Genomic DNA, 72089 nt, shown 5'->3' with positions numbered 1-72089 from the left:
ATTGTTAATCGTGGAGCACGATCTAATACAGCCTGTTGGACGCTCATTGGTCCACTGCTCTGCCACTCATACCTTTGGTACTTATCCTAAGATGACATGCGCTTCTGTCCTCCGCGCCACCCCTGAGGAAAACCCATGTAGCCGACGCAAGGTCCAGGAAGTGAGGGCTTTTATCCAGGAAGCTAATGTGAAATCTGGTCTTGTCTTTGCTTAGACCTCGCGTGCGACCTAGGTTTCACCTGATTGGTTGGCGCGAGGTTGAGAAAGTTGCTAGATTAGTATAATAGAAGTATGGTCCCGCGCACGCCCTGATTGGTCGGCGCGGGTTTTTGGGATCATGCCCCTTCAATAGTAAAATTCCAAATCGGTTAAATATTTAATTTCAAAACACAAGAATGTCAGTTGGGTAGAGTGATGTAACTTTGTAAATATGTAATGTTGTTAGTTATTAGCTGCCTCAGTTTGAGGTGACCGTTGTTTTTTTAATGAAGTATACTTTAAAAAAATATACTATCTAATTATTTGTTTTGTTTTTTCTAAACATATTATTCCATATTTTTAAATCTTTACTCATTTTCCCGGAAATGTTAAAAATTCCCTTACCGTCTCACAATTCCCATGTTCATTGTGCAAGCTTTCCTAATTTTTCTACCAGATCCAATTTTTTTTGCTCATAAATTTTATTTCGTTTCAAAATTTTCATTTCACACTATAATTCCGGCCTCCAAACCCCTCCATGAATATCATCTACTATATTCAGTTTTAGTTATCTTTTATTCTGATCCCTTCCACTTTACCACTCTAGTGTCCAGGCCATTTTAAGAACCATCCATAACCAAAATTCTGTAGTAGTTTCAACATTGAAATAATTTCATAGCAAAATGATCAATTATTATAGAATGGTTGAGGATACTAAAGTAGATAATGTGCTTTCAAATAAGTGTCATTACCCTTTTGCCACAACAATCATTTATAAAGTTAAATCACGAATTCTATAATATGTAATATATTATTTTAAAAGCTCAAAACTACTTGATTTCAAACGAGTATGAACCGGTTATTAAATGACACGTTTGACCCAAACCAATATTAGCCATTAGCCCTAGCAGCTGCTGTTCCTGATCCCATGGCGATTCCTGTATACAATATTTTTAACCAGATCAATAGCAACAAGGATATTTTTCTTAGTCTTGATCATGACTACCAACAACTTGTATTTTAGGAAAGTCCATCTCATTCTAGTTCATTTCATATCTAAAATATCCAGCTCACTCTTCATTTTATTACACAAGTTATAGTTCCGATCCCATATGAGCACTTGACAAGTATTAACTTCTTTCAGCCTATTACATCTTTAGAAGCCACTCATGTCACACCCTCAAATCCCACGTACGGAGTATCACCACGAGGCGTATGACTGCCCAGGATCCAACCACCAATCACATTGAACATTTATCATAAGTAACACAAAACCATTATCACTATGACTAGTGACCAAACATTTAAGTCTAAAACATAGTAGGTTTAAAATAAAGTTCTAAACCATAGCAAGTTCAACAAAATAAAGTTTGAGTGTTTAGCGGAAGCATTAAGTTCATAAGTAGCTTAAAACATAAGTTCAAATGTAGGATTCCGATAAAGGATTCTAGACGACCACCATAACGCTCCAAGCAAACTCCAGTGCAGCATCTACGGACCTGCAAGCATGCAGTAGCGTGTCAACATAAAGTTGGCGAGTTCAAGGTTTTCGAAAAGGTTTTTCTTGTTTTATCCAAAAACATCGTTTTATGAAGTTACCTTGTAATCAACAAATGCAGTGGGGTGCTACCCCATATAAATGTATAAATGAACCAATCAATCCACTAAACTATGCAGTACCGAAACTTTGACGTAATTGTCATTTGCCCTTTTGATCAATATCTACCATCATTGACCAGAGTTCCTAGATAATAGTTCACGCACGTCCTCCTCCAGAGGAACAGTGTGAGGTTGTCAAACCTAATAGCGCTATCAACTAGTATCCCGTCCGCCTCGCACGACGGTTAATCGGTATAAGTGAAAAAGGGACTTTCTGGTAGAATGTCGTTTAGTGTATGAAGTTCCCAACCACCGGGAATATTTGAAGTTCCCAACCATTGGGAATACGTGAAGTTCCCGTCCCAACGGGAATGTATACGGAGTTCCCAAACCCACAGGGAATGCATGCCTTTAGTTGTAGTGTGAACTCACCTTAGCTTGCTCGGTAGATGACGGGTGGTCCGTTGGACAACCCTTAAATGGGTTAAAAAGGTTAAAATTCCATGCTTTACTTGGTTATTTGCTTGAACTTAGTAACTACGAGTGTTCGTGTGTTTTACAGGTAAATCGCTTAATTCGGTTAATTTGGAACCCGTAGGCTACGGACGAAAGAAAGGCATCCATCATCACATCGAAATCATCAACAATATTTGGATGCACATGGCTTGGCTTAGAGGAGGCACATAATATCCATCGAATTAATCCTTTTGGGAGCTATGACACAAGTCAACAAGCACATCATTGAATAAAATTATAACATCACGTGGCTTTGGGTTTACAATCCTCATCATTTCAAGATGGGCGGCTAACAACTACTCCCATTGGGCCGCCACGCACACAAGGAGATTTATAAAAAAAAAAAAAACATCATGTGCACATGGGGGATTTTCGATGGCAGCCAAGAAAGTCAACAATATCAATCACCATCATCTTGCAAACTTTGAGGGATGGGATTTTTGGTGGCACCTTATATCAAAATTCAACAACAATAGTTAATCATCATCAGAGACTTCACGTGACTTTGTGGGCTTTTTTTTTATGTGATTGGGCCGCCACACAAAGTGGCAAACATTGGATGGAGTGGGCGGCACATATATGACGTACAACCACTTGGGCCGACATATTGGGGGGCGGCACATGTGAAGGCCATAATTATCATATAGTTCACGTGACTTCTTGGAGGGTCTTGACTTTTCAAACATCATCAAATCATCATCACACGTGGGGACTAAATACATCAAGACACTGACTTTGGGGATTTTCAATAACATAAATAAACTCCAACATCATCATTATATACATACAAGACAAGAAAGGCAGTGGTCCAATCACGTGAATGGGCTAGCAGATTTCATTGAAGGTTTCGAGAGGCACACATGGGACTTGACGGTAAGGAGTATTGTGGACTTGCTTGATTGGTGTTTTTGGGCGGCACATGTGAAACAAAAGATGAAACGAATAAGAAAATTCATCACCGTAAATTACGGTCTCGCCGTAATTTACGGTGGACCTGATGTTCACATGGAGGCTGCCGTAACTCAGTATATCTGCACCGTAAACACTTCATCTTCACCGTAATTTACGGTGGAGCCGTAAATTACGGTGGTGCCTGCGAGCAAAAAGTGTAACTGCCATTTTTAAGTTGTTTTTGGGGTGTCTTTTGGTAGGATTCTCATCATTGACGGTTCTTAGATACTTTGGGGGCGATTTTGGAGTACTTGCTTGCTTTGTGAACATTTCCAATCATTCGGTTTGTGTTTTTAATCTTTATGAACATTAGATTGATGTTGATGATGATTCACCGAGCCATGTCCGGCTAAACTCTTCGGTGATCATCCTAGGTGAATGTTTCTAAGACTTTTGTGTGTTTAATTTCTGCATTTCTAGAATGATATCTTGCGTTGCTCGAATGTCATGGTGTATGTTTGATTGTTTGTAGTGTGTTAATCCATATCACAATTTCTAGTCTTAATCGTACGTTCTTGGTGCCGTTGGCAACCGAGATATCACGGGAAGGGTTAGGGTTGGTTATTGGTTAATAGGTCATCGGGAAACAACCTCGCGTTATCTAATCCGAGTACTTTGTTCCCTTTTATCACTTCAATCACATATACACGAGTTATGTCTATGTAACTCTTTCTAGTGAAATTGCACACAACTGTTTAAAGAAACTGGAACCTAGGGTGATCATTGTTCTCTCCTCATTGTTTAAAACCAACTTTGATTTGATTTAGTTCTTAATTTAGTTTTCTAAAACAACAATCCACAATCTTGAATTTTAATTTTCTGCAATTTAGTTTAATTTTAGTTTAAATACAAAGCTATACAATCAACACATTTTCCACATACTCCCTGAGTTCGATACCCTACTACCGCTAACTACAGTTGTTTAGGGATTAAATTTGCATGACCCACGACATCACGTCAAATTTTGGCGCCGTTGCCGGGGAGTAGTGCGCAACGTGTGTTAGTTTAATAGTTTTGTTTGTTATTTTCGGGTTTACGCTGGTTGTGTTTAGTGTGCAGGTACTTCAGGTGTATGCATACTAGAGGCTCTCAAAGGTCATCACCGCTATCGTTTGATCCGGAAATTGAAAGAACGCTACGACAAAACCGAGTTTTAGTGAGAGAAAACAAAATCATTGGTTCACCTACTTCACCCATTACACCGAGAAACATCATGGCTGATTCTCAGATTCCACCTACAACCAGTCAAACAACCTCATCTTTTATACCTACTTCCACCCAACCATCACCAAACACTACATTACCTAATACCACTGCTGGATTTACACCATCCAATGTCACCCAACCAATCACCACTCAAACTGAGCCTACCATCACATACGATCCATCCACCACAATCCCACCATTATCTCACTTTTTCCCCCCAACTACGGGTCAATCATCATCTACATTCACAATTGCACTCAATTCGACTATTGTGCATACTACTTCATCTTTTAGACCACAACAACAACAGTCGGGTTTTCAGTATTCAACCATTCCATTTGGGCAAACTTCAGGAATTCAAGGGGGTGGTTATGATGAGGGATTCGAAGACTTTGAGGGGTATGAAGATGATGGGTACGGTTATGGAGATTATGGTGATCAAGGGGATTTTGGTTATGTGCAAAGTCAATCTCAAGGGATGGCAAGTGTTGGTGGAATGCAACAACAACAACTTATACCACAACACATTCGGCCAAGACCACAAGGGCCACCAATGCCACAACCGATTCCATTGCAACAAGTCCGACCACAACATGTACACCAACAACAATTTCAAAGACCACCCCAGCGCCCACCGATGCGACCACAACAGTTTCAACAACCGAACGCACCACAAGGGCAAGTACCAAGGCCGAATGGTCCTATGATTCCGAGAGGTAGGTACGGTGTACCACGAAGACATCTTAGAGAAAATGTGAGGGGCATAGAAGCACATTTTCGGCCAGTAATCACACAAAACCCATCCCCGGTAGTCATTCCTCATAATGATGAAGGGCGGACATTCGAAGTGAGAACCAACTCGTTACAAAGTTTACCAAAGTACAAGGGGTTGGCAAATGAGGAGCCTTATTTTCATTTAGAGGCTTATGACTCTATATGCAACACTCTTGGGAGTCAAGGGTTTTCAGCTGACGATATCAAATTAGTGTTGTTCCAATTTTCGTTGGAAGATAAGGCTAAGAAATGGTTCTACACATTACCTTCGGCATCAATATATACATGGGGGGAGATGCAACAAACCTTTTTGGATGAATTCTACACCGCCCAAAAGACCAATGATGCGCGGAAGGGATTGAGAAGCTTTCAACAACAACACGGTGAGATGTTCCATGAGGCGTTTGAGCGTTTTAACATGATGATTAAAAACTGCCCTCATCATGGAATTGAGTTATGGGAGTTGATGAACGCCTTTCATGAGGGGTTGAGTGCCGAAGACGCACGTGATTTGATGTCCATTACCGGTGGGACTTTTGGCACAAACTATGAGAATGAAGATTGGGAGTTTTTGGAAAGCATGGCAACTACATCAAAAAGGAAAGCCCAAGCTTCGAGAAGAGCCCGACCGACCACTAACCGACCACAAGTGCATGCCATAGATGACGGTAATGTTCAAACTACTAACCAAATTTATGATGTTTGTGCTTTGTGTAATGAGATAGGTCATGCGGCTGAAAATTGCCAAGGGTTGGTGGAAGAGCAATATGAAGAAGTTCATGCTGTTCAAGGTCAAGGTCAAGGAGGGGGTGGTAGAAATTACAACAACATGAATTCTAACACTTACCACCCCGGGTTGAGGAACCACCCAAATTTTCGCGATGGGAATCCTTCAAATCAAGCTAACCCGAATTTCCAAGGAAACCAAGGATTTCAAAGGCAATATCAAACGGGTCAAAGCTTTTCGGGTGGACATGAAATGATGGAGATGTTGAAGGCGATGCAAAGTGAAATGCAACGAATGAACCAACGTGATGAGGTTCGGATGCAAAAGGACGAGGTTCGAGACAAAAGCATCCAATCGTTGACCACTCAAATGGGTCAACTTGCAAGTGACGTGGCGATGTTAAAGAAAGCAAAAGGCCAGCTACCGAGTGATACGGTACCAAATCCCAAGAACATAAAAAGCATTAACATCAATGTGGTAAGCACCGTTCCAAATATTAAATTTAATGAAACATTGCTAACTTCTTCGTGTCAAATGAATGTAGGTTTGAAAAAAGATGACGAAGTCGAGAATGATAAAGAGTATGAAGCGCCAATCGTGCCTATCCGTGTGGGAAAATTAAAAATCCCTCACGCATTGTTGGACTATGGGGCAAGCATGAGTGTGCTACCAAGCGATCTATACGATATGTATGACTTTGGTCCACTTGAAGGTATAGACACCATGGTGAGCTTGGCGGATGGAAGTTGGAGGCGTCCACGGGGAATGGTTAGGAATGTTAAGATTCAGTTGGGAGAATTTGAATACCCGGTGGATTTTCTAGTTTTGGACTATGCTTCTACCAACATGGCATCACAACAAAGGGTGATTTTAGGTCGACCGTTTCTCTATACGGAAAATGCTCAAATTGATTGTAGAGAAGGAATTATTACCATGACCGAAAGGAACCGTAAGTTGTCATTTGATGTTCAGACTAAGATGATTAGTTATGATTTTGTTGTGGCGAAGGATCGCGGGTTTAGTGAAAAGGTGTTACCACGAATGAGAAAAAAAAAACATCCACCGGACCGTGAAGAAACACCTATGGGTTCAAGCAGGAGCATATTTGATTACCCACCGAGTCAAAATGAGACAGATGCATTTTGCCCAAAGACAAGCTACAGTGGGGGAGGTGATAGGAACCGATTCTTTGAGCCACCATAAATGGGGGTGGCACGGTCTGGCTGAAGACGCGAAACTTAGCGCTGCTCGGGAGGCAACCCGTGGTTTTTCACTGATCTTGTTATTTCTTTAGTTTTCTTTGTTTCAGGGCCATGGCAGCACTCAAGTGTGGGGAAGATGTGCGGATATTTGTGTGAAGGTGGTGATAGAAAATTGGATCATTTACAACATCTGTGTGGCAAACTTCACCAGGTCAATGTACTCTTTCCTTAGTCTTGTTATGTTCTTTAGCTTTGAAGTATTGGTAGTTAGTTTGTTTGCTTTATGGTGTCATTTGTAAAAAAAAAAAAAAAAAAAAAAAATTATATAAAAAAAAATCCAAAAAGAAATTTGGGATTTGAGAGTATTAGCGAAATCTAATGTTTTTGGGTTAAAAGCGATCCTTCCCTCAAAACCATACATTGGGACAATGTATCCCAAGTGTGGGGATGGGGGACATTTTTGGGAGTTTTAAAAAATTTTTGTAAATCCAAGCGAAAATTGTTAAAATTTGAAAGCTTGATATTGTGCCATTTGACACACCGACACCCATTCCTAGTCTTTTCTTGGTGAGGATTTGAGCCACACATGATTGTTATTGATATTTCATTGTTTGAGTGGCAGTGTGTGTTGTTGTGTTAATAGAACTTGTATGTGAATACTTGTTAAATCCTAGAATTAGCATGCTTTTGAAAATGATAGGGGACTTTTAGGTAGCCTTGTCTAGATGTGTGAGAGTGTGGGAATTGGGGGTTGGACCTCATACGTTACATATATGAGCTTGGTATTGTGAGGGGTGGGGGTTTGGTCTTTAGAAAGCCATGTTTGAGCCTTATACCATTCGGTTGTGACCCAAACCTACTTCCTACAAAATTTTACCTATTGAGATGACCCGGTTTAGGAGATTTAGTATGTAGTATTGATGTTCTTGTATATATTGTTGAGTTTGATGTGTTATGAAAAAAAAATGAAAAAAAATGAAAAAAAAGGAAAGAAAAAAAAAAGAGAAAAATATGAGAAAAATACAAAAAGAAGAATGTAGTTGCGTTGGGAGTTAAAAAGTTGTTGAAATTGTGTATATAGTTGATGTTTGTTTTGCTTAGTAGTGAAAATAAAAACCGGGTCAAATCAATTAGCTCTTTCATATGTATTTCACCATTTTCCTACCTTGACACCTAGCCCCGTTACAACCCGCAAGTCCCTTTTTATTCTAAAGCATGTTAGATATTTGTTAGGAGGAAACTTGATTTGTATACAAGCTTATTGTCGCACACACACACACACGCATTGAGTGGTTTAGCATTTTGCTAATAATTCTTGTTACCGAGAGATTTTTGTGAGGGGTGTGTTTTGTGGTATGATTGGAAGTTAGTAAAAGGACGGCACATTTAGCTTGGTTTACATTGATCGCATCGCTTGAGTTGAAATTGATTTAATGAGTTGCTTGGGACAAGCAACGGGTAAGTGTGGGGATGTGACGGGTGGTCCGATGGACAACCCTTAAATGGGTTAAAAAGGTTAAAATTCCATGCTTTACTTGGTTATTTGCTTGAACTTAGTAACTACGAGTGTTCGTGTGTTTTACAGGTAAATCGCTTAATTCGGTTAATTTGGAACCCGTAGGCTACGGACGAAAGAAAGGCATCCATCATCACATCGAAATCATCAACAATATTTGGATGCACATGGCTTGGCTTAGAGGAGGCACATAATATCCATCGAATTAATCCTTTTGGGAGCTATGACACAAGTCAACAAGCACATCATTGAATAAAATTATAACATCACGTGGCTTTGGGTTTACAATCCTCATCATTTCAAGATGGGCGGCTAACAACTACTCCCATTGGGCCGCCACGCACACAAGGAGATTTATAAAAAAAAAACATCATGTGCACATGGGGGATTTTCGATGGCAGCCAAGAAAGTCAACAATATCAATCACCATCATCTTGCAAACTTTGAGGGATGGGATTTTTGGTGGCACCTTATATCAAAATTCAACAACAATAGTTAATCATCATCAGAGACTTCACGTGACTTTGTGGGCTTTTTTTTTATGTGATTGGGCCGCCACACAAAGTGGCAAACATTGGATGGAGTGGGCGGCACATATATGACGTACAACCACTTGGGCCGACATATTGGGGGGCGGCACATGTGAAGGCCATAATTATCATATAGTTCACGTGACTTCTTGGAGGGTCTTGACTTTTCAAACATCATCAAATCATCATCACACGTGGGGACTAAATACATCAAGACACTGACTTTGGGGATTTTCAATAACATAAATAAACTCCAACATCATCATTATATACATACAAGACAAGAAAGGCAGTGGTCCAATCACGTGAATGGGCTAGCAGATTTCATTGAAGGTTTCGAGAGGCACACATGGGACTTGACGGTAAGGAGTATTGTGGACTTGCTTGATTGGTGTTTTTGGGCGGCACATGTGAAACAAAAGATGAAACGAATAAGAAAATTCATCACCGTAAATTACGGTCTCGCCGTAATTTACGGTGGACCTGATGTTCACATGGAGGCTGCCGTAACTCAGTATATCTGCACCGTAAACACTTCATCTTCACCGTAATTTACGGTGGAGCCGTAAATTACGGTGGTGCCTGCGAGCAAAAAGTGTAACTGCCATTTTTAAGTTGTTTTTGGGGTGTCTTTTGGTAGGATTCTCATCATTGACGGTTCTTAGATACTTTGGGGGCGATTTTGGAGTACTTGCTTGCTTTGTGAACATTTCCAATCATTCGGTTTGTGTTTTTAATCTTTATGAACATTAGATTGATGTTGATGATGATTCACCGAGCCATGTCCGGCTAAACTCTTCGGTGATCATCCTAGGTGAATGTTTCTAAGACTTTTGTGTGTTTAATTTCTGCATTTCTAGAATGATATCTTGCGTTGCTCGAATGTCATGGTGTATGTTTGATTGTTTGTAGTGTGTTAATCCATATCACAATTTCTAGTCTTAATCGTACGTTGTTGGTGCCGTTGGCAACCGAGATATCACGGGAAGGGTTAGGGTTGGTTATTGGTTAATAGGTCATCGGGAAACAACCTCGCGTTATCTAATCCGAGTACTTTGTTCCCTTTTATCACTTCAATCACATATACACGAGTTATGTCTATGTAACTCTTTCTAGTGAAATTGCACACAACTGTTTAAAGAAACTGGAACCTAGGGTGATCATTGTTCTCTCCTCATTGTTTAAAACCAACTTTGATTTGATTTAGTTCTTAATTTAGTTTTCTAAAACAACAATCCACAATCTTGAATTTTAATTTTCTGCAATTTAGTTTAATTTTAGTTTAAATACAAAGCTATACAATCAACACATTTTCCACATACTCCCTGAGTTCGATACCCTACTACCGCTAACTACAGTTGTTTAGGGATTAAATTTGCGTGACCCACGACATCACGTCAGTAGATAATATATTTATCCTAAACTTGGTCAACCGCGTCTTATAACGGTTACCCATCATTAGGATTATACACAAGTAGTTTACATATAACACGTATTTCACAAGTACAACTAAAGTAATTCACATATAACATGTATTTCACAAGTAGTGTACAAACAATACCTAACATGTATTTTGTGCCACAAGTATGTTTACACAAGTAGGGTTGCACATGTATTATAACAATAGTGCGGCCGGATGAACATGAATCTAATATAAGCAGCCCGAGTGTGCGCCCCAATGATCACACACCCCAACACATGAGTGTGTGCGACTGCTGAAGCATGTCCCCCATTAAGTGTGCAACCAGTTTCTAATAAAATTAGTCCCCCAAGTGATAATGGCCCAAATGTCAAAGCCCAGACAAATGTGCGGTTAGTGTGCTGGTGTGCGACTAATATCAGAAGAAGTGTATGGTGAAAACAACATTGTGCGATCCACTCTAAGTGTACTGTCCATGATCTTAGGTGTTCGACTTATTCTGCTAACATAGTTTACTCAACTGGGTTTAGTGTAGTCCAAGAAAGGTGAGGCCCAAATGAAAACGGTTGGTATGCCTTTTAGAAGAATCAGTCTGCGGTTGGCCACCATTGTGCGACCAGAATTTAAAAGGAAATCAATTTGTGCAGCTGTGGGGCCCAACGTTCTAATTGTGCGATCCATAATCAAATACAAAACAAGTGGTGGGGCCGGTTCATTAAATGTGTGCGGTCAGACCTTTTTTACACATTGAGCCACAATTTTTCATTCAAAAAGAGTAAGACAGGAATTCGTTTTTATATTCTATCAATCACATGATGCATCATCACCTCCTAAATACAGAACCATGCATTAATCAGTTGTACCTTGCGTATATCAGATTGTATACACCATGAAAACATAGATTCAAGCATTTAAGCAACAGTCATCATATTTCATTCACACATAGATATATATATTCGAACATTTTTTTTTCCAGATTTTTATCATCCAAACATAGTTTCTGACCAGCAACAATCTTCGTTCATCATTTACAGCAAACTAACAGTGAACATCATTTCGAATGTTTAATGGAAATCATTAGTTAGAAGCATAAATCAGAAAACATCATTCTTAACAAATATCAACCATCATGATCATCATCATCATTTCAACAAAATCCCTACGTCATTGTTTCATTCAAAACAATCATTCAAAACACGCATGGCCAGGTTGTACCCGAAGCATATGCAGTTGTACATTCAAAGGAAACCCAGTTTCACAAACATCAGTATGAGCAAGACAAGCGTATGACTTTCTATTTATTTTATTCTACCCTATATGACATCATGAATCATACAACAGTAAGCACTCTTCTTAGACCATGCAATAGCATAAAACAAGCATAGTCTATACTAACATGAAATGGATGTAACACGCAGGAGAAGAGAGTGTGCGAGAGAAATAAGAGAAAGGATCTTCAAGGAGACAAGGAGTGCTTGGATGATGCTTGAATCTTCAACAGATGGGAGGATGTTGCTGTTTTTCTAGCTTCTTCAAAAGTTGGGATGAAGAAGATGAAATTAGAAGGATTTGCAATTTTGGGGGAGAGAGAAAAGAGGAGAGTGGCGGCTGGTCCAAAAAGAAATGTCAGGTGGGAAGGTTTCTAGGTGAAGAACTAAAGAATCGAGTTTAGGCCGGAGCCTGTAATCGAGTGTTTGGATTTTATAAGAGAGCTGGAGAATCGTCCTGCAAAATAGAAAACCGTTAGGCTCGGCGCAGAGATGGGAGAGCCCATCTGCGACCACACTCCGGCGTCAGGATAAGTATTGGTAGAGAGAGGAAGTAGAGAGAGGAAATAAGGACGAAGGTTCAAGTCATGTCCGGTTCATCCCAAGGGATCATGTCCGGCCTCGGATATGTATCTTCAAGTCCCCCAGTTTGTTAAGTTCCGTAAGGGACTTAGCAAAATGTTTGTGTAAGTTGTTTTGCTTCGAATGACGTGTCGCTGCAGGAGTGGTTTCGGTCGAATGACGTGGCGCGAGCTGAATAGTGCCAACGTGGCGTGGGTGACATAAGTGGTTTGGCTGTCAGTCACCTACGTGTGACGATAACGAAACCCGGTGTTGGGAATCGTGGGCGTTAACTGAAGCGACGGCTTGATTTGACTGCCTCTAAACCGACTTACCTTTTCCTATAAAAACCGGTTTTACCTTTTCATTTTTACCTCTTTTCTCTCTTTTTCTTCTCTCAACTGTTATCCACTTTGCTTTCTTATCTTCGACTACTTTAAAGAAAGGTGCGTTCCTGTTATATTATGGCTCCGGGAAAAGACAACATGTCGGCGAGTGTGAGCATTCTTACCCAACGTCAGTTGGATAAGTTTGTTCGAGAACTGGCCCGTGCCTTAATTGAGCACAAGTCCCCAATCCGTCCCCTTTGTGAGCATTTTCTTTTACTGGGTCGAGTCTGTTTTACTTGGAGCCAAGGGGATAGGGATTGGCCGGTTATTCGCAGAAAGCGTGATCGTAAGTTCCGGCCCTTTGCCTCCCCTTCGGCACTTTTCTTTTGCTACTTTACTAATTTTTTTTTTATTTTGAAAATGTAGGTATCATAATGTCTCTTAGGGATGCTCTGAAGGTTCCTAGCTGTCACACCCCGAAATATCAGAGCTTGGCGTGACTGGACTGGTATCATCATTGCACAGCGGAAGCAAAATAAGCTAAGACTTCTAGAAAATGAACGTCCACTAGGTACTCGACTCTTCATGGTCATCCTATTCCAACCGTGCCATGATTTCTGAAAGTAGCCTGAGAAAGAAACATGCGAAAAATCAACATAACGATGAGCGAGTTCATAGTTTGTTTGTGAAAGATTTGAAATACATCTTTTTGAATAACCTGTTTTTGAAGTATTGTTGAGAAAACGAATTTAAAATCATTTTCTTGTCATGTTGTGTGGAAACTTAGTATGAAAATATAGTATGTATCTTGTCTAAATCAGGTGTTCTTGTATAAATCAAGTATTCTCGTACAAATCAAGTATTCTTGTATAAATCATATATTCTTGTATAAATCAGGTATTCTTGTATGTATCATGTTTTCATGTATAAATCATGTATTCTTGTATGTATCATGTTGTTAATGGGTTGCAAGGCCATTAACATGTGTAACACCCCGAAATTTTGTGTCCAATAATGTGTTAACACGTGTCATGAGTTTACACGTGGCATTAAATATTAAATAAAGGACTAAAGTTGACAAACCTTGAAAGTATGTAAATTCGAGGGTTATAAATCCCAACGAAGGGTAAATATACTGTATAGCAACCCTAAATGATGCTCGTACCTTCAAACGAATAAATCATGGATCGTACGGAACGAAACGCGGGAGAAAGTGAGAGATTACAAGCTACAGGGGTTAATTGTGTCAACATGTTTAATTTATACCTCTGGGTGACCCTTTGACGAACCCGAGGCTTTGTAATAGTAAAATATGCTCACTAGAATATACTATATAAATTTCGCGAAGTTCCGTTTTAAAACGAGAAAGTTATGATCAAATTCGTAGGCGAGGGGTTGAAAGCGTCAACAATAAAAGTTAAGGCTTTTCGGATAGTAATTAAACTAACCGGGGACTTAACAATGCGGGTAAAAGTCACGAGGCCCTTCATTGTAAATAATCGAGGGCCAAATCGCAAAGTTACCCCTTCGAAACCGAAAGGTCAGGTTAATCATTACAAAAGATTTGAAAATCTTGGAATTTAGCCCTCAGGCAGGCCGCATTGAAGATATGCATGAGCTGATGCGGGCCGCGCGCCATCTGTAGATTTGGTTTCTGACATTAGGATCCAGGCGGCCCGCGTGTGAGTTGCTTGAATCCTAATGCGGGCCGCGTGAAAGTGCCAGATGCAGAATATTTGGACAGACTTGCTGTTTGAGCTTGTGAACGATCATTGAGGCAATTAATGAAGCATGGGCGCCCTCTACATGACCCCTAGCACCTTAGGACACCTGCTGATCATCCATGGACCCTTGTAGGTTGAGTTGTAATGATCCTATGCCAATATTTTCACTATAAAAGCCAATGCATTGTGCACAAATGAAACACACCTCAAATCTGCATTCTAGTCCATCTCTGGAGCTCTAAACCATTCTTCTATCATCCCTAGTCGTGCACCAAGCTTCTGTAAGTGTGCTTAACCTTTTATGGCTTAGTTTTTGCTTAGTTTAGCTCAAAAGTCAATCCGTCGTAATTAACGATTGACTTTGCGATAAATCACAATTGGTCTAGTGATTTGTCGAATCAAAGATAGTTATATGTTGGTAATTGTGTGGGCTATAAACCCCTAAAAGGGCACCCTCTGATTCCCACTCTAACTAGTCCAAATGTCGAGTCAAACGTGCTTAGAAAAAGTCAACAAAAATGCTATTTTGCGATATCTTGCATAATCGGTAATGTAGGTGATATGTAACCTGTTTAAACACTTATAAAATATGATAATAAGTATATTAACTAGTCTAAGCTTGTTTGATCCGACCATTTATTGTTTTGACCCGGTTCGGAGCCGAAAGTCGCAAAAGCTTTGACTTTTGCTTTGACTTCAGTTCTGACCAGTTAAAGTTTGATTTAGATATGCCTTAGGACTCTCTTAGGACCAGGTTACATGATGGTATAAACCTCTGTGACCGGTTCGTTGTTTGTCCGAGTCTTTTACACATTTCCGTTAAATGCTTAAAAGTTGACCGTAATGCCCTTTTTGACCTAAAACGAGAATTTCGGACATGTGAAAGAATCATAACCTTAGTTACTGATTTCTAAGCATGTCCCTAAAATTTCACGTCAATCCGAGGTCCAGAGTAGCATAACGCCTATCTAAACCCGGATTTCGACACCAAACCTTTTACTCACTGATGTAAAATAATATTTTGGGATTTTTAAAGATTTTTAATTATTTTTAACCTGCTCATAAACCTCTTTTATAATCTTTAAAAAGACCGAAATACCCCTACGGGGCATAATATGAACTTAAACTCGTTACGGGCATTATGGAAGGTATCCTACTGATACCACAACCTCTTTAAAGTATATTAATTTAGGAAACCAGTGTAGGACTCTTACGGTTACCCGTTACGCCTTTTGCGCGCACGGTTCGGCTTATGTAACTAGTTTACATAAACTAGCCGAAACGGGTCAAACCATATTGTTTTGACCCCAAATTCAGAGTGTGATTATTATACCCATATAAAACAAGTCTTCAAACTTGTTGGGTCAAAATCACATTCCATTCACGGTTTTCGCCTTTCACGCGATTAAACCGTATCTGTCCTTGAAACTGACCGGTCTAAGCTACGGCTAAATTAAAAGACCCGTTAGGATTCTAATAGGTTAATTTAAAACCTTCGTTCCAGATTAGGGGACCAGTAAAAGCTATCTGCAATTTATTTCGATTAAGGATTTATACTTGCAAAGGTAAATACTTTTAACTTATTTTCCGTTATACGGGCTTGGGTTACGGTACATAGTATACCGCTTGATCGGGCATCAAATTCTCCACAGTTAAGTGGGTAATTGAATAAATTTGATCGGCTCGTTTAAACAGTCTTGTTACTTAAAAGCCTTTAGGGGGTTAATGATCATGTCCCGGATATCCCTGGCATCATTTTACGAAATGGCCATGACCTAAGCGCGGAGTGTAGGCGTACACTCGTTAGTGCATAAATAGTCAATATGGTGTGTCTATTGATCTTTAACCCGGACTTGATCCGGGCTACTGAACGCATAAGGAACATGTAATTCGTTCACAAGATTATATATTTAAATAATTCTCCCAAGTTATAAAAGAGTTTGTGCCTTATGCATTCAAATCAATTTTAATAAACATTTTTCAAAAAGTGTCGGTTGAATGTATTTACCGGTGTAAACTGACGTATTTTCCCAAAAAGATTAAATGCAGGTACTAAACGAAATTGGCTGGCTATATCTCCTTAGCATCTTAAAAGAGTCTCGCAAGCTTAAGGATGCCTTCGTCTGTTGAACAATACTTTTGTTATTATTATTGATCCCCTGTGGATTTTATTTCAACAATGGTGATACTTTGATATTACAGTTAATGTTGAAATATATTTATCTTTATGCTTCCGCTGTGCATTCATATATTGTGTGGTTTGACTATATTATTGCCGACTACGTCACGATAATCCCCCACCGGTCCCACCGGTGAGACACGTGGAAATCGGGGTGTGACAGGTTGGTATCAGAGCCAACACTGAGTGAATTAAACACTAGCCTTTGTGTTTAATCTCAGTTACACAATTGCACATACTTGAGTCTAGACAAGAACATAGGACAAATTCGAATTGTTATTTCAGTTTGTCTTTTTATTGTTCATTGTTATTTAAAGTTTTGAAAGCAGGAAATATGCCACCAGCAATCAGACGGGGAAGAGGAGGAAAAGGCAAAGGGACGATCATTACTCACAATGATCACGAGGCTGGACCTTCGAACATGCGAGCTCCTTCCAGTACAAGGAGTGAAGAACCACAGAGACGAAGAAGAAACCTCTTTGAACCTGCAAGACATTCTACCTCACATAGCTCAACACCCTCATACCGTCATTCGTTTGGACCAGATTCGGAAAACAATCCCAATAACCCTCAACCATCCTTTATACCTCTCCAGCGATCTGCTTCGCACCGTTCTTATGGCGATCCTTCACCTTTCTTCGTAGGACAGTTTAACCCGGCGGATTATGTCCAAGAGCCAATAGGGTATAACCCTTTAGGACCAGAGGATCACTTTTCTGAAGATAATGCAGTGGATATGGACGAGGATACAGACCCCGTCGAACCTGCAAGGGGTACTCCCAATCATCCAATCGAGATTTCTGATGGGTCATCCTTTCATGGAACACCCTATCAAGGTCCCGACAGCTACTAGGAAAGGTTTGACCAATGTAATTGGTACTTTATACCTTCACATCATTTCTCGTTTCATGACCAACAGCAACAACAGGATCCTTCTGAGGATTCGCGGTTCGTGGCAGTCACGCCATCACCACCGCCACTGGTTCAACCAGTAATTCCAGATCCACCAAGGCGTAGAAGATCAGGCGCACGGATGTCCACCCGAGGAGGGGAATTCCATTTCAGCACCCCTCGCCACTCGAGTGCTTGTCACTTTCCGTCAGTGCCTGAAGAAGAACCACAATTAGGGGAACCTTCGGGTCACCCTGCAGAGGTGAATTCTGCACCAGTTGCACCACCTCCGCCACCATTCGGATATGACAATCCGATACCAGCGTACGGCGCTTCCACCGCGTACAATCCGTTTGAGCAGCCGACTCACACACACTACAACTATAACTATGATGCCGATCCATATGTGGTAGCGGCCAATTACAATGCCCTCCATGGAACCTCTTGGAGACCAGATTACTCAGCTCATGGGTATCCAATACCTCCTAGACCTCCGGTTCAGCAACCGTCGCAGCAGCCACGTTTTTCTCTGCCGGAGCAAGAAGAAATACTCCACCGTCTAAACCGTGTGGAACGAGACTTCGAACAAGAACGTAAGAGTAATCGTGGATTTCTCAAAGGCTTAGCAAACCTACTGAAAGGAAGGAAGAAACGAGATCATTAGTCTCCTTATGTATTGTTGTATTTACAATTTAGTCCCTGCGTGGACATTTATCGTGTTTAGTCCCTGCGAGGACAATTGCATTTCAGTCCCTGCGTAGACTTATCTTTTTAGTCCCTATGCAGACATCTGTCTTGTGTTGGTCCCTGCGTGGACTTGTTTTTCTGTAAACCTCTGCGTAGGTACTTGTTTATTTAAAAAGTCCCGTTTAGGGCAGCGTGTAATCATATTTGAAATTTGTGGAATGTTATGTTATAAATTTCATTTTTGTTATTATTATATATGAAATAAATCAAAAATCATTCCTTTTAAATTTAAATCTGCCTAAATAAAGAATCTTAAGAGTGAAACATAGCCAGGTGTCTTTATAAGATCCGGCCAAGATGGTAAGACCTGATTAACAGATTCAGATTCCCTGTTAACCTCTGTAATCATGTTAACATTCATGGCAGATGTGATTCATTAAAAATCCCACGCGTCATTCTTGTATAAGAATCCTTCTACGGATTCCAAAGCCCAAATTAATGATTTATAAATCATGGGTTAAATCATCAATGAAGATGATCAATTATTAAACATCCATTAGCGATGTAGTGCCTACGGGCCAAACTTATTAAAACATCCATTAGCGATGTAGTGCCTACGGGCCAAACTTATTAAAACATCCATTAGTGATGTAAAGCCTACGGGCCATAATTATTGTCATATAAGACAAAAAGGCAGTGGTAGTCTATGACTCCCTGTCAGAAAAGGTAAAAGGACTATGGTCCAAACCTTCATGCCTTGATTCTCTGTAATCCCGGCTAATGTTATAAAAACGTCCTCGTGACTAGGCTTTTATGCCACAAGCAATATTGTTTGTAATTAGGATAAGTATATTCAAATCCTAAATAAAAGTGAGTAACAAATTAACCAGATATGGTCTCTGATTACCATGGTTAATGAATTGCCATAAAAGACAATTCCATAATAAACTCCTAAATAAAATTTTTCGTTATCTTCTGTAGCAGATTCAAGTTACCATGGCTGATCCAAGTGGGGAGGATAGTCATTCGAAAGAAGACGAATACGATAACGCCCAGGTTCATTTGACGGGCGCTGAATTAAAAGCTCTTGTCGACAATGCTGTTAAGGCAGCCCTGGATCGACAATACGAGGAGTATACTGAATCCTGGAGCAGAACCATATCTAAACCACACTCAAAGCCGAAAACCCACTCAAAATCTCACAGCAAACCACTGTCCAAGCCTAAAAAGGACGATGATAATCACTCATCTAATGAAAACAGTTTCCGTCCAGAAAAGGTGTATACTGATGCATCTCGTGCCAGGGGCTGCACCTACAAGTATTTCGTATCATGCAAACCCCGAGACTTCACTGGGGAGAAAGGCGCGGTTGATTGCATGACGTGGCTAGACGAGATGGACACCGTGGTGGACATCAGTGGTTGCGCAGAGAAAGATGTGGTGAAGTTTGTTTCACAATCATTCAAGGGCGAGGCCCTGGCTTGGTGGAGGTCTTTGGTTCAGGCCTCGGGAAAGGCTGTTCTATACAGCATGACATGGGAGGAATTCATTTCTCTCATCAAGGAGAATTACTGCCCTCAACATGAGGTTGAAAAGATAGAGACTGACTTCCTGTCATTGGTGATGACGAACCTTGACTGTCAAGCTTACCTCACAAGCTTCAACACGATGTCCCGGTTGGTTCCGTATCTGGTAACCCCGGAGCCAAAGAGAATCGCTCGTTTTATCGGTGGGTTAGCCCCCGAAATAAAGGCAAGCGTGAAGGCCTCTCGGCCAGCGACCTTTAGATCTGTAGCCGACATATCTTTGTCCCTTACTCTTGATGCGGTCCGAAAAAGATCGCTGAGGAACAAAGAGGCTGAGAAGAGAAAGCGTGAAGATGATACTTCATGAAGGTCGGGCAAGAAGCACCGTGGAAACGGTGACAACAAGAGAGGGTCTGAGTCAAGGAAGGATGGGCAACAGTCGGGTGAGAACCCCAAATGCAAGAATTGCAAAAGACATCACTTTGGAAAGTGTAGACTCGAATCAAACTCGCAGACTCAGTCGAAGTCGTATGCTTGCGGGTTATGCAAATCCAAGGACCACAAGACCGTGGATTGCAAAAAGATAAAGGATGCAACCTGCTACGGCTACAACGAGAAAGGGCACATTAAAAGCAACTGCCCTAAATATGCCAAGAAGCCTGAAGAAGCCAAGAAGACCAATGCAAGAGTCTTCAGGATAGAGGCGAAAGAAGCAGTGCTAGACGATAACGTAATCACAGGTACTTTCCTCGTAAATGATATCTTTGCAAGAGTACTTTTTGATTCGGGCGCTGATAAGTCTTTCGTAGATCATAAATTTTGCAAATTGCTGAATATGCCTGTCAAAACCTTAAATGTGAATTATGAGGTAGAGCTAGCAGATGGCACCATAGAAACCGTCTCCACTGTGTTAGATGGATGTGTGATATCCATTAAGAACCACTCTTTTCCTCTATCTCTACTTCCCTTTAAATTGGCCGGTTTTGACCTAGTATTGGGTATGGACTGGTTATCTCACAACCAGGCCCAAATTGTCTGCAACAGAAAGCAAGTGGTGATAAAGACTCCGTCTGGTGAATCGCTTACCATTCGGGGAGATACCCAGTATGGATTGCCTGAGCAAGTGACTATCCTCAAGGCTTCAAAGTGTCTAAAGAAGGGTTGTGTCATCTACATGGCACAGGTGATTTTTGATGAGCCTAAACCAAAGATAGAAGACATTCCCGTCATTTCTGAATACCCAGAAGTTTTCCCTGAAGATCTACCTAGTCTGCCACCAGATAGGCAAGTGGAATTCAGGATTGATATCATCCCTGGAGCAGCACCTATTGCTAGAGCACCTTACAGGCTAGCACCAACCGAAATGAAGGAGTTGAGGACCCAGCTGGATGAACTGCTAGCTAAAGGTTTCATCAAACCTAGTTCGTCTCCCTGGGGAGCACCTGTCCTGTTTGTCAAGAAGAAGGACGGATCGATGCGTCTGTGCATCGATTATCGCGAGCTTAATAAAGTCACGATAAAGAATAGATATCCCTTGCCGAGGATCGACGATTTGTTCGATCAGTTACAAGGGGCAAGTTATTTCTCGAAGATTGATTTGAGGTCAGGCTACCATCAACTGAAAGTCAGAGATGAGGACGTACATAAAACCGCATTTAGGACTCGTTACGGTCACTACGAGTTCCTACTGATGCCTTTTGGGCTCACTAATGCACCGGTTGCGTTCATGGATCTCATGAATCGCGTCTGCAAGCCGTACTTAGACAAATTCGTCATCGTTTTCATCGACGACATTCTTATCTACTCTAAGAACCAAGCAGACCATGAGAAACACCTTCGCTGTATTCTCAAACTCCTGCATCATGAGAAACTCTATGCCAAATTCTCTAAGTGCGAATTCTGGCTTCGAGAAGTCCAATTTCTAGGACATGTTGTCAGCGAGCGTGGTATCCAAGTGGATCCCGCTAAAGTTGAAGCTGTCATGAATTGGCAAGAGCCAAAGACGCCTACAGAGATTCGTAGTTTCCTGGGGTTAGCAGGATATTACAGGCGATTCATTGAAAATTTTTCAAGGATTGCTGCGCCCTTAACTTCCTTGACCAAGAAGAAAGTAAAGTTCGTTTGGGGCCCTAAGCAGCAAGAGTCCTTTGATATTCTGAAGCAAAAGTTGAGCAACGCTCCTGTGCTGACATTGCCTGAAGGTACCGAAGAGTTCGTAGTTTACTGTGACGCATCACACACTGGCATGGGATGTGTGCTCATGCAGAAAGGCAAGGTTATTTCCTATGCTTCGAGACAGTTAAAGGTGCACGAAAAGAATTACACCACCCATGACTTGGAGCTGGGTGCCGTTGTGTTCGCACTAAAACTGTGAAGGCATTATCTGTATGGTATCAAGTTTGTGATCTATTCAGATCATAAGAGCCTTCAACATCTGTTTAATCAGAAGGAATTAAACATGAGGCAACACCATTGGATGGAGACATTAAATGATTATGATTGTGAAATCAGATATCATCCCGGCAAGGCGAATATAGTCGCTGATGCCCTGAGTAGAAAGGAAAGGGTGAAACCCATCCGAATCAATGCCAAGAGCATTGAAGAGAAGAATAATTTGATTGAAAGGTTGTTAGCTGCACAGCGAGAAGCTGTGTAGGAAGCTAACTATCCTAAAGAGAAGCTGGGAGTAACTGAGGAACAGTTAACTCTTAGCAAGGACGGAATTTTACGATTAAATGGACGAATATGGGTTCCAATTTATGGAGGACCACGAGATGTTATCCTCCAGGAAGCCCATAGTTCCAAATATTCTGTTCACCCGGGAGCTGATAAGATGTATCAGGATCTAAAGGCAAATTATTGGTGGATAGGCTTGAAAAAGTCTGTAGCCGCTTATGTAGCCAAATGCTTGACTTGTGCGCAAGTCAAAGCTGAGCATCAAAAGCCGTCAGGCTTGCTACAACAGCCTGAACTTCCCGAATGGAAGTGGGAATGTGTAACTATGGATTTTATTACCAAGTTACCCAAGACGAGGAAAGGAAATGACACAATATGGGTTATAGTCGATAGACTGACTAAGTCATCTCATTTCTTACCCATCAAGGAGACTTTTAGCTCCGACATGTTAGCCCAGTTATACGTTGATAAGATTGTAGCCTTACATGGCATACCTGTGTCTATTATCTCCGACAGAGATACTAGGTACACGTCACATTTATGGAAAAGTTTCCAGCAATCTTTGGGCACACGTTTGAATTTTAGTACGGCTTACCATCCTCAGACAGACGGGCAGAGTGAGCGTACTATTCAAACGTTGGAAGACATGCTACGTGCATGTGCTATCGATTTGGGTGGGAGTTGGGATAAGAACCTACCATTAATCGAATTCTCCTACAACAATAGCTACCATACCAGCATTAAGGCTGCGCCCTTCGAGGCATTATACGGTAGAAAGTGTAGACCGCCTGTTTGCTGGGTGGAAGTTGGAGATGTCCAATTATCAGGACCAGAGATAGTCTTCGAGACAACGGACAAGATTGTCCAGATTCGAGACCGTCTCAAAGCTGCCCGAGATAGGCAGAAGAGTTACGCGGATCCAAAGCGTAAGGATTTTCACTTCGAAGTAGGTGAAAAAGTGTTACTTAAAGTATCACCCTGGAAGGGGGTGATGCGTTTCGGTAAGAAAGGCAAACTAAGCCCAAGATACATAGGACCTTTCGAGGTTATCGAACGTGTCGGGTCAGTTGCCTACAAGTTAAACTTACCGGAGGAGCTCAATGGAATTCACAATGTGTTCCACATCTGCAATCTGAAAAAGTGCTTCGCTGACGAATCACTGGTAATACCCCATACAGATGTGCATATAGATGAGAGCTTGAAATTTGTGGAAAAACCTTTGTCGATTGAAGATCGACAGGTGAAGAAGCTTTGAAGGAAGCATGTACCTATTGTTAAGGTTAAATGGGATGCCCGTAGAGGTCCCGAATTCACGTGGGAGGTTGAAGCCACGATGAAAGAAAAATACCCTTATTTATTTCAGTAAATCTCGGGTCGAGATTTATTTTAAGGGGGTGAGGATGTAACACCTCGAAATTTTGTGTCCAATAATGTGTTAACACGTGTCATGAGTTTACACGTGGCATTAAATATTAAATAAAGGACTAAAGTTGACAAACCTTGAAAGTATGTAAATTCGAGGGTTATAAATCTCAACGAAGGGTAAATATCCTGCATAGTAACCCTAAATGATGCCCGTACCTTCAAACGAATAAATCATGGATCGTACGGAACGAAACATGGGAGAAAGTGAGAGATTACAAGCTACAGGGGTTAATTGTGTCAACATGTTTAATTTATACCTCTGATTGACCCTTTGATGAACCCGAGGCTTTGTAACAGTAAAATACGCTCACTAGAATATACTATATAAATTTCGCGAAGTTCCGTTTTAAAACGAGAAAGTTATGATCAAATTCGTAGGCGAGGGGTTGAAAGCGTCAACAATAAAAGTTAAGGCTTTTCGGATAGTAATTAAACTAACCGGGGACTTAACAATGCGGGTAAAAGTCAAAAGGCCCTTCATTGTAAATAATCGAGGGCCAAATCGCAAAGTTACCCCTTTGAAACCGAAAGGTCAGGTTAATCATTACAAAAGATTTGAAAATCTTGTTTAGCCCTCAGGCGGGCCGCATTGAAGATATGCATGAGCTGATGCGGGCCGCGCGCCATCTGTAGATTTGGTTTCTGACATTAGGATCCAGGCGGCCCGCGTGTGAGTTGCTTGAATCCTAATGAGGGTCGCGTGAAAGTGCCACGAGGGCCAAATCGCAAAGTTACCCCTTTGAAACCGAAAGGTCAGGTTAATCATTACAAAAGATTTGAAAATCTTGTTTAGCCCTCAGGCGGGCCGCATTGAAGATATGCATGAGCTGATGCGGGCCGCGCGCCATCTGTAGATTTGGTTTCTGACATTAGGATCCAGGCGGCCCGCGTGTGAGTTGCTTGAATCCTAATGAGGGTCGCGTGAAAGTGCCAGATGCAGAATACTTGGACAGACTTGCTGTTTGAACTTGTGAACGATCATTGAGGCAATTAATGAAGCATGGGCGCCCTCTACATGACCCCTAGCACCTTAGGACACGTGCTGATCATCCATGGACCCTTGTAGGTTGAGTTGTAATGATCCTATGCCAATATTTTCACTATAAAAGCCAATGCATTGTGCACAAATGAAACACACCTCAAATCTGCATTCTAGTCCATCTCTAGAGATCTAAACCATTCTTCTATCATCCCTAGTCGTGCACCAAGCTTCTGTAAGTGTGCTTAACCTTTTATGGCTTAGTTTTTGCTTAGTTTAGCTCAAAAGTCAATCCGTCGTAATTAACGATTGACTTTGCGATAAATCACAATTGGTCGAGTGATTTGTCGAATCAAAGATAGTTATATGTTGGTAATCGTGTGGGCTATAAACCCCTAAAAGGGCACCCTCTGATTCCCACTCTAACTAGTCCAAATGTCGAGTCAAACGTGCTTAGAAAAAGTCAACAGAAATGCTATTTTGCGATCTCTTGCATAATCGGTAATGTAGGTGATATGTAACCTGTTTAAACACTTATAAAACATGATAACAAGTATATTAACTAGTCTAAGCTTGTTTGATCCGACGATTTATTGTTTTGACTCGGTTCGGAGCCGAAAGTCGCAAAAGCTTTGACTTTTGCTTTGACTTCAGTTCTGACCCGTTAAAGTTTGATTTAGATATGCCTTAGGACTCTCTTAGGACCAGGTTACATGATGGTATAAACCTCTGTGACCGGTTCGTTGTTTGTCCGAGTCTTTTACACATTTCCGTTAAATGCTTAAAAGTTGACCGTAACTCCCTTTTTGATTTAAAACGAGAATTTCAGACATGTGAAAGAATCATAACCTTAGTTACTTATTTCTAAGCATGTCCCTAAAATTTCACGTCAATCCGAGGTCCAGAGTAGGAGTTATGCTAAATAGCGCAAATTACGGAAACTTTAGTAATTTAATAGCGCAATTAGCGTAACGCCTATCTAAACCCGGATTTCGACACCAAACCTTTTATTCACTGATGTAAAATAATATTTTGGGATTTTTAAAGATTTTTAATTATTTTTAACCTGCTCATAAACCTCTTTTATAATCTTTAAAAAGACCGAAATACCCCTACGGGGCATAATATGAACTTAAACTCGTTACGGGCATTATGGAAGGTATCCTACTGATACCACAACCTCTTTAAAGTATATTAACTTAGGAAACCAGTGTAGGACTCTTACGGTTACCCATTACGCCTTTTGCGTGCACGGTTCGGCTTATGTAACTAGTTTACATAAACTAGCCGAAACGGGTCAAACCATATTGTTTTGACCCCAAATCCAGAGTGTGATTATTATACCCATATAAAACAAGTCTTCAAACTTGTTGGGTCAAAATCACATTCCATTCACGGTTTCCGCCTATCACGCGATTAAACCGTATCTATCCTTGAAACTGACCGGTCTAACTAAATTAAAAGACCCGTTAGGATTCTAAAAGGTTATATTAAAACCTTCGTTCCAGATTAGGGGACCAGTAAAAGCTATCTGCAATTTATTTCGATTAAGGATTTATACTTGCAAAGGTAAATACTTTTAACTTATTTTCTGTTATACGGGCTTCGGTTACGGTACATAGTATACCGCTTGATCGGGCATCAAATTCTCCACAGTTAAGTGGGTACTTGAATAAATTTGATCGGCTCGTTTAAAAAGTCTTGTTACTTAAAAGCCTTTGGGGGTTAATGACCATGTCCCGGATATCCCTGGCATCATTTTACGAAATGGCCATGACCTAAGCGCGGAGTGTAGGCATACACTCGTTAGTGCATAAATAGTCGATATGGTGTGTCTATTGATCTTTAACCCGGACTTGATCCGGGCTACTGAACGCATAAGGAACATGTAATTCGTTCACAAGATTATATATTTAAATAATTCTCCCAAGTTATAAAAGAGTTTGTGCCTTGTGCATTTAAATCAATTTTAATAAACATTTTTCAAAAAGTGTCGGTTGAATGTATTTACCAGTGTAAACTGACGTATTTTCCCAAAAAGATTAAATGCAGGTACTAAACGTAATTGGCTGGCTATATCTCCTTAGCATCTTAAAAGAGTCTCGCAAGCTTAAGGATGCCTTCGTCTGTTGAACAATACTTTTGTTATTATTATTGATCCCCTGTGGATTTTATTTCAACAATGGTGATACTTTGATATTACAGTTAATGTTGAAATATATTTATCTTTATGCTTCCGCTGTGCATTCATATATTGTGTGGTTTGACTATATTGTTGCCGACTACGTCACGATAATCCCCGACCGGGCCCACCGGTGAGACACGTGGAAATCGGGGTGTGACAACATGTGACACAACATAGGAAGTCACCAAACCATAGGCATTTTTCTAGTTGTCGATTCACGACTTAGACACAAAAACACTACTAGGTACTAGTTGTCACCAAGAGTGGGGCTGCCCTACACCCGTTAGATCTAACCTTTTGTTCTGCGGTCTAAGTATGTACACGATTAATGGTGCTTATGGTACCCTATTCGTGACACGATTTCTCGTATCATTACAATCAACATAAAGTTGAGCGACTTCATAGTTTGTTTGTGAAAGATTTGAAATAAATCTTTTTGAATAACCTGTTTTTGAAGTATTGTTGAGAAAACGAATTTAAAATCATTTTCTTGTCATGTTGTATGGAAACTTTGTATGAAAACATGGTATGTATCTTGTCTAAATCAGGTGTTCTTGTATCAATCAAGTATTCTCGTATAAATCAAGTATTCTTGTATAAATCATGTATTCTTGTATAAATTAGGTATTATTGTATGTATCATGTTTTCATGTATAAATCATGTATTCTTGTATGTATCATGTTGTTAATGGGTTGCAAGGCCATTAACATGTGACACAACATAGGAAGTCACCAAACCATAGGCATTTTTCTAGTTGTCGATTTACGACTGAGACACAAAAACACTACTCGGTACTAGTTGTCACCAAGAGTGGGGCTGCCCTACACCCGTTAGATCTAACTTTTTGTTCTGCGGTCTAAGTATGTACACGATTAATGGTGCTTATGGTACCCTATTCGTGACACGATTTCTCGTATCATTACTCAAACGCATCATACTTGGTACTAGTTATCACCAAGAGTGCTTCTTGTTTTTGTATTCATCATACCATAGTTTAATGTACCTTTCGGTACTTGTATTTTTCCGTATTTTAGAAAACTAGAATTCGTGTGTATGCATATTTCGAAAAATATGCTTGTTTGAAAAACCAGTATAAAACATAAGCTTTTCGTAAACCATTTGTGTCAGTAAAACTTGCTTGTAAAATGGTTTAGAAATATGTAATTCTTGTATGCTTTGTAAAAAGTGCATGTCTTTCCACCCCGAAAACATTTAGAAAAATGTAAAATCGTAAAAAGGTGGGGTTATGAACTCACCTGAATATTGAATATTCCTGTGCAAAGCTAGCTATATATGACTTTGTGATGTCGTTTCCAAGACTTGACTTGCTAGTGTACGTTTCTACAATATTCCAAATCATGGAATATCTTATAAGTTTCTAAATGAAAGCGGTAACTAAACTACGTGTCACCGAGCTCTACCAAATCGCTAATCCAAACGATTCGAGGGTAATTTGTCAACTTAACGAAAATGGTTGAGTTATACTTGTGTAAGTCTTGTTTAATGTCGGTGATGATCACTAAGTTTCGGAAATACTTAGTTTTCGTGAGATTAAAAGTATGTAAACATATCGAAAGTATTTCGTTAGTCGTCTCTGCAAGTCATGCATCTATGTAACGAATGCTTTTATAATATATAACGTACTCGTATTATATATTGTGCCTTGTATGATAGTTATCAAAATATGGTTTTTGCCGTTTAGGCGTTTTGTAATAAATATAAAAGTTATATTTATTTTATAAAAGATTTATCGAGTCGTTGCATGTTTCAAATAAATACATACTATATTTATTCTTGTAAATGAGTACGAGTTGCTTAAGATTCGAAACAAATATAAAGCTATATTTATTTTTATAGACGAAATCATGTCGTTTGATATTTAAAACAAATATAAAGTATATTTATTTTAATGAAACGGTTTCGTATTGTTCAATGTTTGAAATAAATATAAGATATATTTATTTTTACAAAACGATTTCGTGTAGTACGAAAGTTTGAAATAAATATAATAATTATATTTATTTTTTAAATTAGTTCGTGTCATCGTCGTTTTAGTTGTAAGGTATCGTCAAAAGTAATTATACATTTCTATTTGTTTGTATAAAGATTATTTGAATCCGATACTTTCGTTTTTATAATAAGACGCGCTTTGGTTTAACGTATTTTCTCGAAAAACGGGCAGAGTTTCCTCTGTTTTTGGATTAACCCGACAATAAAAAGTTGTCGTATTTTATCAAACTCAACAATAATTCATTCAAACAATATATAAAGTTTTATCAATACGACCAGAATGAAACGTAACTGAATTATAATGAATTGGTTCGAGCTCGTTCACGACATTAATAAAAATCTTAAAATTAGTGTAAATAATATTCGTTCTAAATTTTTACCGAGTCCTTCGCGTCGAGTCGTCGGACAGTTTGACCGAGTTGACCCGGCTGTCCCGTTTGGCTGATTTGACTCGAACCCGCATCTCAAACCGAGACCCGAACTCAAACAAATTCTGCTCTTGACCATGTTTGACTGCCTTTGGCTCGAACCGTCTGACCCGAAACCGAACCCGCTCACCGAACCATCTGACCCGAAACATAACCCGAATCATGCTTGAATCTGGACCCGAAACTTGAACATAACATCATCATCATCATCATCATCATCATCATCATCATCGGTCTTCAGTCTTATCTCCGTCACCGGCTCCGCTGGTTTCACCGGCCGGAGTCCGGTCGACTTTCTTTTAGAGAGACAGAACGAGAGAGGAGGGGAGGGGTCTTACCACTGAAATCTCGTCGGATAATAACAAGGACCGCCTGAATCGAGACAGGGACCGCTGGTTAAAATAACCGACCGCTGGTTAAAAACAAGCCGACCACCGGTTCGCCGGTTCTCTTTCTCTCATTCAGTCTCTCTCTCTCTCTCTCTTCGCCTCTCATCTTCAGCCGTCGCTCACCACCACCCGATAACGGTGGTGGTGGTGGTCAGTCCGTCAAGGAGAAAAGGGGGAGGGGGTATGTGCGTGGTTCAGGGGTGATGAGGGAAGGAGGAAGGTGGTCGAGGTGAGATTCGTCGGAGAAGAAAGGGCCGCCGGAAAACTCCCACCGCCGCCCCAGTTTGCCGGAGGGAGAGAGGGTGTTCTGGTGTGTGTGTCTGTTTGCTTTTGTGGAATGAAAAGAAAAGAACTAACAGTTCTTATTTATAAGCAGGTTGGGTTTTGTGGGTTTTGGGCTTGGGCCCAAGGCCCACAAGCCCAATCTCGTGTTATTAGTGGCCCGTGAAAACCTACAAGCCTGTTTTCGAACCCCGAGTCTTGTAAGATATAACGAAATATATTTTTAGAACCGAAATCACGTAAAATGTATGCTTGTAGATGGTTTTTGACGTGCTCGTTCGTCGTTGCGTTAAATCGCGCAAAACGCGTCGTTTGCCGTTTAAATCCGTTTGTCGATCCGGTTTCGAACACGCTTACTAAAATTTAATTATGAAGCTAGGATATATTGTAAAAAATTTAATATTTTTCGGCGTTGTCAGTATTGCGTACTGTATCAGTTCGTTGTCGTTGATGTTCCGCAGATTCCACGCGAATCTTCATACGCGTACTGTAAAGTCGGATAAACGTTCCTCGGCACTCCAAAGGCCTAATTAAGCTAATTTCTGCTGTAAACACTATTTATTGTCGCGTTAATCGCTTGTTAATCACGTAATTAAGAGCCGTAAATTACCGGTTGTCACTCTAGCTTTGATGTTCTTGATTTTGATTTGGAGGATCATGGCGAAGATGAAGTTCCTCTAATGAAGCAAGTGGCTCCCTCGGCTCAAGAGATCCGGCTTGCAATTCCGCAAAACACATCCGACAAGCCGCTGCAGAAGCTACTTCTTCCCTTCCAATGCCTACAAAAGGTGCTGCTGGTTCCTCCGGATCTCAGGCTGGTAAGAAGTCAATTTTAGACGACGTGGACAGTGATCTGTAGATTCGTAGCTTGGATGAAGCCCTTCAGTATCGTCCTTCTTCTGCTTCTTTGAAGAGTAAAGGTGTCATGCCGGATATGGATCGGAAAGCTCTTACTCGTAAGAGGAAAAATGAACTGTTACAGATCCGTTCTTCCGATCCTCTTCCTATGCCGAGGTCGAAGAAGATTAAAAAAGGTTCCTCTCATTCTGGCAGTGATGTGATGGTTGAATTGGATGAGCACCGTACTGGTGGCAAGTTTTCTAGGGAGGAAGCCGCACGGGCTCGATCTGAACCAACTCCTACATTTTCTGGTAGTTTTCTTCCCATTAATGAAGTGGAGAGTATGGAGACGGTGACTACGAGCAAGGAGAAAGAAAAAACTCATGGTGAACCAAAGACGGTGACTTTTTCAGGTACGATTTTGGACTCATCTTTGGGTCCGGACCGTTTCAGTGATGACGAGGAGGACCAAGTGTCTACTCTTCCTTCATCTTGGTTCGGACCTGAGTTGATGTCCTTTTTTCGATATGCATATGCATTCTCGGATGATATGGAGATCGACCTGTCAACGGCTGGGGAGAAGTTCGTTCCGGATTGGGATATCCGAAATAAAGATTCAGTGATGGATGAGCTTGTTGCAAGAACTTTTCTCTTTAATATCAGTACTACGCTGGACCATGCCAGGAGCCGAAGATTGAAAAACCAAGATCTGGGTGCCATGGTTCTGTCTAATCAAGCTCAGTCGAATATTTTTGTGACGGAGCTTTACCGGAGGTGGGTCGAAGCGGAGTCAGTAAGGGAAAGTTTGGAAAAGGAGACCCACTCTTTGAAACGCAGGATTCAGAGGGCTCCGGATACAGAGAAGAAGATTGCACAGCTCACTCAAGACCTTCAGGCTCAATAAGAGAAGGTCAAGTCCTTGATTACTCAGAATCAATCATCCCCGGCAGCTACGGCCTCTGCGGCGGAAGATCGTGATAGGATATCGGTTGAGTTAAAAAGTTTCTCCGAATCTATGAAGCAGAAGGACGAAGAGCATAAGACGGTTTTGGCGAAGATGGAAGAGTCTTTTACGAACACTCGTTTGGCTTATGCGAACATGATGGCTGGTATGTACCTTGCTTGACTTAATCACTCTTTCATTTTACTATTTCTTACTAACACTCTGGTTAGAGCGGGATGTGCTTAAATCAGGGGAGGCCGATTTGAAGGCCCAGATCGAAGAGATGAAAGGGAATGAGGAAGAGATCAACGCAGAGAATGCGGCTTTACAGGCTAAGGTGGATGACCTTCAAGCAACCAAGACGTGGTTACTTTCGGAAGGAGCCAAACTTCTTGCCAAGAACATTCATAAAGGTCCGGAGATGACTGTTGATGTTGCTGCTGTTAATAATGCAATGAGCGCCGTGGGTGTTAACTCGGGTCTTCAAAACGGATACATTCATGCTTTGAGGAAGAAACCTCGGTATGCCGAGGTTCCGATGCTGAACCGAAACACTGGTGAAGAGTTAAGTGCGGCGATTACTTGTTTTGATACCCTTACCTTCCCTGTGGTGGAAGATCTTCCGAAGCTCGTGCACGAACCGCTGTCCAAGATCAAAGACGCTCTCTCTTTTGCGAGCGGAGGATCTTCGAAAGAATGAGGTGGACATGCCTGGCTTCTTGGGGAATGCACCTTAGAAAGTTTTTAGTTTGTTTAACTATCTTTTTTAGAAGGTGGACACATCCGATAATTTGGGATATGCACCTTGTTTTGATTCGAGATGAATGTAATGATGTTCTTACCGTACTTGACAATTATCCTTTTAACATGTAAACAGTTTTTATATCTTCCGGTTATATCAATCCGGTTAATTTTGATGTAATCACATCTTTGTGCATGCGTCCATGCTTTTTGTGCTTACGTTTCTCTTTTTTAGAACGTTCTTTTTAAGGTATGGATCCGATTTGTTTTGTTCTTAGGATAATTTTTAAGTGAAGGAAAGAATACGAACGATGCCAGTTCGTCCTTTCCTTTTAGGGTTAGTATCCCTGATTCGGCCGATGATCATTTATGTGTTGCAACCTGTTAATGATAGAAATTTTTAGCATTGTATTTAATCTATCCGGAGTATACTTCTTTGGTTAACACATGGTAAAAACATTTAAAATAATCTACAGGTAAAACCCTCCGCAGTTCTTGGAAATATTAGATTGTTTTGTGCGGGTAAAACCATCCGCATTACAGGGAAAGTAAACATGATGGAGGTCGTGGCCTCCGTATTACAAATTTATTTTGAAACATCAAGAAGCTTTTCAAAGAAAACATTTCTTGAGGTGCGCTCCATTCCAGGTACGAGGGACGAGGGTTCTGTCCATCCTACTGAGCGTGTAAGCACCATCCTTTCCCGCAGTATTAATTTGGTAAGGGCCTTCCCACTTCAGAGTCATTTTCCCCGTACCCTCAGCCATACTTGCCTCGTTGCTTCGCATAACGTAATCTCCAATCTTGAACCGGACCTCCTTCACTTTTGAGTTGTAATGTTTTTCCAACTCTTTTTTATACTTTGCTTCTCGGATAGCCGCAAGTTCTTTTCTTTCTTCGGTCTGGTCGAGGTTTAGGCGAAGTTGTTCGTTCTCTTCTTGGCTCTGCTGCATGCGAGGGGTAGGTATCCCTACTTCTGTGGGGATGACCGCTTCCGTACCGTACGTTAAGCTGAAAGGAGTTTCCCTCGTGCTTGTTTTTGGCATCGTTCGGTGAGCCCACAGGACGTGCGGAAGTTCATCTGCCCAAGAAACGCCTTCTTTCCCCAGACGTTTTTTATGCCTTCCACAAGACTGCGGTTGGCTCTTTCTACCTGCCCATTGGCCTGGGGATGGGCAACTGAAGCAAAATTTTGTTCACTGTGCATTCTTTCGCACCAAGCTTCGAATGGTTTTTCTGCGAACTGCTTCCCATTGTCATTGACTATACAGAGCGGCATTCCATATCTGCACACTATGTTTTCCCAAACGAATCTCAGTACTTGATCCCCGGTGATAGTTCGGAGAGGTTTGGCCTCAATCCACTTTGTAAAGTAATCTATGGCTACCAACAAGAACCTCACTCCTGCGGTGGAAACAGGGAAAGGACCGATGATGTCAATCCCCCACTTCTGAAACGGCCATGCAGAAGTTACAGGGACAAGGTTGTTTTTAGCTTGGTGACTGATGGGAGCATGCCGCTGACAATCTTCACATGCTTGCAATTCATTAATAGCGCTCTGATGCATGCCCGGCCAAAAGTATCCAGCGTTCATAGCCTTGGCCACGACCGTTCTTAGTCCGGAGTGGATGCCGCATATCCCCTAGTGGATTTCCCTTATGACGTAACTGGCCTCTTCCGGAATTAAGCATTTAAGGAGCGGACCTAAAAAGGTCTTTCGATAAAGTTTTCCGTCATGGACCTGATATTGTAATGCCTTTACCTTCATCTTCCGGGCTTGGCCTTTTTCCTCCGGAAGCGTGCCGTCTCTCGGGTATTCTAGGATTGGGGTCATCCATGATTTTTCCTGTACGGAGATTGACATTACGGACTTCGTCTGATGGATGACCGGAGCTTGCAAAGTTTCGACTAGCACTTCCTTGGACAAGTGACAGAATGCTAAGGACGCAAGCTTGCTTAGAGCGTCCGCCTTTTTGTTCTTGCTCCGTGGTATGTGAACTATTTTGCAAGAGTCAAAGGAGGAGATTAAATTGTTAACTTGCTTTAGGTACTAGATCATGCTTTCTTCTCGTGCTTCGTACTCTCCGCTGACCTGATTGGCGACTAGTAATGAATCAACATGGGCTAGTACGGAGGTTGCACCAGCCTTAGCTGCGGTTTGGAGTCCTGCGAGAAGGGCTTCATACTCTGCTTCGTTATTTGAAGTTTTGAACTCAAAACATAGGGCATAAGTATATTCTATCCCTTCCGGATCTATCAAAATTAGATCGGCTCCCAACCCTTCTTTACTGGAGGCTCCGTCTGTATATAAGTTCCGTACCTTCGAGAGGGCGGGTTTTTCTTTGGTGCTTTCTCCGGTTGGTACCTCCGTAAGAAAATCTGCCACAGCCTGGCCTTTTACCGGACCTCTAGTTCGGTAAGTAATATCAAAAGCGCTGAGTTCGATCGCCCATTTGGTAAGACGTCCGGAAACTTCTGGATTCCTGAGAATTTGCTGAATCTAAAGGTCGGTCTGCACTTCTATATTGAAAGCTTGAAAATACCTTCGGAGACGTCTGGATGCATGCACCATTGCAAGTGCCAGTTTCTCAATTATCGGGTACCGAGTTTCATAATCTTTTAGAATGTGGCTTACATAGTAAACCGGTATTTGTGCTTGGTTCCGGTGCACCACAAGTACTGCACTGATGGCAAAATGTGAAGTGGAGAGATAAACAGTGACGGTTTCTCTGGTAATTGGAGCGGTCAGAGTGGGTAAGGACCCAAGACAAACTTTCAACTCCTGGAATGCTGAATCGGCCTCCGTCGTCCATTCTATCTGACCCTTTCCGGTTCGTTTTTTTCAGTACATTCATGAAGGGAATGGTTCGATCGGCCGCTTTTGAGACGAAACGATGGAAAGCTTCCAACTTACCATTCAATGATTGAATTTCCTAGACCGTTTTAGGAGGTTGCATGGAGATCACCGCTTTGATCTTATCCGGATGTGCCTGAATTCCGGATTGAGTTATCCATACGCCAAGAAACTTCCCTTCTTCTAAACAAAAGGAACTTTTTTTTTTGGGATTAAGCTTGAGGTTGATACTCCGAAGCCTAGCGAAGGTTTCGAGTATGTCATCGATCATACTATCTTTGGATTGACTTTTGATGACCAGATCATCTACGTAAATCTCTAAGTTCCTTCTGATCTGATCCTTGAATGCTTTATCCATTAACCTCTGATACGTAGCTCCGGCGTTCTTTAAACCAAATGGCATTTTAGTATAACAGAAGAGCCCTTCATTTGTTATAAATGCCGTCTTATCTTCGTCTTCCAAAGCCATCTATATTTGGTGGTAACCTTTATATGCGTCCAAGAAGCATTTAAGACGAAAGCTACACACATTACCGGGTTTTTTAGATCCTTCGGACACGAATTGTTTAGATCAGAAAAATCTACACACATTGTTTAGATCAGAGGGTAGCAATCCTTCAGACACGATTGTTTAGATCAGAAAAATCTACACACATTCTCCAGGTGTTGTCTTTTTTGTTACCATTACCGATTACCGGGTTGGAGACCCATGTTTGATACCGCACTTCCCTGATAATTCCGGCGCTCAGTAGTTTTCGTACATCTTCGGAGATGGCTTTGTGACGGGCTGGAGCCATGTTTCTTTTTCTTTGAGCGACTGGTTTTGCTGAATGTGACACTTTCAACTTGTGTTCGGCCAGACACCGGGAACTCCGACCATGTCAGAAGTTTGCCATGCAAACACATCAAGTAAACTAGACAGAAGTTTCCGTAGTCGTTTTTTGGTACGCTCAGGGAGCTGGGCCCCCACGGCAATTTTATGTTCCGGGAAATGTGGATGTATAGCCCACTCCTCCGTAAGGAGGGCCGGAGGTTGTACATTACCCTTGCTTTGTCGTATTTCAGCTACGCACATTGTTGATTCGGAGTGCAAAGTTGCTACTCCTGCTTCGGTGGGAAACTTTAATGACCCATGAATGGTACAGCTGATAATACCGAAAGCGCACATCACTGGTCTTCCAAGTATGACGTTGTGGATGGACCTTGCTCCCACCGCTAGGTATGTCAAGTTTACGGTTCTGACCAGGTTTCCGGCTCCCAATGTTGTTGGTAGAGTGATCTGTCCAATTGGCTGTACCACCTCTCCGGAGAAGCTTACCAATGGCATAGAGACTTGTATCAGTTTTGCTTTGGTTTGCGGAGCTAATTGTTGGAAACACTGTTGGTACATGATCTCAGTGGCACTTCCGCTGTCAACATATATCCTCCGGACCTTGTGGCCTGCTATTATCGCAGACACTATGATTGGTCCGTCCTGGATTTCTCCAGGGGTAATTGGAGGGAAAGCGATCGTTTGTTGCATCCAAGCAGCCATGTGATGATCGGATCGCTTAATGCCTTGGTTATCTACCTTTCTGATCATGCAGATTGCTGGTTGGTTGTTCGGATTATCTGCCGAATTCCCTGAAGATTTTCCTTCTTTTACTTCTTTTACCAAATGTGACAGCTTACCAGGTCGCACTGCTTTTTCTATTTCTTGCTTTAGGGACCAGCAATCGTCTGTATTATGGCCTCGCGCATGATGGTAATCACAATATTTTTTGGAGTTCTTGTCACCTGGATTTCGGAGCCTTGGTGGGGCGGGGAAGTTTGCTCCTTCGGCACTGAGGATTTCACTGGGGGTTTTAGAAAGATCCGATAGATTGTAAAATCTTGATCCGGAACTTCTTCCCCGCTAAGGCCTATCGTTTCTGCTGTAAGGGTGTGGTCGTCCCTTACTTCCGGACGGAGTTTTATCGAATACAGACCCACCATTTTTCTTCCAGGAGGACATCTTATGATCTGACTCTGGTGCTGGATTACATGCTTTTTTCCCCTGAGCGAAAGCTCTGGCTCGCTCCATGAGTACTTCCATTGTCTTCGGGAGATTTTCGTGTAATTTTTCGACCAGTTGGTTATTCCGTACGCCGTGACAGAATCCAGAGATCCTTAACTGGTCAACTACCCCGCTGATCTGCATACTTTCTTGATTGAATCGGTCGATGAAGCTATCCAAAGATTCCCCATCTTTTCTCTGGATGTTGTGAACTTCGGTGATTTCTTTGGAGTAGTGTCGTTGTTGGCTAAAGTTCTGGAGGAATAGCCCTCTGAATTCCTCAAAGTTGTTGATTTCTCCTTCGTTCAACGCATCAAACCACACCCGAGCAGCCCCGGTTAGCGTTTGTGCGAACATGAAGCACCATGCCGGCATCGGCCATTGTTCTACTCGTGCAGCCGCATCGAAGTCAAACATGTGATCATCCGGATCAGTTGTACCGTCATATTTCTTTACTGTGGTAGGTATTTTGAGCTTCAGAGGGAGCTTTGCGTGCATGATGCGAGCACTGAATTTGGACTTAGCAGTCATGGAAACCGGATGATACGGCTTGGTGATGGTCCGGAGGAACCCTGCACATTAACTACCTCTATTTAATTTCGCATCATCATGGCTAGAGATGGTCCGGAGGAACCCTGCACATATCCACTATAAGTTTCCGAAGTAACAACTGTGGAGAAAGGAGGAGAGGCGAAAATCGCAGGACCCATAGTCCTTACTGGAGTTTCATCATGAAAGAGCCTGGTTCGTAAACCGAGGATCTCTTCATCTCTAGCCTGTTAGGCTTTTAATCTTCGTAGAAGACTTGCATTTTTGGAAAGGAATTCCGCATCAAACTCTGATGTTTGTGAAGTGGGTATTAATATGAATGGCAAAGTTGTTCCTGGTCCCGAGCTCAAAGGAGCTGAAACTGTGGAAACGATACTTGTCGGTGCTGTAGTTTGTGTACTACCAGTTATGGATCTCGAATTCATAGAACCCGAAGCCGCCATAGATCTGTTCATTGCTCAAGAAATACATTAATAGTGAAGGACCGTGAGCTGTGAAATCGGATGGCGCCAATTGAAGAACCAAAGAATCGAGTTTAGGCCGGAGCCTATAATCGAGGGTTTGGATCATATAAGAGAGCTGGAGAATCGTCCTGCAAAACAGAAAACCGTTAGGCTCGCCGCAGAGATGGGATGGCCCCTCTGCGACCACCCTCCGGCGTGAGGATAAGTATTGGTAGAGAGAGGAAGTAGAGAGAGGAAATAAGGGCGAAGGTTTAGAAAATCGTACTTGGCCTTGTACTTGATGGGGTATTTATAATGGTCAACTGATATGACGTCATCCATCCAGACGCACTTGAATGGAGGTTCGTCCTCGGAGTTATGGGGGGAATGGACATATCTGAGACGTCCGTTCAAGTGGAGTTTGGTTCGTCCCAAGAGATCATGTCCGGCCTCGGATATGTATCTTCACTACGGTTCCCTGTAGGATGGATTTAAATAGAGGCACATGGTCATGGGTGGCCGCACATACAAGGAGATGGGGTCCACTGTCTTTTCTTTTCAAAATTGTGCGGTTAGAATGGGAATCAGGAGTGTGCAGTCATATGTGCGATATGGGCCAGAGGGAATGTGTGGTGCGCGGCCCAACTGAAATCTAGGCTTAGTGTCCTCTAAAAAGAATAATAACAATAATACTCAATTTTAATCATATGAAAAAACAAATCACTTCAATTAATTAGTTGTTTAAGCATATTGTTTTCGATATCAAATGTTGACCAAACACACAATGACAGAAAAAGGAAAAAGAAGTAGTACGAGGTGAAACGCGAGGTATCACATTATCCCCATGTTAATAGAAATTTCGTCCAGAAATTTAGTGTATGGATACTGGACAATTAAGTGTTTGTATGGGGTGTCACATCATATCTCAGTTATTTGGGAATTTCGTCCCGAAATTCCTCAGTGACTTCATTATTGGAATCTTTATCTTTAAACAGTTGTGGGTACTTGCGCATCATTTGGTCTTCTCTTTTTCCTAGGTAAACTCTGGGCCATAGCGAGGATTCCAATGAACACGGACAATAGGTATCTTGCTGCCTTAAGCGTGGAACCCGATCCATAATTTCAACTGGTTCCTCGACGAAACGCAACTGATCATCAATAGTGAGTTCCTTAAAAGGAAAGATAAGAGTCTCATCTGACAGACACTTCTTCAGATTCGACACGTGGAACACGTTGTGTACCGCACTTAGCTCCTCCGGCAGATTCAGTTTATAAGCTACCTTACCGATTCTCTCGGTTATTTCAAAAGGTCCAACATATCACGGATTAAGCTTGCCCTTTTTCCAAAATGTACCACACCTTTCCAAGGTGAAACTTTTAGCAGAACCTGGTCCAAAATTTGGAACTCCAAGGGTTTCCTACGCTTATCCGCGTAGCTTTTCTGACGGTCGCATGCTGCCGCCATGCGTTGTCTTTTCAGGGAAATCTTTTCCATCGTGTCGACTATGAGTTCCAGACTGGTAATTTGGCTTTCGCCAACTTCCATCTAACACAATGGAGAACGACATTTACGTCCGTACAATGCCTCAAATGGAGCTGCCTGAATGCTAGTGTGGTAACTGTTGTTGTAAGAGAATTCTACCAATGGTAGGTGTCTTTCCCATCCATTTCCAAAATCAATAACACATGCTCACAGCATGTCTTCGAGTGTTTAGATGGTGCGTTCGGTTTGACCATCACTCTATGGGTGATAAGCAGTGCTCATGCCTAAACGTGAGCCAAAGGATCTATGCGTAGCTTGCCATAATTCAGAAGTAAAACGTGGGTCACGATCGGAGATGATAGAAGTTGGCACTCCGTGCCTGGCAACTATTTCTTTCAAATAGATGGCTGCAAGTATTGAGTACTTGTCTGTTTCTTTGATCGCAAGGAAGTGTGCAAACTTGGTTAAGCAATCTACGATCACCCAAATGGTATCTTTTCCACTTTGAGACCTTGGTAAGCTAGTAACAAAATCCATGGAAATCTTTTCCCATTTCCAGGTTGGCAACTCAGGTTGTTGTAGTAGTCCAGACGGCTTCTGGTACTCGATCTTGACTCTGGCACAAGTCAAGTATTTACTGACGTACTTTGCGATGATTACTTTCATGTTTGGCCACTGATGTGTGTAAAATGCAACATATAAATTACATCAAATGAGTCATAAAACTAACTCTTTTTAGTACTAATATTGGAAAAAGCATGTTTCTTTCTTCCTTTTGAATTTGCAGGACCAAACGAGCTTAAAAGAACAAAAGGAGCAAATAAGCAGCCAAAACCAGCATAAATAAAAAAAGAAGGAATAAACGTGACATTCTCGACCCCTTGGTAGCATCTCCCAAAGCAAAAACAATGCAACAGAGCCTAGCCACGGGGCCGTACCCAGCTGGGCATGGGGCGTGGTCAGGAGCCTGCAGAAAAGACAAACCTGTAGAAGCTTCTACGCCCAACACGGGGGCGTGCCCAGCTCATCACGGGGCGTTGTCAACGCAAAGATACGCAGAATCTTGATAGTACAACAAAGAGTTGACCGCGGGGCCGTGCCTAGGAGACACAGGGTTATGTGGGGCCCTCTACTGACACTTGCAATTAATGAAGGAAGAGAAAAGGATGGCCACGGGCCGTGCCCGCTGGACACGAGGCCATGGCCAGGGCTCTATTCAGGCTATAAATAGGGGTGCTTGGTTCACTTGAAAGGCATCCCTTGGCAAACCACTACTCTCCCACTTTGCCACCACTCCACCACCACTACAACACCAACACCCACCACCATCATCCATCATCCATCTTTAGAGTGTGTAGTAGTCTCGGGATCCAAGATTGATTGTAAGGGTTCCTGTCAATCAAAGGCCATGTCTAGTTAAACCTCTTACATCACTTGGTGAAGACAAGTCTTGTATGTATTACTTTTGATTTTTAATCTTTCGGCACTTTTTATTTGGGTTTGTATTAATGACTTTAATAACTAGTTTCTTATGTTGAAGGTGAATTTTCTTTATCATTTTCTCGTGGTGTCTTGGGATTGTATCCTTGCTGACTCAAATCACTTAGCCGAGGGTAACGTCACATTCAAAAGAGGGGCCTACCACTTTTTGCATTAATAACTTACTTAATTATCTTTCAATATTCCGACCCTTTGGGATTGTATCCTTGCTGACTCAAACCATTGGGTTGCGGGTAACGTCACCTTCAAAAGAGGGTCATACTACTATAATTAAGATAATCTCTTAAAAAGTCCGAAAGTGCGAAAATCATCAAAGGATACATTAATGACGAGTTGGATCCAAGTGATTCTATCTTGCCTATCTGTTTTTTTTATTTATCTTTTCATTTTTAGTTTTATTTTCATGTTTCAAAACTTTTCTCAAAAATTTATATTGATTAGACGTTGAGGATAAACCGGTACTAAAAGCTCTTGTGTCCTTGGACGACCTCGGTATCTTACCAACACTATACTACGCTCACGATGGGTGCACTTGCCCAAGCGTGTGTTTAGTGTTAGTATAATATCATGTTTTAAAAATTTAAAACTTGACTAATACGTAAAATGGGCTCAAAATATTAATAAAATCATATCACACCTAACCCACACCACCACCAATACGAGGTCTTAAGGTCATGGTACATTTTTTCGGATCCAGGATGTATCGAGTAGCGAGACTTATGAGCTTCATCCATCACAAGCTCTCGAAGATTCCCATAAAGTGGAACCCAGATATGTTCCATGAAGTAGTAGACGCCATCATCCTTGCGTTCAAGTTGCTTTTCCATGCCACGTAGTGATTCTGCTTGCAAGTTTTCTTCCTTTAGTGCCTTGATTTGAGCGTCACGAATCTGTTCAGGAAGGTTTGAGTGAATGGTAAGCTGGAGCGCGCTCACACGCTTTGGCTTATTGTCCTTACGACTGAGGGCATCGGCTACAACGTTTTCCTTGCCTAGATGATACTTGATAGCGCATTCGTAGTCGTTCAAGAGTTCAACCCATCGACGTTTAATTCCTTTTGATCCAAAATATGCTGGAGACTCTTGTGATCGGTGTAAATCGTACATTTGGTACCGTACAAGTAGTGTCTCCATATCTTGAGTGCGAACACTACGGCTCCCAGTTCCAAGTCGTGGGTAGTGTAGTTCTTTTCGTGAATCTTGAGTTGTCGTGAGGCATAAGCTATAACATTCTTCACTTTCATCAATACACGTCCAAGCCCTTGTATGGATGCGTCACAGTAAACAACGAAGTCGTCGGTGCCGTCAGGTAACGAGAGGATATGTGCACTACACAGTTTTTCCTTCAGTTTCTGGAAAGTAGACTCCTGAGCATCACCCCACTTGTAGGCGACACTTTTCTGAGTTAGAGTTGTAAAGGGTTGCGCGATCTTTGAGAAACCTTCAATGAATCTACGATAATAACCTGCCAAACCAGGAATTAACTGATTTCGGTCGGAGTCTTGGGTACATGCCAATTCTTGATGGAGTCGACCTTAGCTGGATCAACGTGAATCCCAGCTTCACTGACCACGTGTCCGAGGAAATGGACTTCATGAAGCCAAAAGTCACATTTCGAGAACTTGGCCTAGAGCTATTCATTTCGAAGAAGTTCTAGAATAAGATGTAGGTGTTGCTCGTGTTCTTCTTGGCTCTTCGAGTAGATTTGAATGTCATCATGAAAACGATAACGAACTTATCGAGATAGGGTTCGCACACTCGGTTCACAAGATCCAGGAAAATCACAGATGCATTGGTTAACCCGAATGGCATAACTAGAAACTCGTAATTGCCGTAGCGAGTTCTGAATGCTGTTTTAGAGATATCTTCGTCTCGGACTCTCAACTGGTGAGAGCCCAATCTCAGATCGATCTTTGAATAGAAGCTTGACCCTTGCAATTGGTCAAATAGATCATCGATATGAGGGAGTGGATAACGGTTCTTCATAGTTACCTTGTTTAGTTTGCGGTAGTCGATACACATACGAAAAGTGCCATCCTTCTTTTTGAAAGAGAGTACTGGGGCTCCCAGGTTGACGAGCTAGGACGCATAAAACCCTTATTTAACAGTTCCTGGAGTTGCGTAGATAGTTCTTCCAATTCGGCTGGGGCTAAGTGATAAGGTGCACGAGCTATAGGTGCTGCTCCAAGGGTAAGCTCGATTTGAAATTCAACTTGTCAATGAGGTGGAAAACCAGGTAGTTCTTTAGGGAATATTTCGGGATAATCACGAACGATAGGAATATCTTCAATCTTCCTTTCCTCTGCTTGAGTATCGGTAACAAGAGCTAGAATAGCGGTGTGACCTTTTGGTAGACGTTTTTGGGCTTTCAAGAATGAGATGATGCCCGTAACGACACCACTCTTATCACCTTGAATAATGAGAGGCTTGCCGACAGAATGGGAAATGCGGACAATCTTCTCTTGATAGAGTATTTCAACTTGATGTTGGGATAACCAATCCATTCCGATAATAACGTCGAAACTCCCAAGAATAATTGGAAAGAGATTGATAGAAAAAGCTTGCTCAGACAGAACAAGTGTACAATTGTTAATGATGTGAGTAACCTCGATATTTCTACCATTGGCCAATTCGACGACATGCTTAGCGTTCAAAGAAGTTGGCGGAGACTTAAGCTTCTTACTAATACTTAATGATACGTAACTAGCATCGGCTCCAAAATCAAATAGTACGAAAACAAAGAGATCATCGAGTAAGAACTTACCCGTTACCACGTTAGGGTCGTTCCTTGCTTCTCCTGCGCCAATCACAAATACACGTCCCCTTGCGCCGTTGTCACCATTGTTGCCATTCCTGTTGTTGTTTCCCCCGCCTTGATAGTTTCTTCTAACCTTTATATCTTAACTCATCACAACATGCTTGTTTCTTCAGTATTCCATAACTATGAGTGCTACACTCAGTAATTATCACAATATCCATCACCAATACAAATCAAATAGTTAGATAAAGAAATTGATACGTTTTCTCAAAGGAATTCATGAATGTGATATGTGACCAAATCAGAAACAAATAATTAGCATCCGAAATTAGCATATGGTATTTTGGGAGTGTGACAAGACATCTCATCGGTTCTCTTGGTTTGCTGTTGTCACACCCCGACAGCAAACCAAGAGAATCGATGAGATACATAGGTTTTGTTGATGAAGAATTCATGACTTGTAAGTTAAAAGAAGTGTTTAACAAAAAGCAGTCATGAACCTTATAAAGATGTTTTCTTTTATAAAATCATATGAAAATCAAATGATATAAAAGAAAGATGTATGGTTAAGTGAATAAGCAAGTAAAAATGAATTTGTATAAAATGTGTCATTTGTAAAACAATGTCTTGTGAAAATATGTTATTTGTATAAAATGTGTCATGTCTTTGTCTTTGTCAAAGTGGTTTAGATAACGCCATGATATGTAATATCATAAAAGCACTTATATATAGGAAGTACCAGCAGCGTATCCACCATGCTTTTATCATATTACACACACCTCGTTATTTAAATCACTTAGTAAATAACCCCAAAAATGTCTTGTTAACCAAATGTTAAAGTGTTATATGTAAACAATGTCCAATGTCAAGTGCAAACCATGTCTTGTATAATCAATTGTCTTGTATGGCAAGTAAAAAGTATTTACTCAAACCATATATATGATGCCAATGTATAATCAAATGTCATGTATGGTGAATAAAAAGTATTTACTCAAACCATAGGTATAATGTCATGTATAACCAAATGTCATGTCAAACCAAATGTCATGTACAAAACAATGTATTTGAATAAACCATAGTTTAAATCAAAAGTCATGTTTTGAAAAATCAATACTTTATGGATAAAAACATTTATGCAATAGTGTTTATCGCATACATTCAAGCCTTGAGACTGTCGGATAAACCCTTAACAAGTTAAAGGTTTATCAATTATGTATATCGGATTCTATCAATCCCTACTTCCAAACAAACCTAGGAAGCCGGGAACAGGATTTGTCAATCCTATGGTACCACTACATACTACCGAGCGGCATGATCAATGTTAATGAATGTATTTTTATCCCGTTAAACACACCAAATGTCATACCAAATGTAAGGATGTCATGTAAAAACCATGTACTAAGTATGCTAAGTAAACATACGAAGCAGAAATGTCATGTAAATCAATGTGCCCATATGCTGAGTAAACATATGCAGCAGAAATGTAATGTAAATCAATGTGCCCCTATGCTGCTGAGTAAAGATATGCAGCAAAAGTGTTTATGAAATCAATGTGCTAGCATGCTCAGTCAACATACATAGCAAAGCATAATGGAAATCATGTACTATATGTGTACTAGATGAACATAACAAGTATATGTGACATCTGTGTCACTTCAACCATCAAAAAATGCCAAACCAATGAAATATTGTATTTCATACTTGGGATTTGTAAAAATATGTGTATCGTTTGCACATATCAATTCTTGTCCGATTTCAAGCTCTAAATCGCTTTCTGGAAGGTTATACGCGCACTGATGCGTAAATATAACCAGTTTAATGCAACAAACACTCCTGAATAGTGAAATAGGCTCAACATACCTTTAATAACCTCCACATAACTTAGAAATAAGTTTTGGATGGTTTGGTGTGTTGAAATCAAGTTTGTTCGATCGCAGGGACTAATTGTGTCAAACTGCGAAACTATACCGATTCGTATAGTAACGAACATTCTGGAACTTGATCATAAGTTAAACATGCCCTAAATATCCTTGTTATAGCTTAGAAATAGGCTTAGAGGTGTTTGGTGCGCAGAAATAAACTTTCTTCATCAATAGGGACTAGAAGCGTCAAAAAGTGCACAAGTTTGCATTTTCGCGCATATCTTACGTTATGAATATATCCGGACATCCAAAAATTTATGTAAGCATTAAAATATTTTATTTTAGTGTTTGGCATGATAAAATTTCATTCGTCGCTTAATAAGGATCGTTTTTCGCGCTTATGCGAATTCCGTCATAATTAACCGAACATCGCGATCGTACGACCAAACGAACCGACATCCGGCATATTTTTGAGCATGTTTCATGTCCACAATGTTTAAGCATCATTTTAGGGCCTTAAAGTTGGCTTAACAGGCCTTAAACATGTCGGAAATAGCTTTAAATACCAACAGGGACTGAAACTGTCATTTTTCAAAGTTGTTGCTGAACTGTGTTTCCCAGGCGGCCCGTGTAAGGCCTTGCACATGTTTACGCGGGGCGCGAGAGCCTCCCAGATATGAAGAATTGTTGCAAACAGCTGTTTACAGCTGTTATACCTGAATAAACCACTTGCAAATGGTTTTTGGAAAACAATGGACTGAATCTAGGGGCTCTAATGGTTTTGTAAAAACAATGGGCCCATGTGTACGGCCTAGATCAAAGCACGTTTCTCGATGAACGATCCTAATGGTTGTGCCATGCCTATATAAACCCAACCCATTTCATTCATTTCCTCACATTTGATCTGATTCAAGCTCTCTAAGTGGAAGTATACGCTTCCTACCTGAGAGAGAATCAGGATCAAATCTTGCGGGGACCTTCTGTAAGTATTCTTTCGTGTTTTTCGTTTGTTTTAGCGTTAAAGTCAAACTGCGTTTGACTTTCTGCATTAACCAGTTTATGGTCAATGCGAAGTTCGTTTGAACTTCATAACGTGAGCGTAATCATGATGGTTATAGTCCCTAGTGACTATACCTACTGATTACCACGTTATCTAGGCTCAGTGACGAGTCGTAGTTTCGGCCAAAATGCGTTTTCTCGCGTATTTTGTAGCCAAACTACTCTAGGGTATTAAAACCGTTTGTTTTAATACCAAACCTGTTTTCTAACTTTGTTAAACATGTTTCGACATGTTTAGCTCGTCACTTTTAGTTTAGTGCTTGTGTAGGGTCGTAAGTCAAGCGGACTAAACTCCCGCTTAGACTTTCAAACATGACCCGTTTGGTCGATCATTAGGATCCGACCAAACATGTTTAGTGACCATAGTTTCATAGGGAATAACCTTCCGAGGTTATACCTTATGGTCACCTAGTTTAAGTAGTTGTATGATAGGTAGTTTATATGCCTTAGGTAAATTACCAAAATACCCTTTTTATGCATATTTGATATTTAAGCATATGTAACCCAAACTTTTGTCACTTAACTGATTATGCAACAATATTAAACATGTTAAGGCATATCGTGCTTGTCATAGGGCTAGTTAGGCGGTCCAAACGCGTTTTACGCGAATGCGCGTTAAAGTAGCATAAGCTACCTAAACGGGTCGTAACAGATCAAAAGCACTTAGGATATGTTTCGTTTTAGTATGTAGGCTTTGTCAAACCATATTACATAAGTTCCCACACTTATTTGGTTTACGAACCCTCGTACTACCCGATCCTCCGATAGGTCCGTTTATTAATGTAGATACCTATATTAGGTGCCGTTTGAATCCGTGATCTTCTAGCTTGCTTGGTGGATATCTAAAGTCTACTGAGCAATCTCAAGTGAGTACATAGTCCCTGCTTTTACTGTTTTCAACTGTTTTGGGGTGAAACATGTGTACCTATTTGTTATGTTCTTGTTTTCAAAAGTATAATTGATTATACATACTGGTACTTATCTTTATTCAAACTGAATGATTATTTATGGTTTTAACTCTAGTTTTTCTTCAAAGATTATAAAATTAATGTTTGGAATAGTACTTATCTTTGTTCACCAGACCGGTTGGTAGTATGATATAGCGCTATAGGATTTGACACCCCATTCCTGTTGTCATGGAATGTCTGAAACCAATTTGTTGCTCCATCCAAATAGGGATTGCCTTTGTGGTATTTCTATAGTCTCAAAGGTGTATTTTGATGCACTAGGTCTGAATGAATTCTTAAATCACATTATTTTTGTATATTAAGTTATACTCCCAAAAGTATAGTTTTACATGCTCTCATATGTGGTATTGTACAAAACCAACATATATTTTGTTAATCGTTAAAACATAGTGTGATATGTTTTTCTCAAAATCCAAAGCATAGTTTAATATGTTGTTTATAAATCCAAAGTATACTTTTGATATACTACTGAAAATTTATTTATTTTAACAACTAAAGTATATTTAATATACTATTTGTCTAACGATTGGGTTTTGATTAGTGTTTAGATAATGGGACGGGTGTAATGTGATGAAAACATGGTAGATACACCGCTGGTACTTCTTATATATAAGTGTTTTTATCACATTACATACCGTAGCGTTATTTAGTACACTTGGGTTAACGATTTTGAAACTAAAATATATTTTAATATATTACTTATACGACTTTCTTAAAACCAATGTATATTTTTATATATACTATGAATCTTTTTATCAAAATATTGCTTTTAAAACAATATATTTTATACAAACTTATTCTACTTACTTATTTAATTTCCTATGTATTATTATTTTATATCATCTGATTTCTTATAAATGGTTTATAAAAGAAAACCTTTTTCAAAGATCATGACTACTTTTCTTAAACATTCTTTTTCTTTAAACTTATAAGTGATCAATCCTAAAATCAATAAAACCTATGTATCTCACAGGCATTTTTATGCTGATGTACCTATTTTTACACATGTTTCAGGTGCTGCTTTGTGATGATTGTTGATACATGCTACACTTAGGATGGGCTCGTGCCTTAGCGACTTTAAAACTTGAAAGATAATAGTTGTACTTTTTTGATTGTATTAAAACAATGAGTTCATTTTTTCAATAAAACAAAATCATTTATTCCATGGTTGTGAAACAATGATCCTGTTACAACACTCTCCGACGTTTCCGCCACGTTTTGTTGTTTTACGTGGTCGGGGGTTGTGACAGAAAAGTTGGTATCAGAGCCAATGGTTATAGGGAATTAGGTTATTAGTAATTCTTTGACCTCGACTATAACCTTCCTAGGACCCTAACACAAGTTATCTTCTGTTTAGTTTTAAAACAATACCGTCACTTATTCTTAGGTGACAACCACAATAAGAACACAAATTGCGTTTCCATCTTGAAAACTAATCATCTGTTCTAGGATGATTTATTATAAGGTTTTGAACCCTTTAAGTTTTCAAAATCTCATCAAAGTTTGGTCTAAATAATGTGAACACGTGCAAACTGGAAGGGTGGGTGCTTGTACCCTGAGTTTTCTGTCTAAGGCTAGAGTGTTCGTACAAATCCGCAGTATCGGACCAGTCACTCTTACCTGGGAACTCTTGGGGTGAGTGTCCACTTATAGGCGAGCATGTCTTCGCGATACATTATTTTTGACCCATTTACTTTGATTAATCACCATGTGTTGTTTGTTGCTTTGTAGTAACAAACAAATGACCACCATCTTTGCTTTCATCAATTTTGTCTCATCTCATTAATTTTGTCTAATCCTTTCACTTGGTTTCCTTCCTATTTCCCCTTTTAGAATGCCTCCTCGACGCGAAAATCCGCTCTCAAATGCCGAAATGGCACATATTATGGCACAACATATGGCTGATGTGCTCCCAGATGTTATTGCTCAAGTAAACCAAGCCAGCAATAACCAGAATGCTCCCCGCAATTTCAAAAGCTTCAATTCAGCTAACCCACTCAAGTTTAGTGGTTCTGAAGAAGCAACTGGGCTCCTACAGTGGTTCGATTGCATTGAGAGTACATTTCGTCACGTTCAGTGTTCTGAAAATCGGAAGGTCGAATTTGCATCCAGTGTGTTTTAGAAGCGGGCTCTCACATGGTGGAACGGAATTATGAGGGACCGTGGTGCTGAGGTCGCATTAGTACAAACTTGGGCTGAGCTTAGGGCTCTTATGATGAGGGAGTTTTGTCATCATCATGAATTGAGGGCATTAGAAAGGGAATTTGATGACCTGAAGCAAGACAGCGGTGAGCATCGTGCCTATACTGACCGCTATGAGGAATTGAGCCTGCTATGTCCTGCTATGGTTACACCTGTGGATAAGGCGATTGAGAAATATATTGATGGTCTTCCTGACCTAGTTCAGGATATTGTTACTGGCAGCAACCCTACTACTGTCAGACAAGCCATTGAATTGTCTGCCACCTTAACTGAATCCCACATCAGGAAGAAAAAGCTTTTTCGAAAAGGCGACCCGAGACCATCTGACAAGACTGCTCAAGCTGAGCCAAAGGAAAAGCAGGTTGAAGGATTCAAGAAGAAGAAGCGTAAGGCTTCTCAAAACTGTGCCATCACTGCTCAAGAGAAACAGGTTGCACCAAACCAGCCAGCACAACCTCGCAAAAGGAAAAATTATGTTGGTACCGCACCTTTGTGCAATAAATGCAACCGTCATCATCTAGAGCAAGAGAAATGCCACAAATGTACCCACTGTGGGCGGTTGGGACATTTGATCAATGTTTGCCGTTATGCAAATCAAGCTGCTGCAAACCCTGCTGCTGTTCAAGCACGGTTCCCACCAGGGTCATGTTATAACTATGGTGACCTTACTTACTACAGAAACAATTGCCCAAGACTTGTTAACATACCTCCAGCTCGTGGACGGGCGTTTAACATCAACGAGGCAAACGTGAACAATGACGCAGCAGTGAACATTAGTGTTTTGTTATTTCCTCTGGTTGTTATCTTTTGACATTTAAAGACAAGTCAGTTGTTATATAAATAAAAATTTGTCGTTTTTATTTTTGCAAAACTGATGCGATTGTGTGAATGTTTGATACGATCTTATGATAAAAACACAAAGACAAACTAGTCATGTGGTTCTGTCATTATTATGATCACTTGTGACTCCCCAAGAACCTTAAACGCTCGTTTCTTTTAAGAAACAAAGCCAAACTCCTGTTGAAGATCCTTCTATCTCCATAGATAGATTCTTAAAATGGTTAAAGTGCCAAATGAAATCCATGGATTGGATTCCAGGGGTGCTTTAATTATCCGTGCCCAAAGATAACAAATTAAAGATCAAGTTAACTAATTATGTGATTATGTGCATATATGTTTTCTTATATGTTTTTTATATGATCCATCCAAATCCTCGAAGAATCTTCCATATCTCATATGAGGGATTCATAGTAGGATATCCAAAGGTACTATCTTAAATCCTTAATGGACTTCTACGTTGTAGTAAAATCCCTTGGGTTTTAAAGTACTATTCTATAATTGGACCCCTTGAGTGGTCTAGTAAAAGAGATTGATTTGAAAATCTGGTTAAGAATATCATGTGATGATATAATTGAAAAGATCCCTTAAGTGGTCTATTTAAGAAGATCGTGCGACGGTCTAGTTAAAAAGATCATGTGTTGGTCTAGTTAAAAAAGTGTTGGTGCAGTTGTCTGTCGACTACATCTTAGTTCGAGTCTTAGGTTAGGGCTGATTGTATCATGCACGGAAATCGAGAAATCATGTTTTAGACATGGTTCCGCTTATGTGTCATAGGGTAGTTTCGCTTGTGTGTCATTGGGATGGTTCCGCTTATAAGGTAATGATGTAGTTCCGCTTATACGTACATGTACGTATAAGCGAAACCTACTTGCCTATATATAGGGTCATTCAAGCGGAACTATGCAGCTGTAGCAGTTGTGTTGTGTAACGGCGAAGCCCTGCCGAATCGTCTCCAGAGCTTGTAAATTGTTAATAAGTGCAATAAACAGAGACAAATTAGTGAAATCAAGCTAAACAAAGACTGAATCAATGAATTCCGCCTCTGATTCAGTCTGAGCACTCTTCTGATCGACTCGTCAGGTCGTCTAACGATCCTACAAAAAGATCGTTCGTTGATCTAGTTAAAAAGACCCTTTGGTGGTCTTGTCAAATCGCTTCATGTTTATTCAATTGATTTTTCCTATACGCATTATGAAGTGAATTGTGCGGACTGTGCAAGGAATTACGTAATTATGGAGGCCTACATAATTATGGAATTTAGTGCACAGAAACCACAGGAAGTTTTGTCATGTGTTAAGACCTAAAATAACAAGAGTAATGATACGGGAGAAGTCTTGGACTTGACCGATGTCATTTTATCTTACACTCCCCAATTCTGATTTCATGCACACACACAAGTTTCCTATGATAAGTCTTCATGAGAAACGTTCTTCCGTCCATAGTTCGAAACTCCATGTTTTGTTACTACAAGGACTTCACTTTGAGGGTTGACAATTTCGCTAAAAATCCTAACATGGCTCAGAGTTTTACTTAGGGTTCAATGGATTTATTTGAAAGCGAAACCGTCACAACTGTCTTCACAAGTTTCCTCTAAAATTAAAACCGTTTGTTTTAATACCAAACCTGTTTTCTAACTTTGTTAAACATGTTTCGACATGTTTAGCTCGTCACTTTTAGTTTAGTGCTTGTGTAGGGTCGTAAGTCAAGCGGACTAAACACCCGCTTAGACTTTCGAACATGACCCGTTTGGTCGATCATTAGGATCCGACCAAACATGTTTAGTGACCATAGTTGCATAGGGAATAACCTTCCGAGGTTATACCTTATGGTCACCTAGTTTAAGTAGTTATATGATAGGTAGTTTATATGCCTTAGGTAAATTACCAAAATACCCTTTTTATGCATAATTGATATTTAAGCATATGTAACCCAAACTTTTGTGACTTAGCTGATTATGCAACAATATTAAACATGTTAAGGCATATCTTGCTTGTCATAGGGCTAGTTAGGCGGTCCAAACGCGTTTTACGCGAACGACGCGTTAAAGTAGCATAAGCTACCTAAACGGGTTGTAACGGATCAAAAGCACTTAGGATAGGTTTCGTTTTAGTATGTAGGCTTTGTCAAACCATATTACATAAGTTTCCACACTTATTTGGTTTACGAACCCTCGTACTACCAGATCCTCCGATAGGTCCGTTTATTAATGTAGATACCTATATTAGGTGCCGTTTGAATCCGTGATCTTCTAGCTTGCTTGGTGGATATCTAAAGTCTATTGAGCAATCTCAAGTGAGTACATAGTCCCCTCTTTTACTGTTTTCAACTGTTTTGGGGTGAAACATGTGTACCTATTTGTTATGTTCTTGTTTTTCAAAAGTATAATTGATTATACATACTAGTACTTATCTTTATACAAACTGAATGATTATTTATGGTTTAAACTCTAGTTTTTCTTCAAAGATTATAAAATTAATGTTTGGAATAGTACTTATCTTTGTTCACCAGACCGGTTGGTAGTATGATATAGCGCTATAGGATTTGACAACCCATTCCTGTTGTCATGGAATGTCTGAAACCAATTTGTTGCTCCATCCAAATAGGGATTGCCTTTGTGGTATTTCTATAGTCTCAAAGGTGTATTTTCATGCACTAGGTCTGAATGAATTCTTAAATCACATTATTTTTGTATATTAAGTTATACTCCTAAAAGTATAGTTTGATATGCTCTCATATGTGGTATTGTACAAAACCAACATATATTTTGTTAAATAGTTTGATATGTTATTCTCAAAATCCAAAGCATAGTTTAATATGTTGTTTATAAATCCAAAATATACTTTTGATATACTACTGAAAATTTATTTATTTTAACAACTAAAGTTTATTTAATATACTATTTGTCTAACGATTGGGTTTTGGTTAGTGTTGAGATAACGGGACGGGTGTAATGTGATGAAAACATGGTAGATACGCCGCTGGTACTTCTTATATATAAGTGTTTTTATCACATTACATACCGTAGCGTTATTTAGTACACTTGGGTTTAACCATTTTTAAATTGAAATATATTTTAATATATTACTTATACGACTTTCTTAAAACCAAAGTATATTTTTATATATACTATGAATATTTTTATCAAAATATTGTTTTTCAAACAATATATTTTATACAAACTTATTCTACTTACTTATTTAATTTCCTATGTATTATTATTTTATATCATCTGATTTCTTATAAATGGTTTATAAAAGAAAACCTTTTTTCAAAGATCATGACTACTTTTCTTAAACATTCTTTTTCTTTAAACTTATAAGTCATGAATCCTAAAATCAATAAATCCTATCTATCTCACAGGCATTTTTATACTGACATACCTATTTTTACACATGTTTCAGGTGCTTCTTTGTGATGATTGTTGATACATGCTACACTTAGGATGGACTCGTGCCTTAGCGACTTTAAAACTTGAAAGATAATAGTTGTACTTATTTGATTGTATTAAAACAATGAGTTCATTTATTCAATAAAACAAAATAATTTATTCCATGGTTGTGAAACAATGATTCTGTTACAACACTACCCGACGTTTCCGCACGTTTTGTTGTTTTACGTGGTCGGGGTGTGACAGTATATGTCATGAAAAGCATGAAAAACACAAAAGTAACAACTAGGCACATGTGTATCACCCCAAAATATTTGAAATCGGTAAAAGAGAGGACTATGTACTCACTTGAGATTTCTTATTAGTCTTGGAATTAAGACCAAATAAAGCTCGTAGGATCACGGAATCAAACGACACCTAATATAGGTAACTCTATTAATAATCGAGGCCTAAATCGGAAGATCAGATAGAATGAGGTCTCGTAAACTAAATGAGTATTGGAACTCATACAATATGGTTTAACAAAGCCTGCATTCTAAATTGGTACCTATCCTAAGTTCTTATGAGCCGTTACTACTCATTAAGGTAGTTTACGCTACTTTAACGTGTCGTTCGTGCAAAAGCGCGTTCAGATGGTCTAACTAGCCCTATGATAAGTATTATATGCCCTACTATGTTTAATAATGTTGCATAATCAGTTTAAATGTCAAAATTTAGGTTACATATGCTTAAAATCAAATTATACGCAAAAGGGCACTTTGGTCATTTTCCTAAGGCATATAAACTACCTATCATACAACTAACTAAACGGAGTGACCATAAGGTATAACCTCGGAAGGTTATTCCCTATACAACTATGCTCACAAAATATGTTTGGTCGGATCATAATGATCGTCCAAACGGGGCGGATTCGAAAGTCTAAGCGGTTGTTAAGACCGCTTGACTTACGACCCTAAAGAAGCACTAAACTAGTAGTGACGAGTTAACATGTTAAAACATGTTTAACTAAGTTGGAAAATTGATTTGATATAGTGTTTTGATACCCGAAAATAGTTTCGTCGCAAAATGCATATAAACGTGCATTTTGACCGAAACTTTGACTCGCCACTTCGACTAGTTAACGTGGTAATCACTAGGTGTAATCGCTAGCGATTATAACCATCGTGATTACGATCACGTTGCAAAGTTCAATTGAACTTTGACTTGACCAATTATAGTCAGAACCGAAAGTCAAACAGAAAGTCAACTGTTTGACTCTTAGCTCAAAATAAGCTAAAAGAAATGAAATAGACTAGGAGTGAGCACTTACTTGTGTTGTAGAACATTCAAGAGCTCAAGAATACTCAGTTAGGAAGCCTCCAACAATGTGTTAGCCTCCAAGTAGAGCAAGAGAGAAAGAAGAAGGAAATGAGCAAGTTGAAATGAATGATTTTGGTTGCTATTTATAGTTGAAGATGGATCATAGGATCATGCCAAGTGTTAGGAGGTGTTGTAGGATTAAAACAAGTGTTTAGTGAGGTGTTGCAACCAGAATAAGTGTGGCAAATTCGAGTTCTTGGTGTCCAAGAAAATGAACAAGAAGCTGCCAGCTATCTGCTGACTCTGATGGTCTCTCGCGCCCCGTGAGAGACTAGACCATTTCTCTCGCGCCCCGCCTGAGGCCAAAATATCAGAAGTGTCAGAAATGTCAGAAATGGTCCCTGCAGCCTCTAAACTTGTTTTTCGACGCGTTTAACCCCCGTTAATGCATTTTCAAGGCTCTATAAGGATGTTAAAGCATAGGAGACTTGAAATATGCTTGGAAATATCTCGGATGTCGGTTCGTTTGGTCGTATGGTCGCGTTATTCGGTAAATTACGACGAAACTCGAACGGACGCGAAAAACGATCCAAATTAAGCGATGAATGGTATTTTTGAATTCCCATCACTAAAATAAAATACTTTAATGATTACAAAATGCAAACTTTCGCAGTTTTTGACTTCTGGATATGGTCAGAACGCAAGATATGCACGTAAATGCAAACTTTCACAGTTTTTGACGCTTTTAGTCCCTATGATCAAATAAGCGCATTTTCGCATACCGAACCCTTCAAAACTTATTTCTAAGCTATGTTAAGGGTATTTAGGGTATGTTTAGCTTATGATCATGTTCCGAAGTGTACGTTGCTATACGAATCGGCAGACTTTTGCAGTTTATCACAAATAGTCCCTGTAATCGAATAAACTTTTTTTTGCCATACCAAACCCTTCAAAACTTATTTCAAAGTTATGTAAATGTTATTTAAGGTATGTTAAGCTTATGTTACTATTCTGGAGTGTATGTTGCATTAAACTGATTACGTTTACGCATCAGTTTGCGTATAACTTTCCAGAAAGCGTTTACGAGTTTGAAATCGAACAAAATCAAAATGTGCAAAACTGTCAAACATAAATAAACAAATATTGGGATCAAAACACATTATTTTATTGATAATTGAACTTGTTTAGAGTTATACAATGATTACACAAACACAGATGTCACAGCTGCACACTCTACTAACAAACCGAAGAACACGAAGAAGAACAAAATAAACCTAACTATTACAAGGGTTTCTTGTGTTGTAAATCGAATCAAAACCGCAAAACACACAAGGATTTTAAGATCAACTAGATCACGAGTCTTTCTTCTTTATTACTATTAAACTAAAACAAAACAACCAAAGAATTACATAGCTTAACATATTTATTTATACTAAAATAATTACTTGCTAAACAAGTTATCCTAAACCAATACCATCTCTAATACCTAATTAACCAATAAATAAAACAACAAGATAAAACTATTAATTCAAACTAATAATTATCTCTAAACAACAAACTACTATTTATTATTTACTTCTTTTTATCCGCTCACCCATTTTTATCTTTCATTCCCCTTTATCTTATCACACAATTTTATCCTGAACCATTAGGATTAACCCTACGAACTTGTGGTTGTATGTGTTTTTGGTTTTTTTTTTTGTTTTGATTCAATATTGTTATATTTTTTTGGGTTATTTGAAACCTTTGTTATAGTTAGGTTTATTTTCTTGTATAATTAGTTTGACGAGACAAGATATTGAAGACCAAGATGGAGATAAACCAGATGTGAAGATTAAGATCTTTGACTAAGTGAGAGCTGACAAGATAATGGTTTATTTTGTGTCCCTTAGATCGGTTCGATTTACTTTTGTTGGCTCAAATGAAGCCGAACAAAATAATGAGTGCCTCGGTTTATTTATATTGTTTTGTTTTGTGATTGTTTGCATTGTTTAGTGTAAATATCAATAACCGACAAAATTATAAATTTTAACACAATAACAATTAAAAGATGTTTTTATTTAAGTTGGAAAGGTAAATTTAATAAAATGAGTTTTATTAAAAGATAAAACAAGTTTAGTTTTTTCAATTAAATTTATTGATTTCAAAATACCACAAATAAATAAGAGTTTATTAATTTAAAATCAAGGTCATGATAGACGACCAACGTGGTTTAAAATAGCGTATTTAAAATTGAATTGAGTCGAGAGTTGAATGGTGTTTCAAACTTATAACTAACAAACATAAAATTGGATTTTACTAGAGTTGCGCAAGTTGCCTTATGCAACAAGTCTTCTAAAATATTACCTGTCACGGTAATTTTTAAATATTAAAGAATATCCCAAATTAAAATCGATATTTCCGCGCCATCCTAAATAGGTGACACTAGAACCGATTTATCTGAACCCCCTTTGTTAGAGATTACCATCATCGTGCCTACCATTACGGTGAGTGGTGGGACCCTAATTCCTGAGTAGCTAAGGCCGATTCCATAGTTACAAATTGAGAGGCGAAAATCACTTATAAGGAGTTTTAAGTGGGCGTAGTTAGGGATATATATACCAATGCCTGACAACACTCGGTATCAATGGTACCCCCACACCTTGAAAGGAATTTCGAGCGGGCATAGTTGGGGTTATATATACATGCATGCACCTTACACTTAATTATGACAAGGCACCCGTCATTGATGTTACCCACATCTTATGGCCTCGCATATTCTTCCCCTTTTTAATTTTTAATACACAGCATACCTTCCTGAGGACCATCGGTAGTTGCACATTAATACAACATAAAGACATTTATAAGCATGTATACTAGCCCAAAAGATGTAAAAAGGGCATTAGAACTCACCTAGTCAAGAAAGCTTGTTTCACTACAGCTTGATTACTCGTGCAATGAAAGCAATTCAAAACCCTAATTAAACCAAAGCAATTACAGAGGCAAAAATATATACTAGTGAAATTGATGTCACACGAGTAACCACGCAACTGATTTTGAATTGTTTTAGATGTAACACATGGACTCATAGAATCATTCACATCAAGAAATTTCTATGGTAACAACTATATTTCCATATCTATAGACTTTCATGAACGGTTAGATCCCATACTTGGTGCATCGACATCAACAAAATCATCCTTTTAAATATTTGTCAATGAGCACATATACACAGTTGTATAATTCATCACATTCCACTTCTATCTATAATTCATAATTCGGTGATACCTTAGGAATGAAGGTGGAACAATCAGTCTAAACAATGAATGTTTCTTCAATATCTCCATAACTATGGGTGCTACACTCTGTAATTACCACAATATCCATCACCAATACAAATCAAATAGTTAGATAAAGAAATTGATACGTTTTCTTGAAGGGATTCATGAATGTGATACGTGACAAAATCAGAAACACATAATTAGCATCCGAAATGACCTGAAATTAGTCCGCTAAGAGTTCTAAGGTTTGAAATTTGAACATGTGATTTATTACAGAAAAGAAGTACAATCTCATAAAATTGGCAAAATGCCAAAAAACAAATGAATTTACAGATACAAACGATTAACAAGCGGATAGTTTGTCACACCCTGTCTTTTGCGGAAGCGTGTGTGTGTGACTTGATCAGTTTTCATTGCATTCGATCATAACAAACAACTACATGATTAAATCAAATGATGTCCATCCATTCATAAGTTTCAAAATATTACAAACCACAAGTTGTTCAAGTTTTAAACCATCACAAGTATTTAGTTTAAGTGACAAACCAACATAAGTTTTAAAGTTCCATAAAGGACTTGTTTAACAAAAGTTTAGATTCATGAGGCTTTGCATCCTATATCTCATCAAGGATGAGATATATGAATCAAACCCTCCAAAAGTGGATGACATCGAGACTTGAAACTCAAAAGCTTGAAAGTAACGCTGGAACCAAGATCCATCTATTTCCCTAAAATACATGTAAGTTGAAAACATCAACAAAAGTTGAGCGAGTTCATGCGTTTTAAGTTTATGTGCACCAAATGAATCTCAAAAACATTTGAAAGTTCTAGTGTTGAAAGTAGGTATGTAAAGCGTCTATGAACATGTTGATCATTAATGTTTTGCAAGGACATTAATATATGTGATGACAAAGGAAGCACTCAACCCGAGTAGATGATTTTTAGTGTCCAATCACCTCGACGGGGACACAACAACACTCTAAGTGGTCACCCATGGACCGTGAGTGGGGCTCGCCCATACCCATTAGATCTAACCTTTGCTCCGTGGTCCTTAAAAGGATTAATGGCACTTCAGTCTCAGCCTTTGCTCACATCATCTAATAGTTCATTCCTTAGCTAAATCATACCCAAGTTGACATGTATTTCCCCCCGAAAGTTGTAAATCGAAAAAGTTAAGAGAAAAGGGGGACATGAACTCACGGTTTTGCGTAACTTGCGTTGTAAACTTCACTGGCTTGTTTTGTAGGCCTCGTAACCTATATGTGTACTATGTACGTTAATTACTAGACTTGTAACACACGAGTACAAGTCACCATCTTAAGTTTATGCATTCGTCTTTTGTATGTTCAACATTTGTGAGGGTCGTGCCCTTGTTTGTCGATCTCGCCCGTTTGTCGTGTTATCGTACTTTGAATTCGGTGTCGTCTGCTTATGAATATATATTTTACTCCCTAGAATATATTATGTAAACTTTGATAAACGATAGGTGTTAAAAATAATCTATATTTTTAACTTGTTCCAAACATGATACTTATATTATTTTTCCAAAAATAAGTATAAGTATTTTGTTAAATAATATTTTCAATATTATTTTGTGTAAGTATACTTGTATTTTGAGTATGTTATTTTGTGTTCTTATATTTATGCATAATACTTGTTTATGGGCATTATACCAAGTGTAGGTAGTGTATGTCGATATGTATTAATACGTATAGGAATGCGTATTTTCTTGTATTTTATTAAGTATTTCATACTTAATTTATGTGTAATTTTCCGGAATATTGTTTTTGGATTATTAAAATCACCATTTTTATATGCTTAATATATATATATATATATATATATATATATATATATATATATATATATATATATATATATATATTTTAAGAAAATCTTATAGGAAAATATCTATATTTTGAGTTGGTAAAATATGTATGTATCCATATATCTTAAAAATAATCTATTTTTAAGATCAAAGTTAGAAAATATACATTTTTAGTTTCCACCAAAATAATATATTTTTGAGTTGTTTATGAAAATATATATTTCCTTACACTCCAAAATAATATATTTTCAATTTGACAAAATATGATATATTTTCATAATAATTGTAAAAATACATACTTTGTCGTTTGTTCGGGTTTGAGAGTATGGTTTACCAAATTTGTCAAGATACGAGTTAAATTTCCGGAATATTTATATATTTGTCCAAGGTGTCCATTGTCCGAGTCGTCCAATATATTTATGCAAATATATTTTCTTGTGTTTGTCCATATACCCTTTCATAAGTTATTTTGTATGAGTAATATTGGGTATTTGTCATGTGTTTTATGTGTATTTTATTGGTGATACTCCTTGGGAGTATTTAGTGTATTTTCATCATCCTAATACATTAATACATATAATACACATAATATACACTTAGCACAAAATGTGGTGATCAATGAATACATATATTTTTCCTAAAAATATACATACTTAATATTGATTTTAACTTGAAGAAATTCTTATTTCTTAGCTTGTAATTTGTACAAAAATTAGGAAACCTTGTTAAATATTTTTAAATGAATTTTTGGGGAAAAAGTTTCATCAAAACTTATATTTTTCTAAGTGTCAAAATTTTATAAAATTTTTGACATAGTTTTCCCTAAAAATGGAGGTTTCCCATGTTTTCAAAACATGTGTTTATTTTCTTTTCAACACCAAAAACAATTTCCAACAATTTTCACCAATAACAAACACTAATTTCTTCATGTGAAACATTATGGTGAACTTGATTTTGTTAAAAATGTGTAGACTTTTAGAACTACACTTTACGTAACCTGATCTTTCAAAATCAAGTTTTCTTGTAAATTTTAAACAAACTTTTTAGGAAAATTTAATTTACTAATCAATCCATCCATGAGTTTTATGGTTTCAAAGTCTTGAAAATCTTGTTCAAAAACCATTTTTATGTTCATTAGAAAGATCTTTATGTTTAAAACCTTGTTTCATCATGGATCCTCCAAGATCCATACTTAACATCTTTAAATCTTACATTAACAAGCTTCTTGATGAATCTCTAACAAACTTTTCATGGATTTTAGTTTCAAAAGTTAGTTTTACGTACACTTTGTTACTTCAAGATTACAAGTTAATGCATCAAAATCATTTTCCAAGTTCACATAAGTGTTTCACAAGTTCATCTTCAAGTTTAACCATGGATGTTTCAAGATCCATGCTTAAACTTGTTAGATCTAAGCTTCTAACAAGCTTAAATACTATATCTAAACATAAACACAAGATTCAACAACATCAACTTTATCACATACACCAAAAATCACTAAAATTTCTTGTTTTCTTCATGATTATGTGAGATCTTCTCATATTCATCCTTTAAAGTTTAGTTACCTAGATGGTGTGACTTGTACATAACATAAACATGAGCTAAAATAGTGATTAGGAGGCTTACAACTAGCTCTATTGGCTAGGGAAGTGGCACAAGAAGGATGAAGATGAATAATGATGAAATTGAGAGGTTAATAGCTCCACAAAGAGGTCCTTCAAGTTCTAGCACTTGTAGGCTTCTTAGATGGCCTACATACACCTTAGAACAAGCTTTGATTGCCTTGAAATGGATTGAAAATGAAGCTATGTGTGTGTGTGTTGTTGGCCGTGAGTTTGAGAGAAGGAAGAGAGGAAGAAGATGAATTTTTAAAAGTGAGAAATGATGAGGTTCAATACTTTGGTCCCTTTTAACAACAACTTCCAACCAAGCTTTACCCACAAGTTAATATGTTTAATATCTTGGTGGCAAGAAGAAATATTTTAATCAAAAGAAAGTGGGGCACTTTGGGGCCGGTTTTCATGAGGGTAGGGGGGGGGGGTAAGTGGTAAGTTTTTGAAAGTTGGAGGTTTAAAGTGTAAACTAGAAGGTTTAACTTAGTTTAAGTGTGTTTAGGTGTTTTTATTCATTTTAAGGTGTTTTATCACCATAACTAGCTTAATATCATAAAAACAATGCTTCTAGTTTAATTTTGATGTTTTGGGTAGTGTCCGGTTATTCATTTCCTTAACGGTTCGTTAAAGCGCTAAATTGCGCAGTTTTAGTAGGTATGAAGCACCTTTTGTGACAGTTTTAATTCCCGACATTTTACAAGTTATTATGGACACTAAAACATAAATTCTGCATAATATTTTGGTGTTAAAATGCTATGTTTAGCTGATTTTCTGCTGAATTCTACAGAATTCAGCATTTAAATTGAGTTTCGAGTGTCTTTTAGTGCATATCTTAGCATCCGGAAAGTGTATATGTTAACCCTTGTATCCACACTCGGGTTTTAATGTGTTTTTGATATTGGACCTACTCCTAGGCCCTAAATCTATTGTCTGACTGCTTTCTGCGGAAGTGCTGACACAGTGTGTCTTACCGGTGAGTTTACTAGTCTTTCTGACGCAACGCTTAATGTAATGCACAAGGCAATATTTGAAGTATAAAACATGCATGAATTCATATGTAAAGCAAGTATGCACTTAGTGTTGACGTTTAAGCACATAATTGCAGGAATAATTAATTAATAAAATAGTACGGAAATTACCGGTTTTGGCCAGTTGTCACATAGTTAGAGAAGATTTGCAATAAAAGAATGGACACCGAAACTATGGCAATGACAATTCTTCTGCGACCATCTATTGGAATCAAACCATCTCCTTGTTTCTCCACATATCTAAATCTAAATATTCTAAATTTTATACGGTTGATCGATCGGCCAATTGAGGGTTTGGATGGGAAGTCTGAGAATTTGATTTGAGTTAAAAAAAAAAGTAATTTACAATTTTGCAACCGCCTTAGAGATGGACAAAACATTTGAGTTGCAACTATTTTACAACTTCAATTTATAAATTTAATTTTTACTAATTATTGTTAATTAATTTTGAATCTGATTTGCAAACAAAACAAGACAGCCGCAAAATTTGCAACTATTTTTTGGTGACCGAACGTTAGTTGTTTGTAGTTATTGCGACCAATTTAGATTCGGGCCCAAATAGGTCAATAGTTTTGCAACCATTTGTTTCGGTTGTAAAATTTCGTTGCAAATGCAATTCTTCTAGTTGTTATTTTTTTCTTCTCTGGTTGGTATATTTAGATTTCTATTTCTATTTCGGAAAACATTAAAAATAATTGTTTTTAAATTCAAATTTTAGGTTTCCTACTTTTTTTTCTACATGTAATGAATTGAGTGGCTGAGAATACATACAACAAATTCAATTTCCTCCATTTTTTTTAGTTATGACGTTGATATATTTTTGTAATAATAGAATTTTGGCTTTATATATATATATATATATATATATATATATATATATATATATATATATATATATTTCAAATCTATTCTTTTCGGATTTAGTATTTAATTTTTTGGGGACGGTGACTTTCTTGAATTATGCTACCGCAATCTTTAAATTGGAGACCTTCGTTGTTCCATTGTGGCCAGACTATGGTGTCTTAACCAAGCTTACACTGGCTTCAGAGTTTGGCTTGGACTTTCCTCCAGGAAATCATACCGTCGGCTGTCATTTGACAGTCGTTGTGCCACTATAAGAGCAGAACTCTCTAGCGTAACAAACGGTGGAATGAAAACCCGGGTGGGCTCAAAATAAAGCTTGTCACCTCTACACAGAGGCTAGACTCTATCAATCATTTGGCTAATCTACTAAAATGTCACAAGTGAGGATTGAATTTGAGTCTCCGTTGAAAAACTCAATCTTCCTAACATGTGGTTTAAATATCTTGAAGCACGTGGTTTTTTCTCCATCTTTAAATATAGGCTACAGCCATTATCTATAGAAAACCCAAAATTATCTATACAAAACCCAAAATATACTTTAAAACATGGAAGTTAAACAGGAGGTTGTTCGCCCCCAATCGACCTTTCATCCAAGTATATGGGGAGATCAGTTTCTGGTCTATGAGGAGGTATGACCCCTATAGCAAAATCGAGGCCACTAGCTATAATTTTTCGACCTTTAGACATGTGTAGGGTGTAAACGAGTCATGTTTTTATCAAGCTCGAGCTCGAGCTCAGCTCGGTTCGAGTCTACCTATTTGAACTCGAGTTCGGCTCGCTAGTTAAATCTAATGCTCGAGCTCGGCTCGGCTCGACCTCGCTTCAATATCGCTTAAATGAGCCAAAGCTCGGCTCGCCAATTTTATTATCATTATTATTATTTATATATATTAAAAAATAAAATTTTGTTTCGGAGAAGGGAAATGAATTATATGCATAAGTAATCCTAACTGATGTCAGTTTTTCAGTTAAATTTATACTAATTATGAAAAAGAAAAAAAATGTTACAACTTTCGGTATGTTTACAATCAAATATAATTACCAGTAGGGGTATGGGTATATAGGATCGGAAATTAAGAGATTCTTTGGTATAAAATAATAATAATACATATTTAAATACTAAACATATGTAGGTTAAATAAAAAAACGGTATTTCACCTTCTCTTTGATTTGCTGCCATTAATTTTAGCAAGAAGAGCAGGCTGCAGTAGAGCAAACAATCCAAAGTTTGAAAGAAGAAGTGAGGAAACAAATACTGGTAGCCTTTGATGATCCCACTAAACATAATGACTTGTTGAAACTTGTCAATGATATCCAACGCCTCGGCATTGCCTACTGTTTTGATCAAGAGCTCGAGAAAGCCTTGGGCCATATTTATACTATATATGGTGATGACTGGAATAGTGGTAGTGTTTTCCTTTGGTTTCGACTCCTCCGACAAGAAGGATTTTATGTTTCATGCGGTTAGTGAATATATATAGGTTCAATTTATTAATCACAATGTAAAAGAAGCTAACAATCTATATATGAATGAAATTAGATATTTTCAACAAATATAAGAACAACGACGGAACTTTTAAGGAATCTTTAACTAATGATGTTGAAGGCATGCTTGAGTTATATGAGGCGGCATATATGCGGGTGCCAGGCGAAGTTGTACTAGATGATGCTCTTGCTTTTACAAAAGGCCAGCTTGAGAAAATAACAAAGGATCCCCTCCAATGGAACTGTAGCCAGTCTCTATCGAGGCACATAGAGGAAGCACTAGAGCGGCCTATATGGAAAAGGTTGCCAAGACTAGAGGCGTTGCGATACATACCTTTCTATGAACAACAAGATTTACATAATGAATCCTTGCTAAGACTTGCGAAGTTGGAATTCAACCGGCTTCAATCTTTGCACAAAAGAGAGCTTAGCCAAGTCTCCAAGTGTGTTTATTTTCTCATTCAATCATTCCACTTATTACTACAGATTTGAAATGGTGTTAATTTTGTGGTGTTTGTGTTCTAATTTTTGTAGATTGGTTGAACTCTATTTTTGGGTTGTGGGTGCCTACTTTGAGCCTCAGTATTCCCGTTCTAGAATTTTCTTTACAAAAGTGATAACAATAGCAACAATTTTAGATGACACTTACGATTGCTACGGAACTTATGAGGAACTTGAGATTTTCAACAAAGCGATTCAAAGGTATGTCTACAACAACATGCACTTAACGTCTAATATGTAAAGTCAAACTCTTAATACCACGTTAGTTTATCAAAATCATAGTTTACGTATACATTTACAAGAGGTGGTCAGTTACCTGCATCGATGCACTTCCGGATTACATGAAGTTCGTATACAAAATATTCTTGGATTCATATGGTGAAATGGTGGAAATCATGGCAAGTGAAGGAAAAGCATATCAAGTTGAATATGCCAAAGATTTGGTTAGTTTGAATCTCTATATGTTTGTAATATTCTTTTATACAGAGAAATAGTTGACTATACTGATTAATTAAATGCGTCACTCTCTTATGCAGATGAAAGAGTTGAGTAGACATTATATGATTGAAGCAAAATGGAAAAATGAGGGGTATGAACCAACATTAGAGGAGCATGAATCAGTTTCATTTGTATCTGCAGGCTACCAAATGCTTATTCCAACAAGTTTTGTGAGCATGGGTGAGAAAGTCACAGAAGAAGCATTCAAATGGGCCCTTAGCTTTCCCCCTCTTATAAAATCTGCATCACTAATCGGTAGGATTATGGATGACATTGTGGTACGTACAACTTTGATTTTTATTCTTTAGTAAATGTGATAAGATCAATGGTAAAATTCATGAACAAAATTATAGGAAGGGAAAGGAAAGGATGTTGTGTCCACAGTGGAATGCTACATGAAGGAACATGATGTCAAGGAGGAGGACGTCTATAATTTGTTCAAGGAAAGAGTAGAAGATGCATGGAAAGATATGAACCTAGAATTGCTTACATGTAAAGACATTCCTATGGTCCTCAAAATGCGTGCGATCAACCTGGCACGCGTAATCGAATCACTATATAATATGATGATTGCTTAAAGAACGTTGGAGTAGAACTGCAAGATAATATCAAATCTTGTTTCATAAATGCAATAACCGTATAAGTTCAGATTCTTCATAGTTTGTCATGTCTTTAGAGATCATGAAGATATTGGTTCGTCCTTTTGAAGATGGAAAAATATGAACTGAATAAGACCTCAAGTTGGTTTTGTGTTAAGTATTAGTGTATTACATGATGGTCGACTAGTATTTAACTTATGGTTCACATTTCGTCAAATTTTTTTATTTTAATTTAAGGTTTGTATTTTAATATTTGGTATGTACTTCCCGTCTCGCTTCCCGATTGGGCTTCATGATTCTTGTATTTCGTTCTCATCAAATAAATCAGGATCATCGTTAATATTAATGATGGAACGCACATCTGATTCACCGGCATTATATTTATTTTACTCTAAATTTTTGGACCTTTTCACCGAGGCAACCTCATTTGGAATGGGTGTCCACTACGAACACTTTTTACAATATCCAAAGGCATAGTGTGGGGAAACGACACTTTATATTCGATCGTGTATCTTGCGTAACCCATCTTCAAAACTTTGGCATAACTTGTCCCATTTAGTCGGTTGAAAAATGCGTTGTTGTAAATACCATTAAAATTTGAGATCATGTTGTTCATATCCCTTCACTTCAAAATAATCGAATTGACTTTTCCATATGGTTCATGTTGTAATAACACATGAAATCTTTCCATAACACGGTTCCAAATATATTAACCCATATATGCATTACCTACATTTATATAATTATAAATAACTAGTTTCAATATATTTCTATATAAAATAGGTCTACACTTTATAATTAAAAATAAGCTTTTCTCGGATCTTTAGAAATATTACAAAACGTCTGTGCTAAAGCCTCATCCTCAACGATAGTCCATAATACTTTTAGCTTTGACGAAATCATCTTTGTTCCTCTTTTTCCTTGATGGCTCCGGTTGTGTTTTGGGAACAACATCATCATCAACATGCTGTGATTGGGCACCAGATTGTAATGCAACTAAGTTTGGCTACGGTTGTGTGTTGGGAATCGTAACTTGTTGTTACATGTTATGGCATAGGTAAAATGTGGTGAATTAATATTATGTAGCAATAAATATGTTTGGATTGAAATACAAGTGATACCCGGTTAGTTGAAATGATTGTTCGAGTTATATCGGTTGGTTGAGTTTTTTGGATCCATTCTAGAAGAGGGTTTGGTGTAGCATAGAGATTAAAAAGATTTACGTGGTGTAAAAATTATCGATTATAAGGTTATTCATGCAACGTTAAAAAATAAAACTAATTTTTTTACCTCATTAACAGTCTCCACCAACGGTCAAATATTTAATTCTAACGTTCAAAAATATCTTGCGACGCAACTGATGGAGATCACGGGGATACCTGTGATCAGTGGGAGCTGAGGGGACAGTGCGGTGTTCCTACCGACCCTGTTCGGTAACATAGGCTTTTCGGGCCTCTTCTCGGATGTATACAGTATGTTGGTGCATATTATGTGACAACAGCTTGGGCTTGGTCTTTGGATATTTTACAAGGCTTTTGAGTTCATGAAAGCCCACGTGATTGGTCTGAGTTTGCGCAGGATATGGATTTCGAGTATATGGGTTCAAGGTTGAGTCCAACTTATGTCTAGTCCGATTTTTGTTTAGAGTGTAGTTGGGCCTAGCTCAGTTCGCATGTTATAGATGTGAGTATATAAACAACTTCATGCTTTAGGGTTTAGGTTAGACAGTGTTAGTGCATACATCTATCGACTTCGTCTTGTATCGAGTCTTAGTCTTAGAATGTTAGATTAGGGCACATTGTACGAGATTTCCAGAGAAAGTTGATTTCACATATATGGACATGCCCATATGTGGGAAACCACATGTCCGTATGTGGGAAACCACATGTCCGTATGTGGGAAACCACATGTCCGTATGTGGGAAACCTAGAAGATAGTTTCGCTTATATGTACAATGGGGGGGGGGGGGTTTCGCTTTTATGGACATGTCCATATGAGCAAAACCTAGTCCCTATATATACCCTAGGAGCGAAATCATTTGTAACGTGTTCTTGTTTTCCATACCGAGGTGCTGCGGTGTAAGATTTGGTTGTAGACGCTGTTATATCAATCAAAAGTGTGATTTAAGTGAAGATCTAGCTGTTTCTACGTCAGGTACTTGTTTTCCGCACCTGTATCTGATCAAAACTCCTCTGATAGACTCGTTCGGGTCAGAATTCGATCGTACAAGTGGTATCAGAGCTTCAGGAGGAGGAGTTCTATAGAGATTAGCTAAAATTCATCATAATTTCTTACTTCTACATATTCTTTCTACATCAGAACAAGATTTACCGGTCGAAATTCGTTCAAATTTTCACAGACTAAAGGAAATTAATCATAGACAAATCCCTGAAAGTTTGAGCCTAAAATTCGAACTAAAAATGGTCCAAAATAACCCCCGAGTTAGTTTCGCTCATACGGAAAAGCCCTGATTTCGCTTATTCATACAGCAGGTTTCGCTCTTTTGACATAAGGTTTCGCTCATTTGACATAGGGTTTCGCTCATAGGACCTCCCAAGAACCTATTTCGCTCATATGACACTTCAGGTTTCGCTCATAAGACATAGGTTTCGCTCATAAGACGTAGGTTTCGCTCATAAGACCTATTTCGCTTTTGTGACCACTCAAGAAACACTATTTCGCTTTTGTGACCACCCATAAGACCCTATTTCGCTTTTGTGTCAACCCAAGACACCTAGTTTCGCTCATAAGGCACATACAGGTCCCTGATTTCCCTTGAACTTTATTCGTTGATTTTGTATGAACATATTCTTGGTCCAATCATCAATTGAACTAATATCAATCTTGTCGGCTTATACATATCGATAGGTCCTTTCAGTAATCAATTGGTATCTCAATTTGTCGGTTCATAATTGTTTACATGTGAACATTGATTGTTTGTGTCTGATGTTTATCGATACAATACAAGGTGCATGTGATTAATATAATTGTCGGCTCAAAAGGTTAAAATCATATTGCATTTAAATTTTACGGTCCAATGGTTTTGATTGCATGTGTTTGTTGATCTAATAAAATTGTTGGCCAATGTGATTCAAATTGGAGGTTCAAACAAAGTGAATTGAGTGTTGAGCCCATCTGTTTTTGTCAGACTTTGTAAGCGGCCCAATCATATTTCTGTTAGTGAAGTTGCTAGGCCCAATCATATTTTGTTTAATAATTGATTGTTGTCAGTCATTGTTTGCAACTCATATGTTGATATCTTGATACATGCGAATGTCCAGTAAATGTCAAATAGGATTTCATTAATATCGAAATTGTCAGCCCATGTGAACACTTAACAAGCGGCCCAATCATATTCCATTGGGTGTTAAAATTGTCGGCCATGTATTTGAATTTTGAAATTCAAAGTATGATTTGAAATTAGCAATGTATATCCATTATCAATTGTCGGACATTTGAAGTGCTACATTTGATATTGTGTTGAGGCCCAATCACATTGAAGAGTTAAAAGTCTATCAGCCCACATGAGTCTCATTTGCAGCCCAATCATTGTTGTCAGTTAGTGGATTGGGCGGCCCAATCATTGTTGTCGGTTTGTTTGCATGTGCTGTTTGCATATCATATTGTGTTGAACATTGATTAATGAATTGGATGTGATAAATTGGATATTTCAAAGTATATAGTGTTCGGCTCATTGTGTTGTTCTCAGCCCATCATTCATCTCGGTCCAGGTGATATTGCATTTCATTTAAGCCCAATTAACAGGGTATGTGATTCTCGGCCCAAGTTCAAAGTTTTTTAATCAAGATCAAAGCATAACATTCACAAGAGGTGGTTCAGTCCGTTTGATTTCAAACTCGTTCAAGGTCGTGTGTTTTAGCCAGGTCATTGGAAAAGGTCGTTTGATTTTGATCCGGGTCATAGCAGTCCGCATAGTTTGTCAACCTTCAGTCCGCATAGTTTGTCAATCTTCAGTTCGCACAGAATATTCATCAATTCGAGTGATTCAGTTCGCACAGAGTATCAGTTTGATTCAGTTGTCTTGATAAGTCTTTAAACTGATTGTGTTTTTTTGTTTGTTTGTGTGTCGTCAGGTGATACAGGTGTTTTACGAGGTGAACCAGTTAGTTTGAAAGCTTGTTTGAAAAATTCTTAGATACCGAAACATGGATTCTGAATTTTACAACGCGTTTGCTACAACTCCGACTAATCCATCAGACATTGCTAAGAACATGACAATGGAGAATGAAACCGGAACAATGCAAAAACCCCCAAAACTTATGGGAATTGAGGATTATCATGGATGGAAGAAACGGTGAGAGAATCGGGTTCAGGCGAATCATCTAAAAGCTTGGGAGAGCATCGAAACTGAATATGAGAGGCCAAAGAATTCAATTGGAGTTGGTAAAATCATTTCAGAGTTCACCGAGCAAGAGAGAGAAAGTTACAAAGCCGAAAAAATGATGATCAA

The 72089-nt window shown here is 39.0% G+C and overlaps 1 protein-coding gene, 1 long non-coding RNA gene, 1 other non-coding gene and 1 pseudogene across 3 annotated transcripts; 1 reads left to right on the top strand and 3 right to left on the bottom strand.

Moving 5' to 3' along the window:
• Positions 1-1216: 1216 nt before the first annotated feature.
• LOC110935853 lies at positions 1217-2239 on the bottom strand. Its single transcript, XR_002589492.2, has 2 exons — positions 1798-2239; positions 1217-1697 (listed from the first exon to the last, which is right to left on the bottom strand). It is a non-coding gene; the product is annotated as an uncharacterized LOC110935853 (long non-coding RNA).
• Positions 2240-5588: 3349 nt separating this feature from the next.
• On the bottom strand, positions 5589-5694 carry LOC118483034. Its single transcript, XR_004869489.1, has one exon. It is a non-coding gene; the product is annotated as a small nucleolar RNA R71 (small nucleolar RNA).
• A 30704-nt stretch (positions 5695-36398) lies between these two features.
• On the bottom strand, positions 36399-38123 carry LOC110877628. Its single transcript, XM_022125816.1, has 2 exons — positions 37496-38123; positions 36399-37276 (listed from the first exon to the last, which is right to left on the bottom strand). Exons 1-2 carry the CDS (start codon positions 38121-38123, stop codon positions 36399-36401), a joined length of 1506 nt encoding a protein of 501 aa, XP_021981508.1.
• A 26898-nt stretch (positions 38124-65021) lies between these two features.
• Positions 65022-67908, top strand: LOC110864598 (annotated as a pseudogene).
• The last annotated feature ends 4181 nt before the right edge of the window (positions 67909-72089 follow it).

This window comes from Helianthus annuus, chromosome 1 (genome assembly GCF_002127325.2).
Source record: "Helianthus annuus cultivar XRQ/B chromosome 1, HanXRQr2.0-SUNRISE, whole genome shotgun sequence".
NCBI lineage: Eukaryota > Viridiplantae > Streptophyta > Magnoliopsida > Asterales > Asteraceae > Helianthus > Helianthus annuus.
This window is presented reverse-complemented; position numbering and strand designations above follow the sequence as displayed.

Bases quoted from the DNA above. Each gene is read 5' to 3' on its own strand.
- LOC110877628 (XM_022125816.1), bottom strand. From the start codon at position 38,123: ATGACTGCTAAGTCCAAATTCAGTGCTCGCATCATGCACGCAAAGCTC. The intron at 37,277-37,495 runs GTAAGGGACGAC...GCCATAATACAG, and splicing joins CGATAAAACTCCGTCCGGAA to ACGATTGCTGGTCCCTAAAG.